General features: G+C 45.9%; 1 protein-coding gene across 9 annotated transcripts; it reads right to left on the bottom strand.

Annotated features, from left to right (window-relative positions):
• Positions 1–5,037: 5,037 nt before the first annotated feature.
• Positions 5,038–54,766, bottom strand: LOC121275403 (succinate receptor 1-like). 9 transcript variants are annotated; one of them, XM_041182969.1, is made up of 7 exons: positions 54,560–54,766; positions 48,380–48,411; positions 46,817–46,989; positions 35,948–36,046; positions 27,491–27,726; positions 16,882–17,057; positions 5,038–7,103 (listed from the first exon to the last, which is right to left on the bottom strand). In XM_041182969.1, exons 6-7 carry the CDS (start codon positions 16,882–16,884, stop codon positions 6,081–6,083), a joined length of 1,026 nt encoding a protein of 341 aa, XP_041038903.1. In that variant the 5' UTR covers positions 16,885–17,057; positions 27,491–27,726; positions 35,948–36,046; positions 46,817–46,989; positions 48,380–48,411; positions 54,560–54,766; the 3' UTR covers positions 5,038–6,080. The 9 variants fall into 9 exon arrangements, with proteins under 9 accessions (XP_041038903.1, XP_041038902.1, XP_041038905.1 ...); XM_041182968.1 differs by lacking the exon at positions 35,948–36,046 and having other exon boundaries at positions 48,375–48,411; XM_041182971.1 differs by lacking the exon at positions 27,491–27,726.
• Between the last annotated feature and the right edge of the window lie 1,257 nt (positions 54,767–56,023).

Here is a 56,023-nt window from a genome sequence, read left to right as displayed (position 1 = left end):
TTACACTGTGGTCGCCATACCAATGGGCAGGGTGCAAAGAAGATTTACAATGAATGATAGGAGAAATGCGGGGTATACTTATCTGGAGAGGATGAACAGGCCAAACTCCCTCACTTTTGAAAAGAGATGACTGGGGTGAAATGGTCACCAAGAAATCAAATGGCGAGTTTAGAAGAAGTGGTGAAAATATGGAATTTGCTACCACAGGGTATGGTTGAAACGTATAGCATAAATGCATTTAACAGGAGGCTAGATAAGCCTATGAAGGAGAAGGGAATAAAGGTCAACGCTAATAGAGTTAGATGAGGAAAGGAGCTCAAGTGGAGCAAAAACACTGATAAAAACACAGGGGCCAACTGGATTGTTGCTGTGCTGTATATCGTATGTAAACATAGATACTTTGAAGGGCAAGAGAAACTAACTCTGGAACTTGGAGACCAAAACCAATACAGGACAATATCTACCGTCACAAAGCTTTGTAGGACTGCATGATACAACCTGTCTTGTCATAACACAAAATGATTTGGCATTGCTGCCATATGATTTACATTAATATCACGGGGTGGATTTTGCAGAGGGAGATACTACCTGCCCACACCCCACCACCTCCCCCCTCACCCCCGAGCTAAAGGTTCATTGGCACCTTGTCGCTGAGCAGAAATATGACAATAGGCTGGGGGGGGGGGGGGGTGGGAGGGGGGTGGCCTTAATAGGTGAGAGTGGGACTTCTGCCCCTCAGGGACAGGAAGTCCCGCCCTAGAGAGCTGCTGGCCAATCTGATTGGCCAGCAGCTCTGTTGTCCCAGCAGTGCCAGAAGGGAGCAGTGGTCACTGCTGGGACTAAACATAGTCCACAGGAAGATGAAAAGATGGATACTGGACTTGGTAACCCCTGGGATCTGGGTGGGCAATTTTTGGAGACCGCAGAAATGGGGGCGAGGGCGCGGTGGGTGGGGTTGTGGGGGTGGGGGCTGCGAGTTTGGAGATTTGGTTAAGAGAGACCAGCAGAGGGGGGTACAGAGGTGGGTTACTATCTTGGGGAGGGGGTGCCTCTAATTAGCAAAGCGGACCACCCCTCCCCTCCACCCCCCCCCCCCCCACCCCCCCTACCCCCCCCAAAGGGGGTGCTCTCCCTACCTTCCTGCCAGCAGGCCAAGCAGTGGAAGCTGCCGAGCTGTTAGTTTTCCTTCCACCTCCCCCTGCAGATTGAAAAATTTACGGCTGAGGCAGAATGAGGCACTTAGGCAGTTCACTGTTGCCCACCCCCCCCCCCCCCCCCATAATATGGGGGGGGCAACTCGGGGCTGGGCAGGAAGGCTGACCACCGAATTCATTTTATGTGCCCCTCCACCTTCAAATATTCTGGCAGGGGTCCGTAAAACGCACCCCCTATGTCTAGCTGTTGCTAACCTTTTGCGCCATGACTTAGTTTGACTGTCAAACCAATGTGATATATAATAAAAAAAGGTGCAGTGCTTAATATAGTTTTTGAGATGAATACCAGTTACTAGTCAATGGCACGACAGTGCATTCTCCTTCGAAAATGCTTGTGTTTATTCTGTTCAAAATACTTGTTTTTTTATATGCCGTGTGAAAGGGGCACTGTGTTCGTTGAGATTGTTTGCAAACCTGTTTTTATCTTCCAGTGGTGCTCCTGTCTTTCATGAAGGTGCTAATTCCTTGCAGGGGAAGGATTCCACATGAGTTAGGACTCACCTTGGCCAAATGCAGACCAAGCCAGCGATGCCCACATCCCATGAATGAATTAAAAATAAAGGCCATTGTTCACATTGATATGTATTGATGACTATTCATCTGCAGGGACCATCACGTTTTGAAGTGGAGAAAATTGCAGGTTTATGGGAAAAGAGCAGGGGAGTGAAACTCATTGGATAGCTCTGTGAAAGAGCCAGCACAGTTACAATGGACCGAGTGGCTTCCTTCTGTGCAGTAAGGCTCTGATTTTACGGTCCATGGTTTCCTAACAATCTTTCATGTGGAAACCTGGGTGCGACTCATTACTGTTATCAATCATGCTCTCAAAAGCCTCCAGTGATGGACGATTGTGGCCCTGGAAGAAAGCTTAATATTAGCAAACAGTGAAAGTCCCTCTATGGGCCAATGCAATTCCACACTTGTCCACAGGGTGGTTAGGAGTTTTTGTTTTGGTCTACATTGGCTGCCAGGGCATCAAACTTACACTGACACTGGACTGGTTAACCATCATTTCCACTGAAATCAATGGAAACTCCAATAACAGCTTATACATAGTGCCTTCAACACAATAAAACATTGATCCACTAAGAAAGATATTAGGACAGCGAGCCAAAAACTTAGTCAAAGATGTAAGGAGCATCTTAAAGGAGTAAAATGAAGTAGAGAGACGGGGAGGTTTGGGGAGGGAATTCCAGACTTTCGGCAACTGAAGGCACAGCCACCGCTGGTAGGGCGATAAACATCAGGGATGAGCAAGAGTGCGGATTTGGAGGAATGTAGGGGTCTCGGAGGGCTGTAGAGCTGGAGGTTACATACGTAGATAGAGAGAGGGACAAGGCCAAGGGTTTGAATACAAGGGATGTTTACATTTTTACATCAAGTCGCTGAAGTAGAATTGAGCAGCTTCCATAATGGGTTATTGATCAGCATCTGCGGTTTAGGCATGAGCAGCAAAACTAGAAAATCCCACTTTGATTTCTGTCTACTAAAGGGACAGAATGTTTCGGTCCCGTGGGCGGACGCGTTCCTGACCTCACTGCCATAAAATCACGTGAGATGACATCAGGCGAGCGCCCTGACATCATCACGCACTCGTGCGATATTTCACTCGGCAGGCGCTGGCAAAAGTCGGAAGAGCGCCGGCCGACAATTAAGCGGGCAATTAAGCCCATTAGCGGGCCAATTGTAAGCGATTTTTTGTGGCCCGTCCAACCTGATTGGTGGACGAGCCCATCAGCCAGGTGAGCGTTACGTTTTTGCTGAAATCTCCGTTAGGCATGGACACTTTTCTTGCAGCGTTTTTTGTGCTTTCTTTTATTATTTGGAGGTCTGCAGCTCCCTGGGGCGTCTGTCTGCCTTCAGGGAGCTCAGTGGAAGGGCCGGCCAGCACTCGCGGTGACATCAGCACCCGCCCTCTTCCCGCTCCCACCCGGCTGCTCTGAGCCTTTCTCAGGGGGCGTTTTGTGAAATCGCGGCTGGGGGGGGCTGGTTCCTCTCTGTTCCTGGGCCTGCTGATTGTGCGCACCTGACCCATGCAAAATTCGGGCCCAGGTATTGTTTTCAGACTACTCAAAAAAACAACTTAAAAGCATTAAAGTACCCTGGAGAAATCTTGTCTCTTGCTGTATTAAATGTGGTTGGCGTCTATTGGATTACAGTAAAAAAAAATGTGTGCGCCCTCCTTGTGGGAACCATCATTATGTAGCAAGTAAACTGTAGCCCGCATCTTCTGAGCAACACGCGGAAGTTCCCTCAACTTCCAAATGCCAAATGTGGCTGCACATTTCTAGCGGGCCATTCCGAACCTGGCTTCCACCAAATGTGCAGCACAGCGTCTGTCGGAAACCTCCGTAGGAGCAGGGTAGAGTTGGGGGGAGCTCTGGATATGTCCCCTTTTTATGGCACCAGCTGCTGAATGGTAAGTTTAATGTTTCAGTTTGAGCTTCAGTGAATGGTGACGAAAGGGTAAATGGGTAAGTGAGTGAATGGGTAGGTGAGTGAGGTAAGTAAGTGGGTAAGTGGGTAGCAGGTAGATGGGTGAGGTTGATAAGTGGGGAAGTGGGTAGAGGGGTGGGTGGGTAATTGGTAAATGGGGAAGTGGGTAGGAGGTGGGTAAGTGGGCAAATGGGTAGATGGATGGGTGGGTGGGTGAGTTGGCTAGGTGGGTGAGTTGGCTAGGTTGGTGAGTTGGCTAGGTGGGTGAGGTGAGCTAGGTGGGTAGTCGAGTTAAGGCGTAGTTGGGTCAGGTCGGAGGGCTTGCTGGGTGGCCAGGGGGTAGTTGGGTCAAGTCGAGTGGTAGTCGGGTCAGGTTGGAAGGGTGGTCAGGTTGGTGGTCAGATCAGGTCTGGGGGGGCTAGATGGGTTGGGTCATTGGGGCAGTTGGGGGGGGGGGGTCAAGGGGGAGCCGGGAGTCGGGGGGGGGGCATGACTGGGCTGTGTGTTCTGATGTTGGATGTTAGACTAAGCTTAATCTGTTTAAACATTTCCTGGGTCACGGAACTGTCAGTCGGAAACATTCGCAGAGGGTCCCTGGGAGTAGATGAATTGCCCATTGGAAGTTGGAACTTTCTGGGCAATTCCCACTGATGTCAGAAGTTCAGGACTTTCATAGGGCCCGACATACATCTTTAGTCGTATGCTTGACCTACAATAATACGGAGACCAGACAATTTGGCCCTATGTGTTTTATGCTTGAAAACAAGGGCCAAAGTGATCCTATCAAGATCACAACTTTTGATCTGGAGGTAGTGAGCAGTGGGTAGTTTATTATTCATTCTATGCATATGCATGTTGTTGACAAAGTTGGTATTTATTGGTCATCCCTAATTACCCTTGAGAAGGTTATGGTAGGCCATTTTCTTGAACTGCTGTAGTCTGTGTGGTGAAGGCACTCTCATGACGCTGTTAGGTATAGGTAGCTCCAGGATTTTGATCCACCATGAAGTAAGGAAAGATATATGTGCAACCTCAAGATGCTGTGTGAATTCAAGAGGAGCTTGGAGGTGATGGTGAGCCCCAGCTCCTTCTGCCTTTGTTTTTCTAAGTGGTGGAGTTTGTGAATCTGGGAGGTGCTGACGATGAAGTCTTGGTGAATTTTTTGAAATGAATCCTGTGCTTAGTACTATCCAGAGGTTCACCATTCTCTGAGTGAAGAAGTTTCTCCTCATCTCAGTCCTAAGTGGTTCACCCCATATCCTGAGACAGTGACCCCATGTTCTAGAACCCCCAGCCAGAGGAAACATCAGCTCATGCAGCCAGTCTGTCCAGCCCTCTCAGAACTTTATACGTTTCAATGAGATTAATTACACAGTAACATTTTCTGTAATGCTTGTTTCATTCTACATTGAATGGTCAGCAATGCCAGTTCATACAGACACACAGATGCATTCTCTGTGACATTAGGCCTATTAGGCCAATAGGCCGGGAGACCCCTTGACTTGATGCAAGCCCACTCCAAGCAATGATCGGTGCCAATGAGAAAATGGTAGAGTACAGTGGGCCAGTTGACAACTGATAAGAGGGAGATGGTGAGCAGCTGAGAATAAGCATGTATTGCCCTGACGCTGACGGCACTTGTAAAGGTAAAGGGGCTGAAATTCATCAGAGGATCATTTCCAATACAAATAGGAGGCCTTATAGACTTGGTCCTAAATTGGGCATCTCACCTTGTTAATATATCTGTGCCGGTCACTCCTGAACGGACAACTCAGTTGTTGAGGATGACAATTTTCAGGATGATTGCCCCATTTTGTAATTGACTTTACACTGGTTACGTATCTTAAATTATCCATTCCGAATGTTGCTGTTGTTTTACCGTGACTCCCTTTCAATGACAACTTGCATTGGCATTTCAGAGTGTGTTTACACTCCTTCCCCCTGTTCTGTTCCTTTTTCTAAAACATTGTTCATCTTTCAGTTTTGAGGAAGTTTATAAGCTATTTGCATGCTCTGGACCGCTGTGGTCTGGCAAGGGGTATCCTGTTTTGGTTGTAAGTATAATCTATCCAGGAGAAGGAGGAATGTCACAATACACCTGGTGAAAATCCAGACATTACAGGAATACTTTAACTGCATAGACCACAGTGGAAGAGCAGCAAAATGGATGCTAATATCATAACTTTGTTATATTTTGACAAAGGGCGAGCTTTGCAATAAGGGAGCTGTTGTGTAAAGGAATAGCAACATTAGAATTACTAGATGGAAAAAGACCAAGATTCATCTATTTTTCCTTCTAATATCCTGGCACATGTTAAAAGGAGTTTTTTGACTAATCATAGCAATCAATCTCTATCAATTATTAGACCCAGACCATGAGGTGAGAAAATTTCACCAGTCACGGAGAGCTTTATGAGCCATAGGTTTTATTTACAGGATTATTGCCTCCGAGCATGTATTTAACCCAGTGGGTCTGGTGGAACTGTCCTCGTTCTGATTGGAGCTGACTGGTTTTCTGAAGAAGATGCTTTTCAGTTTGTTGAAAAATAGCTCCCTGAACTTGTCCCCCAACATGAAGTAGAAAATGGGGTTTGTGATTGAGTTGAGGAAAGCTATGGGCCTAGTGATGGCGTAAACAGCCTTTACAACCAATTTGCCACATTCCGACATTCTGTTGTTCTCTATTCTGGAAGCAATGCGAACATTGCGCATTATGTGATAAGGGGTGAAGAATACCAAGAAAATAACAATGGCCAAAATGACCAACTTAAGGGGCTTTTCCACCTGAATCTTGGTGCGTTGTTGCTGTATTTTTCTAAGGCCGCGCACAGTTTGGATGTAAAAGAAAAGCATGACACTGAGCGGTGCAAGAAAACCAAAAACTGTGAGGTACAGGCTGTAAATCAGATTGCGGGAGGCATCTCCTGAGCTGGCATAATCTAAACATCGGAGGATGGACTCGTGGTCTGTGCTGTTGTCAGTATTAATCTGAAGAAAAGTGAATATAGGCACTAACTCCAGTGTTACAAATATCCAAATACCAAGACAGACAATGACGGCGTTCCACTTTTTTTGAAAGGAGTGAAGTTGCAGTGGCCTCATCACCAGCAGGTACCGATCGAAACTGATGCAACAGAGAAACAGGATGCTTGTGTACATGTTAGTGTGAAGGATATATCTATTTAATATGCACATTACCTGACCAAAAGTCCACTTGTTGCCTCGGCCATAGTAAGCTACTAGCATGGGAAGGGTGCAAATAAAAGTCAGGTCTGTGATGGAAAGATTGAAAAGGTAGATGTTGCTGCATTTCCATTCCTTCAGACAGAACATATAGCCCCATATCACGGAGATGTTGCCTATGAATCCTAAGATGAACTCTAATCCATACATGGTTGGAAGGTAATACTTCTCCAGCTGAGGACTGATGTTCAAACACGTGTTATTCATTTCCTAGAAATTAAAAAAAAACAACAGACATAACACAATAGGGGCATGGAAAATCTGTTTATAATATATGATAAAAACATCTTATAGTTTTAGAGAAATAGTTGTGATATTGCAGACTGAATTATGTTGAACTATGTTTACCATTTCAATATTTCCATTGTACAATATGTATCAGGAGATAATTGGCTCACCATTACTCAGTTGACAGATTCACGTGTTGGAGGACAATCAAGATCAGTTACACTCAACAATTGGCTTGACTAAGTCAGAACCGCATGGAAAAATAGAAATGTACATAACAGAAGGAGGCCATTTGACCCACGAAATCTGTACCAGCTCTCTGCAGCAATCTAAAAACTAATCTCCCTGCCCTGCTCACCCTGTAATTTTATCTTCTGCTTCAAACATTTACCAACTTTGCTTTGATTCTTGTCTCAACAATTCCCTGTGACAAGACATTCTGTACTTGGCCAAGCCTCTGAGAAAGGAAAGCTTACAAGATAAGGGTTCAAGGTATTGGGGGCAATTTATTAATGTGGGTTGAGGGTTGGTTTACAGACAGAAAACAGAGAGTAGAAGTAAATGGATAATTTTTGGGTTAGCAGGCTGCAATTAGTGGGATGCTTGGAGCGCAGCTATTTACAATATCAATGACTGTGATAAGGAGATGAGTGTAATGTATCTAAATTTGCTGATGATGCAAAGCTAGGTGGAAAAGTAAAGGGATATAGACAGGCTGGAAGGAAGTCTTAACTTGCCTGGGGGGCAGTGACGGTGTTGATGTGTGCAGGCGGTGTTAAATACAGGAAAACTGCTAGTGTGTCAGAAATCTGACTTGACCCATCTACTTTGGGATTTAACTGGTGCAACACATAAGAAATCCCTTCGGACAGACAAACAATTAGAAAGTAAATTGTATGTTAGCCTTTATGTCAAGGGGTTAGAGCACCATACAGGGCTTTGGAGAGACCACGCCTTTTGTTTTATTCATTCCTGGGATGTGGGCGTCATTGGCTGGGCCAGCATTTTTATGGCCCATCCCTAATTGCCCTTGAGAAGATGGGGGTGAGTTGCTTCCTTGAAGGGCTGCAGACCATGTGGTGTAGGTACACCCATAGTGCTGTTAGGGAGGGAGTTCCAGGATTTTAACCCAACGACAGTGAAGGAAGGGCGATATATTTCCATGTCAGGATGGTGAATGGTTTGGAGGGAAACTTCCAAGTGGTGGTGTTTCCATTTATCTGCTGCCCTTGTCCTTCTGGATGGTAACGGTCATGGGTTTGGAAGGTGCTGCTGAAGGAGTCTTGGTGAATTCCTGCAGTGTATCTTGTAGATGGTGCACACTGCTGCCAATGGTGTTGGCAATGGATGGAATGAATGTTTGTGGAAGGGGAGCCAATCAAGTGGGCTGCTTTTTCCTGGATGGTGCCAAACTTATTGAGTGTTGTGGGACCTGCACGCATCCGGGCAAGTGGGGGGTATTCCATCACACTCTTGACTTGTGCCTTGTCAATGGTGGACAGGCTTTGGGGAGTCAGGAGGTGAGTTATTCACCGCAGGATTCCTAGCCTCTGAGATAAAAGCAAAATACTGCGGATGCTGGAAATCTGAAACAAAAACAAAAAGTTCTGGAAAAATTCAGCAGGTCTGACAGCATCTGTGGAGAGAAAGACAGAGTTAACGTTTCAAGTCCGTATGACTCTTCTTCAGAACTGGAAGACTAGAAGAGTCATACAGAAGAGTAAGACTCTTCTGAAGAAGGGTCATACGGACTCAAAACGTTAACTCTGCCTTTCTCTCCACAGGTGCTGTCAGACCTGCTGAGCTTTTCCAGCACTATTTTTTTTTATTCCTAGCCTCTTACCTGCTCTTGTAGCCACAGTATTTATGTGGCTAGTCCAGTTCAGTTTCTGGTCAATGGTAATCCCCATGATGTTGCTAGTGGGGGATTCAGCAATGGTAATGCCATCTAATGTCATGGGGTGATGGTTAGATTCCTCTTGTTGGAGATAGTACTTGTCTGGCACTTGTGTGGTGCGAATGTTACTTAGCACTTGTCACCTTAAGCCTGGATAATGTCCAGGTCTTGCTGCGTTTGGACATGGACATGGACTTGCTGCAGAATTCCCAGTTCTGGCCTATTCTTGTAGCCACAATATTCGTATGGCTGTTCAGTACAGTTTCTGGACAATGGCGTCCCCCAGGATGTTGGTAGTGAAGGATTGATTGATGGTAAAAAATTGCGGATTCTGAAGTTGAGTTATATTCGACTTGAAATATTAACTCCTTTTGTCTCCCCACGGATGTTGCCTTACCTGCTGATTAATTCCAGCATTTTCTATTTTAATTCAGTGATGGTAATGCTTATAGCAAGGGGAGATGGTAAAATTCTCTCTAGCTGGAGGTGGTCATTGCCTGACACTTGTGTGGCATGCGTGTTACTTGCCACTTATCATCCCAAGCTTGAATATTGTCCAGGTCTTGCTGCATAAAGGCACAGACTGTTTTAGTATCTGAAAAGTTGTGATTGGTACTGAACATTGCGCAAACATCAGCAAACATTTCCACGTCTGACCTTATGCTGGAGGGAAGGTCATTGATGAAGCAGATGGTTGGGCCTAGGACACAATCCTGAGGAGGTGTAGTGGGACAGAGATGATTGACCTCCAACAACCATAATCATCCTCCTTAGTGCTAAGCATGACTCCAACCAACAGTTTATTGCTGTGTGAGTGCCACTTGATGACACCTTTGATCAAGTTGCTGATGCTCAAGAAGGGGCTGATGGGAAAGCAATTAGCCAGATTGAATCTGTCCTGCTTTTGTGGACAGGATATAGCGGGTCAATTTTCCACATGGTCAGGTAGATAGCAGTGTTGCAGCTAATACTGGAATAATGACTACTCCTGGAGCACAGGTTTTCTGTACCACAGCGGAGGTGCTGTCAGGGGGCATAGCCTTTGCCGTATATGTCATATTTTTGTAATTATATGAAGGCACCAATCACTCATAAGCATTAGGTAAAAACATTGAGGGCAGAAACTTTCGCTCTGTGAGCAGTCGCTTGCCTGACCTGGTTGAGCATGAAATGACGCGTGTTGACGTCAGCCGAGTGTGCCGATATCAACGCGCAGTCACGGGATAGTTCAGCTGGCAGGTGTGTGCTGGAGTCAGCAGCGCGCCCGCCGGAGTTGGCAGCGTGCCCGCCGGAGTTGGCAGCGCGCCCGCCGGAGTTGGCAGCGCACCCGCCGGAGTTGGCAGCGCGCCCGCTGGAGTTGGCAGCGCACCCGCCGACAATTGAAAGGTCTGTTAAGGCCATTAATTAACTAAGCCAAATTTTTCACTGCCCATCCAACCTAACGGCTGGTGGGCAGGAGAAAAGACCAAGTGGCCTTTGTCTGTTTTTTGGAAACCTTATCCATGGGTGGGATGAGGTTTCCAAAAGCAAATAACAATAAAATAAAAGTTTTGCAATTGAATTAATAACATGCCCCTGCTCATGTGACAGGGTCACATGAGGGGACATGTTTTATTACATTTTTACTTTCTTTATTTTTTTTTGTTATATCTCTTCACTTCCCTGAGGCACAGAGCTGCCTCAGGGAGATTATGCAGTGCTCACTCGCGCGCATGTGTGAAGTTTGCCCTTGGCTCACTTGCCCCCCTCCCTCTTCCACACAGTCAGCGCTCAGTGCTGCCGCTTGCGTTTCACGCTGTGCAGACCTTAATTGGCCAGCCAGCGTGAAATCGCGGTGTGGTGCCGATTGTGGGTGGTAGCCGGCTTCCCGACTTTCCCTGCCTGCCCATACTGAGCCCGCCTGCCAAGGGAAAAATTCTGCCCTGTGGGTTCACTTATTTAAACAAGACACATGAGAACATATATACATGGATAGAAAGCTTGAAGACACTCATCTAGGCAAGTGGGGATTATTCCATCTGACTCCTGACTTGTGTCTTGTAGATGGTGGACAGGCTTTGGGGAGTCAGGAGGTGAGTTATTCACCACAGGATTCCTAGCCTTTGACCTGTTCTTGTAGCCACAGTATTTATATGGATAGTCTAGTTTCTGGTCAGTGGTAAGCCCCAGGCTGTTGATAATGGGGGGATTCAGTGATAATAATGACAAGAATGTCATGGGACGATGGTTAGATTCTCTCTTGTTGAAGGAGGTCATTGCCTGGCACTTGTGTGGCATGAATGTTACTTTCCATTTGTCAGCCCAAGCCTGGATATTGTCCAGGTCTTGCTGCAATTGGACATGGACTGCTTCAGTATCTGAAGAGTTGAGAATGGTGCTGAACATTGTGCAATCATCAGTGAACATCCCCACTTCTGACCTTATGATGGAAGGAAGATCATTGATGAAGCAGCTGAAGATGGTTGGGCCAAGGACACTACCCTGAAGAATTCCTGCAGTGATGTCCTGGAGCTGAGATGACTGACCTCCAACAACCACAACCATCTTCCTTTGTGCTACGCATAACTCCAAAGAATGGAGTGTCTTCCCCCGATTCCCATTGACTCCAGTTTTGCTAGGGCTCCTCGATGCTATACTCGGTCAAATGTGTCCTTGATGTGAAGGGCAGTCACTCTCACCTCATCCTGGAGTTCAGCTGTTTTGTCCATGTTTGGACCAAGGCTGTAATGAGGTCAGGAGCTGAGTGTCCCTGGTGAATCCCAAACTGATTTGTCCTGCTTTCAGTGTACTGGATATGCCTGGGCGATTTTCCACATTGCCAGGCAGATGCCCATGTTATGGCTGTACTGGAACAGCTTGGCTAGGGGAACGGCAAGTTGTGGAGCACAAGCCTTCAGTACTTTAGTACTATTGCTGGAATAATATCAGGGGCCATAGCCTTTGCAGTATTCTGTGCCTTCAGCCATTTCTTAATATCATGTGGAGTGAATTGAATTGACTGAAGACTGGCATTTGTGATGCTGGGGACCTCTGGAGGAGGCTGAGATGTAGCACTGTGTACAGTTTTGCTCTCCAAACCTATGGAAGGATATGATAGCCTTAGAGGGGTAGAACCAAATGTTCACCAGATTGATTCCAGGAACGAGGGGTTGCCCAATATTGAGACATTGGAAAGAATGGGCCTATATTCACTGGGCTTTAGAAGAATAAGAGATGGCCTGATAGAAATGTGTTTGAATGCTTGGCAGGTTAGAGGGGGTTGCTTCCCCTGACTGGAGAGTTTATAACTAGAAGTCATAGCCTCAGAGTAAAGGGTCGGTCATTTCAGACTGAAATGAGGAGAAATTTCTTCACCCAAAGGATTGTAAATCTTTTGACTTCTCTTGCTACCCAAGAAGGTTTTGGATGTTCAGTGTTAAATATGTGTGGGGGGCTGCACAGATATACCTGAATAATACCTGGACTAAAATTATTGAAGTATGACATCCTGTTTCATAGACTAGGCTTGTATTCCCTCCAGTATAGGAAAGTAAAGGGTGATCTCATTGTTTAAGATAGTAACAGGATCTGATAGGGTAGACAGAGCAAAACTATTTCCTCCGGTGGACGAGTCCAGAAGGAGGAGGGCACAATGTTAAAATTGAAGCTAGTTTTTTCAGGAATGGCATCAGGAAGTGCTTCTTCATGCAAACGTTAGTAGAAATCTAGGGTGATCAGTCTAAAAAGCTGCTGAGATTTGAGGTTCACTGAAACTGATAGATTTTTATTGTATTGAATTTTACAATTACAAGCTGGGTAGCTAGAGCTAAGATGAAGCTCAATCATGATCTCATTGAATGGCAGATCAGTCTTGAGGGGCTGAATGGCCTCCTCCTGTTGTTATGTTCCTTCCAAATGTCCCAAATAACCTTGACCTGAAGCTTCATTCTCCATGAAGTCACTTCGATGATTCCTTTTCCTATTTTCATCGTCCCCCCCACCCCCCCATCACCCCCATCCCCCACCACACCGCCCCCAACCCCATCCCCCAACCCTCAGTTTTCTCCCTTTCTTTCAGGAAAGCTGTGACCTCACTCCAGGTACAGTTCCTCTGCTGCCGCCTTCTGCTTCAATGGGTTGTTGATCCGCGTGTCAGCCTAGGCTTGTGAGTGTGTGGGCAGAGCCTTCAACTGAGGTGGAAGTTGCAAGTTCGGCATCAAACCCAAGTCAGATCCTGGATCTCCACCAGAATCCTTTGCTGCAGGGTCTCTATCACTATCAGAATTCCTGGGGCAGAGTTTTACGCTGGTGTAATTTCACTGTGCCCCCCCCCGCCTTCCTGAAAATTTAAATGGGGCGTGGTGACGCCGGGGGCTCCTCCAAACATCTTCCCGCGTCATTTTACATGTCGGCGAGCGGCAAAATTCAGCCCATAATGTGATAACTGACCGGACAACCTGGCCAGAATTTTCCAGCCTCCCCACTGCCGGTTACTCCGCGAGCCATTGAAATCTCTATTCACACTGGCGGGACCGGAAGATTCCACCGGCATGAGGGGCTAGAAAATTCTGGCCTTTGTTTTAGTGATGCCAGTTCAGAACTTGCCTGAACTTAAAATTCAAAATAGTGCCATGAGGTGTTTCACATTCATTCATGTGAGAGGGCAGAAGGGGCATCAAAAAGTAATCGCAATAGTTAAGGTGGAGAGACTTGACGTATCCAATGTAAGGTTACTAACACTGCATCTTGGTAGACGCCTCGTTGTTCATGTCCAAGCTGTAAATGATTTCACTGTCTTCCGTGAGTCATCTCACGACTGAAGAGTCTGATGCGGGGTCGGCATGGACATCCTCAGAACTGGCAGCTCATGTTGTTGTTGTTGTTGGTGTTTGGGGGAACTTCTGCATCTGCGTCATCTCTGGTCTTCCTCTGGGCATGTCGGATGTTGTGAATTTGGTGCCCTCAAAACACGCTGAACCAAATTCCAGTGCTTGCCTTCACAAGGGCCAGTGGGTTGCAGTGTTTGCCCAAGAGAAGTGGTCTACAATTCAGGAGTTTGCAAGACTTTTTTTTAGGGTGTCCCTATATCGTTTGTACTGACTAACTTGATGTCCTGAGGGACAGTTCTCATAGAAGCTCTGCTTGGGGATTCTTTAGGCTACCATCTCTCCAGACTGTGTGTCTCCACCATAGACACAGAGGTAGTAATCAGAAAGGTTCTGTATGTAGACAACTGTGCTCTAGCTACCCACAACAAGGAAGATGTCCAGACTATTGCAAACAAAGAGGCATGGCCTGCTCACCGAAATTGAATTTTCTGGAGGGCGATCTCCGTGCTGTTGAGCCCATTACAAGGATGGACCTCATTGTTTATTGTTTTGTCCTGCCAGCAAGTTCTCATGATGGACCCCGCGTCTCTTTGGTGGAAGCTTTCCACAGCTTTGATGTGCCGCCTATAACAGACCCAGGATTCAGCGTCAATAGCAGGGTGGGAAGGAGAGTGGCCTGGCAGCATTTGATTTTAGTCTTCAGTTCAATGCTGTGCTGCTTCCAGACATGGCTATGGAGTTGGCCTTTGGCAGAACTTGTTTCCTGTCTCTGTGGATTGATATCTTCATCAACGGTGGCATCCATGGAAAGTGCACTGTCAATGTAAGAGAATTCTTCTGCAGCCTTCAGGGTAGTGCCATCAATGGTTATTTCCTGTGTTTCATAGCGTGTGCGTGGTGCTGGCTGAAACATAACCTCCATCTTGGAGACACTGATTTAGAGACCAAAGCTTTTCGGCAGCAATTGAGAATTTGTTTGCAATAGCCTGGACATCTTCCTTGTTGTGGGTAGCTGGATCACAGTTGTCTACATACAGAATCTTCCTGATTACTGCCTCTGTGTCTAAGGTGGAGAGACACAGTCTGGAGAGACAGCACCTAATGTTGATGTTTGCAGGCATTCCTCTGGTGGATTCTTTAAGCATTGCAGCAAAGAAGAGATTTTTAAAAATATTCTTTTACAGAATGTGGGTGTCGTTGGCTAGGCCAGCATTTATTGTCCATCCTTATTTGCCCTTGAGGGGGATTGAAGAGTTAGGAGCCTTGATGCATCATTGCTTTACTCCACTGTTTACAGCAAAGGCATCGGACATCTCAGCACAAACACCAGTATGTCCAACTATGCCATCATGCAGCAGGCATGGGATTTCGATAAATTTGTTTGGACAAGCTTGGAGAGCAAATGCCATAGACCAGGTCAACTCACATGGTGAAAAACTTTAGTTAAGTCTATGTACATATGAACATACAAACATACGAAATAGGAGCAGAAGTAGGCCATTCAGCCCCTTGAGCCTGCTCCACCATTCAATAAGATCATGGCTGATTTGTTTGTGTTTCAAGTTCCACATTCCCATCTACCCCTGATAACCTTTGATCCCCTTGCCTAAAACGAATCTATCTACCTTGGCCTTAAAAATATTCAGTGACTCCGCCTCCACTACCTTCTGAGGCAGAGAAATCCAAAGTGGCACAACCCTCTGAGAGAAAAAAAATTATCCTCATCTCTGTCTTAAAAAGAGTGACCCCTAATTTTAAAACAGTTCTGGACTCACCCACAAGAGAAAACATCCTTTCCATGTCCACCTTGTCAAGACCATTCAGGATCTTATACACTTCAATCAAGTCACCCCTCACTCTTCTAAACTCCAGTGGAAACAAATCTAACCTGTTCAACCTATCCTCTTAAGACAACCCGCTCATTCCAGATATCAATCTGGTAAACCCCCTCTGAATCATCTCCAACACATTTGCATCCTTCCTTAAATAAGGAGACCACAACTGCACACAATATTCAAGCTGTGGTCTCATCAATGCCCTGTATAACTGAAGCATAACATCCTTAATTTTATGTTCAATTCCTCTTGTAATAAAGGATAGCTTAACCTTCTTAATTACTTGCTTCACCTGCGTACTAACTTTTTGTGATTCATGCACTAGAGCACCGAGATCCCTCTGCAGCTTGGAATTTTGCAGCCATTCTTTGTTTAAGTAATACTCTGCTTTTTTATTCTTCCTGCCAAAGTAAACAACTTCTCATTTTCCCACATTATATTCCATCTGCCAGATTTCTGACCAATCACTCAGCCTACCTATTTCCGTCTGCAACCTCCTTATGTCCTCTTCACAACATACTCCCCTATCTATTTTTGTGTCATCTGCAAATTTAGCTATTATGCCTTCACTCCCCTCATCTAAGTCATTGAAATAAATTATAAAAAGATGAGATCCCAGCACTGTGGGTCTCCACTCAGCACATCCTACCAATCAGAAAAAGTCCCATTTATGCATACTCTCTGCTTTCTGCCAGCCAGCCAATCTTCTATCCATGCTAATATGTTAGCTCCTATCCCATGAGCTTTTATTTTCCGCAATAACCTTTGATGTGGCACCTTATCGAATGTCTTCTGGAACTGCATATATAGATGCCGATGCTGCTCTCTGCACCTTTATTCTAATTGTCTTACTATAAAAACAATATTGCCTGTGCCATGGTTAGCCCTGAAAGCTCACTGTGATTCCGGGAGTACCACAAGGACATCCAGTAGAAGGTCTGATAGGATCCTTGTAAGGATTTTTCCTGTGATTGGGAGAAGACTTATTACTCAACAGTTGCATCAATGATGTAGCAGAGGATTAAGTACAGTGGTAATGAAAATAGATGGATGTGATTGAACAGGCTGAACGCCTTTCCCCATTCATATCTATCTTGTGATTTTAAGCCTTCATTAAATTGGAAAGATGCATATTGAAAGAGATAATTCTTCTATATGATAAAGGTAATAAGGTGTTACCACAGTGCTGAAGCTGGAATATGCCAAATGTGTTATCTTACCATACGGGGATGCGGATTCCCCCACTAAGTCAGAAGCTGTGAGGTTGAAAATGTATAGTGAGTGGGTAGACCACACCGCGCTCACTGTGCCCGACTTTAGGTAAGAAGCTCTTGTCCTAGATATTCACAATCTCCTGGTTTCATAAACTGGACGGATGTGACGTAGACTTTGCATTCTGAAAAGTAGAAGGGAACCAGATTCAGTTGGGTGAAATGACAGCTTTCTGCTGACAAAGAGATGGAGAAAAAATGTGCAAAGTGATTGAGAATTGAATCGTTTGCTGTTGGCAGTTACTGCTCAGTTTTTTCCTTTCTCTCATTTATTCCAGCGAACTAACACAAGAGTGGAGCCTATGGTTCCCTAACGGTTTAATCATCAACATCATTGTTACTGGCATTGCTGCTAAGAAAGAAGAGTTTGCATTTATATAACCTTTCACAAACTCAGACGTACAAAGCGCTTTACAACTTTTGAAGTATTGCCACAGCTATAACGTAGAAAACACGTTTGAACAATTCTGAGCAACGCCCACAAACAACAATATGATAATGACCTAAAAACCTGTTTAAGTGACATTGTTTGAGAGATGAATGTTGTCCAGGACACCAGGTGAGCAGCTTTGTTGTAATAGTGCTATGGGATCTTTTATGTCCGCCTGAGAGGGCAGACTGAACATCAGCGTAACATCTGATCCAAAAGTCAGCAACTCTGACAGTGCAGCACTCCCTCGGCTTTTTAAAAATTCATTCACGGGATGTGGGCTTCGCTGGCTGGGCCAGCATTTATTGCCCATCCCTAATTGCCCTTGAGAAGGTGGTGGTGAGCTGCCTTCTTGAACTGCTGCAGTCCATGTGGTGTAGGTACACCCACCGTGCTGTTAGGAAGGGAGTTCCAGGATTTTGACCCAACAGCAGTAAAGGAACGGCGATATATTTCCAAGTCAGGATGGTGAGTGACTTGGAGGGGAACTTGCAGGTGGTGGTGTTCCCATCTATCTGCTGCCCTTGTCCTTCTAGATGGTAGTGGTCATGAGTTTGGAAGGTGCCATCGAAGGGACCTTGGTGAATTCCTGCAGTGTATCTTATAGATGGTACACACACTGCTGCTACTGTGCGTCGGTGGTGGAGGGAGTGAATGTTTGTGGATGTGATGCCAATCAAGTGGGCTGCTTTGTCCTGGACGGTGTCAAGCTTCTTGAGTGTTGTGGGAGCTGCACTCATCCAGGCAAGTGGGGAGTATTCCATCACACTCCTGACTTGTGTTTTGTAGATGGTGGACAGGCTTTGGGGAGTCAGGAGGTGAGTTACTCGTCACAGGATTCCCATCCTCTGACCTGTTCTTGCAGCCACAGTATTTATATGGCTAGTCCAGTTCAATTTCTGGTCAATGGTAATCCCCAGGATATTGATAATGGGGGATTCAGTGATGGTAATGCCATTGAACATCAAGGGGCACTGGTTAGAATCTCTCTTGTTGGAGATGGTCATTGCCTGACACTTGTGTGGCATGAATGTTACTTGCCACTTGTCAGCCCAAGCCTGGATATTGTCCAGGTCTTGCTGCATTTGGGCATGAACTGCTTCAGTATCTGAGGAGTCGTGAATGGTGCTGAATATCATACAATCGTCAGCAAACATCCTCACTTCTGACCTTATGGTGGAAGCAAGGTCATTGATGAAGCAGCTGAAGATGGTTGGGCTGAGGACACTACCCTGAGGAACTCCTGCAGTGATGTCCTGGAGCTGAGATGATTGACCTCCAACAACTACAACCATCTTTTTTGTGCTCGGTATGACTCCAACCAGCAAAGTTGTCCCCCTGATTCCCATTGACTTCAGTTTTGCTTGGGCTCCTTGATGCCACAATCTGTCAAATGCTTGATGTCAAGGGCAGGCACTCTCACCTCAACTTGGGAGTTCAGCTCTTTGTCTATGTTTGAACCAAGGCTGTACTGAGGTCAGGAGCCAAGTGGCCCTGGCAGAACCCAAAGTGGGCTTCAGTGAGCAGGTTATTGCTCAGCAAGTGCAGCTTGATGACCCCTTCCATTACTTTAGTGATGATGGAGAGTATACTGATGGGGCAGTAATTGGCCGGGTTGGATTTGTCCTGCTTTTTGTGTACAGGACATACCTGGGTAATTTTCCACATAGCCGGGTAGATGCCAGTGTTGTAGTTGTACTGGAACAGCTTGGCTAGGGGTGCGGCAAGTTCTGGAGCACAAGCCTTCAGTATTATTACCGGAATATTGTCAGGGCCCATAGCCATTGCAGTATCCAGTGCCTTCAGCCATTTCTGGTGGAGTGAATCGAATTGGCTGCACTGGAGTGTCAGTCCATATTTTGTTTACAAGTCTCTAGAGCAGGGCTTTAACCCCCATCTTCTGACTCAGAGGCAAGAGTGATACCAACCGAGCCATGGTTGATATCTGTGTGGTTTAACTGGTTAAACTTCAGTTCCATGGCCTCGTTTGGGGTGGATTGGGATCTCAAAGCCTCTTGATAGCCTTTCCCCAAATGCTGAGTTTAGGCAAGGTTGCATTTGTCCCTCTAGAAGAGGTTGTGCACTCAGTATCAGGTGGACTAAAAACACTTATCTGGATTTGTCAGTAACTTGGTTAGCAGAATTTTATGACTGGTGATGGGGTTTTGCATGTGTCAGACATTGATTGATCAATAACTATATAACAGCAACAACGTGTATTTATGTAGTATCTTTAAAGTAATACAATGTCCTGAGGCACTCGGGAGGAATGTTAGAAAGTAAGATTTGATGCCAAGCCACATTACGCAATATTAGGGCAGATGGCCAAAATATTGTTTAAAGAAACAGTTCCCAAGGAGTGTCTTAAAGGAGGAAAGAGAGGTAGAGAGTTAGAAGGGTTTAGAGAGGGAGTTCCAGAGCTTAGGGCCTAGACAGCAGGAAACGCGGCCAGCAGTGTTGGAGCAATTAACACCAGGGAACCTCAAAAAGCCAGAATTAGAGAAGCACAGATATCTTGAAGGGGGAGATGGTGGTTGTAGGGGTAATGTTACTGGATGGATAATGCTAGGCTAATGCTCTGGAGGACAGGTTCAAATCCCACCTTTAATAAAAAGTGGCATTGAAAGCTAGTCTCAGTAATGGTGACCATGAATTAATTGTCACGAACATCCATCTGGTTCACTAATGCCCTTTAGGGAAGAAATCTGCCATCCTTATCTGGTCTGGCTTACACGTGACTCCAGGCCCACAGCAATGGTATTAGGCCACTCAGTTCAAGGGCAATTGGGGATGAGCAACAAATGCTGGCCTCGCCAATGACACCCAATTCCTATGACATGAATGAATACATTTTTCAGGGAAGGGTTGAGGAGATGGAGCAGCCAGGTCACATTTTTTGACTGGGAGCCAACGTAGATGAGCAAGCCCAGGGGTAACAGTGGAATGGAACTTTGTGTGAGTAAGGACAAGGGCAGCAGAGGCCCGGATGATGTCAATTTTGTGAACGCTAAAGTGTGGAAGACAGCCAATTGTGAATTGGAATAGTCAAGTCTAGAGGTAATGAAGGCATGAAAAAATATTTCAGCAATGGATGAGCTGAGGCAGAGTGAAGTCGGGTGTTAGATGACTTTGGTGATGGCCTGGATGGGTGCTCAGAATCTCATGCTGGGGTCAAATATGACACCGAGGCTGTGAATAGACTTGTTCAGCCTCTGACAGTAGACGGGGCGTAAAGAGCCAGTATCGAAGGAGCTGAGTTTGGAACTAGGGACCAGAAGACAATAGACATCAATGAATTAAATTTGTTTTTGAGTTCAGAAAGGTTGAAGGGCAATCTTACTGAGGTGTTCAAAATGAGAAACAAATTTGATAGGGAAGATGCAGAGTTACCATTTCCTCTCGTATTGAAATGCAGAAGAAGAAAGGGGCATCTGTACCTTTGGAGCTCAGCCGTTCAAGTGAAATAAGGAAGCTCTTTGGGGCGAGGAAAAGAGATGTTGTGAGTTCTAATCCACAGCAGGTTGTCAGATGAATAGTGCTTCTCCGCCGCTAACCTTACTAAAATGGTAAAAATTACTGTCTCACCGTCAACGTCCCCATTGTGTGTCACCTTCCTGGATTTACGCTGTTAATAGGAATTAAACTCACTGCAGCTGTTTAGAGTTTGTAGTTCATCTTACAAGGGTCTTACTAATGTTTTGATTTATTTTGCTGCAGTACCGCTCAACCTTGGAGGCCCAGAAAGAAGCAACTGAAGTTGTGAAATCTCAACCCTCGATAGGCACGCTGGGTCGCAATCTTGCCTCTGAGGCCAGCAGCCCTGGGTTTGAGTCCCATCCTGGGACTAGATGGTCAAGGAAGGTATGTTCACAATGCAACCAAGCAGGTTGAGTATCAAATCCTTCCCACACACACCAATGGTGGGTGGTAAGAGTGGGAGAGATTCCTGGTCAGCTATGTGTTGGAGCCTCCACCGTTATGATCCGCAGCTCCAGACTCCAACGTGTATGTGAAAGTGTACGTTGCCACAGCAACTTGGACTTGCTGAGTGAACTGTATCATAGAACCACCAATCTCATTCCAATTAGGCAGTAACTAGAAAATTCCTTAACACCTAACTGGTGTGAAATTTGTTGGGAAATTTTGTGCTGTGGATACTTATCCTTGAGAATCTCTCCTGAGGTTAGTCCAACTCATTTCAAATAGGATCTTTTACAAGCATTGGGTTTGCCCATGTCTGCACTTAATCGATTTTGTACCCTTGAGCTGAAAGGAAGAATTGTGTATTGACCTAATCTATGCCAAGCTGTCAGCTATGTTGTAGTCTTGGTGGTCCTGATGCTCATGGTTAAAAAAAGCTTGAGTGAGCTGAACTCTGCCAGGATGTGAATGCTGGTTAGCATGCTGCTTGTTCAGTCTTTTTAACATTAGAATCCCATTGTACCCAGAGGTGGCATCACAACTTTCCAGCCGGTGGTGCCACCCTCTGTTCTCTTGTGCTGAAAAGAAGCAAAGGCCACTATTTTTTAAAAAATAAATGCATTTTTTTCATGGAAGTGAGATAAACACATGGAACAATGAGGAACAGAGGGTGCAGTGATCAGGTTAGACGAAGCAGTGTAGGAGGGAGTTTGTGTGGAACATAGACAGCAGCATATGCTAGTTGAGCTGAAGGGGTAGTTTCTGCCAAATAAATTTAACATAATTCTGTGACTGGCTACCGACTCCAAGTTCATAAAGATTTCTCTAACTTAGCTCTTTCACTTGACGCTTGTTTGTTTATTTATTCTTTTTAAATTTGTGCACGGGATGTGGGCATCACTGGCTAGGCCAGAATTTGTTGCCCATCCCTAATTGCCCTTGAGAAGGTGGTGGTCAGCTGCCATGTCCATCTGGCCTCCTCAGCCCTCACCATCTTGAGGCTATTTGCACAGATCAACATGGTTTCCCTCACACGCACCCTGGGATATCACCCTGCACCCCCACCCCACCTTCCCAAGTACAGCTGCCTTGCCTGAGGCCACTTCTCCCCCTTCCCCAAGCAAGCCCTAGCCCTGAAGCCATTGAACAGCCACCCACATATGGCTGATCTGGTAGGTAGAGACCTGCCCGTAAGCCCCCTAAAGGTGATGTGGTTCTGTCTGTGAAGCCTGGCGCTGATCACTGTGAGCGCTGACTGAAGCAAGGTAGGCAAACAGACCTTGAAATCCTGATCAAAGTGCAGACGCCAAGTGCACACCTTATATATGCTGTTGTGAAACACATTGGTGTGTTTTCCCGCCGATGTGGGCAGACGATCCAGCTGGGGGGGGTGGGGGGTGGGGGGGTGGATGGGTCCAGCGGGCTGGTCTAATAATGATACGCTGATGCATTATAATGAAGCTCCTGATGTCTGATGGGAGGAAATGCGGGCTGAGTGGACAATCGCAAACTGTTTTCATGATGTCGTGAAACCGATTTTTGGCCTTCTCGCCATATTGTCCACTCTCGCCACCAAACATGCCCGGCATTGGCCGGCACGGAAAACCCCGGCCCACGCCAGGAGTACTGTTCTCATTTTAGGCCTCCTTACCTAAAGGGAGATATTCGTACCTTAGAGGGAGTGCAACAAAGGTTCGCTAGATTGATTTATGGGCTGAGGGGATTATCCTATGAGGAGGCAAAAAGTGGACCAGGACCCAAATCTTCCTGTATCCGTTGTGGAAATCTAGACTGAAGCTGGGAGATTCACGTAGGACCCCACAGAAGTTCTGACCCACACACACTGGCTGAAATTGCCCGAGGAGTTTAAACTTCCGATGGGCTGATTTCCTACCTGGAACTTTCTGCAAAGGTCTATGACACTAAGCTCAGAGATGTGAGCCAGATATGCGGGAATTACCCAGGAAACATTGTGCTGGTTAACACCGGGTCTAATTCAGTGATGCGCCACCATTGACTGAACAGAGCAGCACTGCTGACCCCCAATCACCGCCAGCCCCCCCCACCCCGACCCAACCTGATTACCCCCCCGCAGCTGACTACCCCAACGTCCTGACCCAATTACCCATCCCAAACAAATCCGACTGCCCACCTAACCGGACCCAACTGCCCCACAATCCGACTACATGCCCAACCCCACTCCAACTGTCCATCCGATCAACCTGACTACCACTCCAGATCTGTCCTGACCTGACTAACCCTGACTTACCTGAACCACCCCCGACTCAACCCGACTACACCTTGACCCGACCCAGCTACTCCACCGACCCGACCCCAACTTGATCTGACCACGTCCTGGCCCAACCCGACCCAGCTATCCCCGACTCAGTCCAACTGCCCTCTGACCTGGCCCGACTACCCTCTGACCCGACCCAATTACCCTCCAACCTGACTCGACTACCCACCCCCCTCGACTCGACCCAACCCTCCCCTGACTCGACCCAACTAACCTCTGATCCGACCCGATTACCCCCAACCCAACTGCCCCCCCCAGACCTGACCTGTCTACCCCAACCCCCTCCCCCCCCACCGACTATCCCCCGACCCAACCCGAATACCTCCTTGATGCAACCTTAACTACCCCTGACCTAATTCGTCTGCTCCACCCATGACCCCACCCAGCTACTCCTCAACCCAACTACCTCCTGACCCAAATGACTACTCCCCGACCCACCGACTGCCCCCCCCGTGACCCCACCCGACTATCCCCCAGCCAGACTACTCCCCAATCCCACCTGACCTAATTACCCCCCACCCTGACCTGATAGGGCTGTCTCCCCGAACCCACCAGACTACCCTCCGACCCGACTACCGTCCCCCCCGCCGACCTGATCCAGCTACCCACCCAATACAATCAGGCTGACCTCTTGACCTGACTTGATTGCCCACCCGAGCCGATCGAACTACCCCCACTGGACCACCCCCCAATCCGGCTGCACTCTCACCCAACTCCACCCCCCTGCTCAAAACCCTGACCACACCCTTGACCTGACTGCACCCACTCCGTGAACCAACCACCTCCTGGTGTGGAAAAACTCAGCAGGTCCGACTCAGCATCTGCGGAGAGGGACACAGTCGACATTTCGAGTCCGCGTGACCCTTCACCAGAACTTCAGTTCGACTGTGTCCCTCTCCGCAGAAGCTGTCGGACCTGCTGAGTTTTTCCAGGTAATTCTGTTTTTGTTTTGCGTTGTTTCCTAAATGCTGCTTTCTCACCTCAGCTGGGAGGACGCGATGATCTCAGCCAAGGTCATCTTTACCTTGCTGCTCTCCGCTGCGATTTATGTAAAAAAAAGCATGAGTTGCTGCCAAGGGATCGTTCCTCCTTCAGTAGATACAAGCAGCCACAGAAGCTCTCGTGTAAATAAAGCTCATTTTGTTTGACTAAGGATCTTCCCAGATCGTGTTTCTACAGGATTTGCTCTGGAGAATCTACCATGGCTCATTTCAGCTTCAACCAGGATTCAGAGGTCCTGGCTGAAAATGGGCAGAATGGCTGGATTTCGGAGAGTTTTACGGGCAGCACAGTAGGCACAGGTATGAGTTAATTTAGTGGCTTTATGAGAACTAGTGAAATGTGTTGAAGGTGAAGTTAAGTGAAGCCAGTGGTCAGACTCAGAAACTTCTGTATTAGGACTTTTCTACAGCTGGAGAGTTGGAATAGCCCCTTGGCCTCTAGGCCTGACTGTCCACTCGACCCGACTTATCCACTCACTCATACACTCACCAGCCCCCACTCCATCGTTAAAAGACAGGCCTATAAAAACTTACCTGGAAACAAACACCAGTGTCATTTAAAAGGGAGGCATGTTCTCTCGTCCTCTTCTGTCTTTTATTTTGACCATTGGATTTGTGATGACTGTCACTTTGAGATCAGTCCGACTGAGTAGGGGGTCACGTGATTTGCTCAACCAATGTGTGGCTAGTGCGGGGGGTGGGGTGGGAGGGGCGGGGTGGGGAATAAATTCTAGGGAGGGGTTCCCTGGGAAACAAATTGGCTGCAAGAGGCGCTAGCTAGGTACAAGCAGCCACGGAAGCTCTTGTGTAAATAAAGTTCATTTTGTTTGACTAAGGATCCTCCCAGAGCGTGTTTCTACAGGATTTACTCTGGAGAATCCACCATGGTTCATTTCAGCTTCAACCAGGAGCAAAGGATCTGGCTGAAAATGGGCAGAATGGCTGGATGCAGGCAGCAGCAATGCGCCCAGACAGTTCTGACGAAAGGTCATCGACCTGATCCATAAACTCTCTTTCTCTCCACAGATGCTGCCTGACCTGCTGAGTATTTCCAGCACTTCTTGTTTTTTTCTTTCAGGTTTCCAGCATCTGCAATAGTTCGCTGCTGCCTTGTTGTAGGAAGAGGAACAGTTTGTCACGCTAAAGGAATCCAATAGGTTAGACGTGGAAGAAGAATTTCCTCTTGTATGGGAATCCAGAACCATGAGGCACAATCTCAAAAAAAGCGGAATGAGGCCAGGGCAGAGTGAAACCAGGAAGCACTTTAATCACGCATAGGGCAATGAGAACCTGGAACTCGGAAACCCAAAACTGTTTATTGGACAGAACAATTAAAATGTTTTAAGACTGAGATTGATGAAGGTTTGTTGAATAAGGATATCAATGGATATAGGGCAAAGGTGGGGAAGTAGAGTTCCAGTAACAACACCAACAACTTATATTCATAACTCTTTTGAGTCAACAAAATAAACTCAATTAACAAAATGAGGGATAAAATAAACACAGCCCCTAAATTAGGGAAACTGCAAAAAACAAAGACAAGTTTTAAAGGAAACTTGCAAACATTAAACCAAAATGTGACTAACAGGGTCAATAAAACGCCCCAGTCCCCACAGGGACCACCAAGCATGAAAAGCCTCGAAAGTGCCAGCAGACACCGCGCAACAACTTATATTTATATCGCACATTTAACACAATGAAACGTCCCAAAGCTTTTCACAGGAGCAATATAAAACTAAGTGTGACACTGGGCCACATATTAGATCAGATGATAAAAAGCTTGGTCAAAGAGGTAAGTTTTAAGGAGCCTCTTAGAGGAGGAATGTGAGTTAGAGAGGCAGAGAGGTACAGAGAAGGACTTCCAGAGCTTGGGACCTAGTCAACTGAAGGCATGGCCACCAGTGGTGGAAGAATTATGATTGGGATTGCACAAGAGACCAGATATAGTGGAGACTCGTCAAGGAAAAATCTTCGATACGCCACATTTCCCCTGCCCACAGGCAAGTGGGAATTCAGCACTGGGCTCTTCCCTCCTCACTTGCAGTTACTCAGGGAATCCTTGAATCCTTGTTAGTTTCTTTCCCTCCGCTTCGTTATAGGCTTAAGTTCATTGGGTTGCCTCGTCCGATTAGAAGTCACAGAAACCTCAGAGGCGCTGTGGGATTGGAGGAGTTTACAGAGATAGGGAAGGGTAAGGCCATTGGGAGATCTGCCCTGATGTAATAGAGTGGTGGATCAGGCTAGAAGGGCTGAATTGTCACCTGCTGCACTGAGTAGCAAAGCCGACATGAAGGAGATGGTGTAACTTGGGGTAACTTACTCTTTATCCAGTCATACTCCTGCTCCTTACAAGACTTAGACATGCCATGGTAGTACAAATGTAGCTGCTCAATTCCTAGTGAACATAACATAAGGGCAAGTCATACACTTTGGCATGTCAGGGGGTAGCATTTTGCATTAATTCCATCAAAAGGAAATATCATAGGTGATTCCGATCTCAGGCCTTTTTGCCTTGACAGTTGATGGTTGATTGAAAACAGTGACGCAAATTTTTAAAAAAAAATGAATATTTCACATTCCCCATGTTGTGACAGATTCTTTTTCAAATTGGAATGTGTTACAGTGTATATGAAGGGCACCTTCATACTGTTTTCTATCAATGTTGAGGTGAAGATTCACTGATTTACTCCCATGGCCTTCCTTCAAATGGATGCTATGAATTGATATACCTGAAAAACTGATCAGTCCGGTTTTAGATTACGGGTAGCCAAATAACATCTGATGGGAAAGCGATCAACACCAGGAAGTGCACAACACTTGTAAAAGGAACCTTCACAAAAAACATCAGAGCTCTTTTAGAAATAAGAACATCCTTATAGGAAACAGAATGAGATTAGTAAATTGCCTCACCTGTTCAACGTTACTATAGGGATGCCAAAGCTGGAATATAAGCAAGACCAGCGCCGGTTCCTTGGTGTAGTGGGTATCACGTTTGCTTTACACGCAGAAAGTCCTGGGTTCAATCCCCCGTAGGACAGAAGCTGTGCTTTGGCCGCATAAATGGCAACTGAAATTCAGCAAGGATGATTGTGAAGAGCAGCTGGTTCTCACTGATCCCTCTTCATGTGTTCCTCACAGCCAGCCTGCTATAAGCAAGACCATGACAGATAAATTAAAGGCAACAAAGATATAAGGGAGAATTTTCTCCCTGTCAGGGTGGGCCAATCAGGAGCGGGTGGATGCTGAACCGCCTGCGATCAGCTGTGTGCTGCCATTTTACGTGGGCGGGCCAATTAAGTCACGCCCAGCGTGATGCACACCCGGAAGCGCTCAGTGCTACCTGTGCGTTCGGGGGGGTGGGGGGGGGAGGGGGAGGGGAGAAGGGAGAGCCGAGGCCTGTGCCTTTTCGCGTACACACGCGAAAGAGAGCAGCAATCTCCCTGAGGCGCGGAGCTGCCTCAGGGAGATTAAGTCCAGTCATACAGATGTGAAAAATGAATCAATAAAATTATTCAGACGTGTCCCCTCATGTGACATTGTCACAATGAGCTGGGACATGTTTATGAATTTTCATTAAAACCTTCATTGAATTGACAAACCCTTCATGAAACCTCATCCCAACCGTGGATGAGGTTCCATGAAAAATGCCAAGGCCGCCTGGGCTCTTCGCCTGCACCCCCCCCCACCCCCCCCACCCACCCCACCGACCTTAAGGTTGGATGGGCAGCCCTGACAAGTACTTCAATTAGTTGATTAATGGCCTTAACAGGCCTTTGACAGTTTGGCGGCTGTGCAGCTAACTCTGGTGCGCGCCCGCCGAACTGAAGGTCACAATAACGTGCGGTGACGCTGGGATGCACGCCCGATGTCACTGCGCATCATCTTACGTGTCAGCGTGTGGGGCCCACCCCCTGCTTGCCGAACAGAAGATTCTGCCCAGACTTTCTGAGATGTATGATGAGGATTAGTTGGACAATGCACATAACGTATGAAGTTTTGAGGCTTTCTGCGCAGGAGGATACCATGTAACTGTTATGATACATTCTGCCTGCCCATGTCCAATTTCAAACACTTAGATTCTTATGGTTTAATCAGCGTCAGCCACCTTTGGATACCTCCTAACATTCAACATCACTGCCTGTGTGGTAATGGGGACAGAGTGGATCATCTGCCCATTACGGAACCCACATGACTTGATCAGCATCATAATCAATTGAAATGAAAACCATCTGCGTTCAATTATGGGCAAACGATACACTCCACCAGTGAAGAACACAAGAATACAAGTGCTGAAGGTGAACATCACGCTTGACAATTTTGTTGCACGTGCCCACAAACTGGGTGCCAGTGAGCTATTATGCCAAGCAATGGGGGCATCACAGAAAATAGCTCATCTTATCTTTTTGCCTACAGCCCTCCAAGATTGCTGTGCTCCTCCGATTCTGGCCTCTTGGGGCATACCCAATTTTAATCACTTTGCCATTGGCTGCCTAAGCCCAGACCCGTGGAATTTGCTCTCTAAACCTCTCCACCTCTCAATCCTTCTTTAAGACACTCCTTAAAACCAAGATTTTAGTCACCTGCCCTGATATCTCCTCAGTGTCCAATTTTGTCTGATTAAACTCCTTTGAAACTCTGTTTCATTCTGCAAAAGGCATTAGTTGATTATAAGTTGTTATTGATATCCACACATGTTAACAGTTCTGCATGATATTTGAAAAGTTATCTCAAAATCTAATTTGGTCGTTATTCCTTTGGCTCTCCAGTTAATCTTTCTGCCTGCTCGGCATCAACATTCCTTTTTCTACCTTAAGGTAAGATGTCTTTAGTTGTTGCCTTGCAGGTGGTAAGCGCTGAGTAACTGCAATTTATTGATGTAGCAGTTACAAGATATGGGAATTGGTCATTTAGAATACAACAACAATTTTGAATTTATATAACACCTGAGTATTGCTGTATAAAGAGACATGTCTAAGCTTTTCGTCTTCTACCCATCAGGACACTGCAAGAATACCAATATAATGGGAAAACAACAATTTATACTGCATGTAAAGAGAGTGCTGATTGGTTGGCAAGTAACATTTTGGTTGGCAAGTGGCGTTGCCATGGAGAATGCACCAGTGATGGTGACTGACAGTTAACTGCCAAGCATTGTTTGAAATTTAAACCAAGCATCTTGACCCTGATTGGTCAAGGCATTGCCCTGAGGAATGAGTTAGCGAATGGCTGCCACTTATTTTGTCTAGCTGAAACAGGCATAGTGTATGTACATGTTATTTCTGTCTGCAAAGAACAGGGCCTGAGTATTAATATATGTAGCTTCCAGGACACGCAAATGTGCCACACTGCGAGCCCAACTAACAATCTTAAATTGGTTGTCAGCATAATTCTTAGCACACAGAGGATAATTTAGCGAATATTGTTCAATTGCGGAATCACATTTAATGTTGGGCACTGTGTTTTGAGTTTTGCAGGAACGGTCTGTACCCTGCCTGTTGCGGACAGCAGTTGGGACATGCTGTTTGATAAAATCTGCCAGTCTTTGGGATGTAAGGCCTACATACTTTTAATAGTAAGACATCCCACAGCTCGCCATAGGAGCATCTCGGGCAAAAATTGAAACTGAGCCAAATATGGAGACATTAAGACAGGTGACAAAATGCTGGGTTAAAGAAATAGGTTTTACACATATGGGGAAATGAGAGTTAGAGAGGTGAGCATGTTTAGGGAGGGGGCTCCAGAGCTTAGAGCCTAGACAGCTGTCCGATTAAACTCCTTTGGCCGCCAAACGAGGAACAAAGAAAGCTTCCTTAACCAATGCAAAATAAAGGCTGTGTTGGTTTCCATTTTGAGCAACTCTTTTTTTAACCCTTTAATAGAGTGAAGTACCCTCCCTAGGAAATTTGTGTTTTTAACTTGGGGCTGGAGGAAGTAGTCTTCGTATAGGTCTTTGTCGAGGCAAAATAAAAAAAAAGCTTCAATCTGGAGCAAGCTTATAACAGATTGGGGAATTCTTGCTGCTGGCAGTGGGAGCCGGTGAAATCATTCCATTCCTCAGCACAAAGAGTCCTCACTTTGACAAACTCAAAGGATTAAAATTGAGAAAGGTGTTTTGTAAATTCTTCATTTTTGGCCCTGTGCCCACCATTTGCATTGGTTTTGTTGAACAGTGGCCTCTGGTGGAATCCAATCGTATCTGAAGTTGTGGCAATTTTACAATTTGAGAGGAAATATGCAAAGTGCACTTGACCCAGTGTTTGCATGTTTGTGCAAGCTTGAGTACGATTGTTCCTGAGCACCAATTCATCGTCTTGTTATGATTCCCATTGGACTGTGAGGCTGAACTAACTCTTTGTGAACCACATGCGAACATCATGCTCTGGTTCACTAAGATAAAAGCAAAAAAAAAGCTGTTCACTGTTTGCTATTTAACGGACAGATGCTTGTAAATACATGGAGTAATCGGTTCCAGCTCTTCCACTCCCTGCCATCTGAAATGGTTTCGCTTCTAAGGGTAGAATCTTACCTACGGTGGGCGGGCTGGGTGGGAGTGAGCGGGGGTGGGGACCGGAGCCGATCACCTCCCACGATTGGCTGCATGCCGCCATTTGATGCCAATTAAGGCCGGCCCAATGCGTGGCCGGTAGCGCTCAGCGCTACCTGTGCGGGTTGTGGGGGTGGGAGGATGGAGAGTCGTGGCCTGTGCTCTTTTACACATGCATGTGAAAGAGCACAGAAATTTGCCTCAGGGAGATTAAGCGGATAATAAAACTTATTAAAAATTAAAGTTAAAAAATTATTTGAACATTTCCCCTCATGTGACCATGTCACATGGGCTGGGACATGTTTGTGAAGTGGGCAAAATTTATTTATTAATTTTATAAAACCTTCAGGAAACCGCATCTCACCCGTGGATGAGGTTTCCCGGAAAACACGAAGGCCGCTTGGGCTCTTCGCCTGCCCCCCACCCCCCCTCCCCCCCCCGCCAACCTTGCATTGTTAATAGGGTAAAGTTCCTCCTTAATGGCTTTAATAAGCCGTTGACAGTTTGGCGGGCGCGGTCCTACCAAGCGCAAAATTGAAATGACGCGCGATGATGTCGGGAGACATGCCCGACGTCACCTCGCATCATTTAACGTGTTGGACCCACCCCCCCGCACGCCAATGGCAATATTCTGCCCTAAAAGTTTTGTTTTTAAGTGAATTGGTTGGACGTCAATCCTTTCGTTTCTCCATTGTGAAAGCATTTCCCTTTAAAATAAAAGCAAAACATCTGCTTATCAAGGTTGTGTCACACATACCTTTCCAAGCTTTTGGATGTTGAAGATTTCACGCTGATATGTATTTAGATTGGCGAGCGGGAGGGGGAGTGGGTGGTGGGGGCAACGCGTAAAATGACATGGGATAATACCAGGCGGAACTCACGATGTCACCGCGCCTCATTTCAATTTCCAGGTCGCAGGGGGTGCAGCCGACTCAGCTGTGCGCCCGCCGACCTGTCAACGGCCTATTCAGCCCATTTAAAAACCAATTGAACTAGTTAATGGACCTGCCCGTCCAACCTTAAGGTTGGCGGGCAAGCCGGGAGCCCTGGCGGGCTTTAGGAAAAGCATGAAAACCTCATCCAGCGGCGGGATGAGGTTTCGTGAGGGTTTTTAAAAATTTAATAAGTGTTTAATTAAAAGTGATGGACATGTCACATGAGGGGACATGTCAGGGAAATTTTATTTTTGCCCCTTCACCATTTTTAAAATTTGGTGCTGATGTCCCTGAGGCAGCACTTAGCCGCAGGGAGATGAGTGCACTCTTTCGCACGCGTGCGTGAAAGAGCGTACTCTGGGCTGAGGGAATCCCCCTCCCGCCTACACAGGGAGCACACAGCGCTTCCTGGTGGACGTCATGCTGGGTGGGCCTTAATTATCCCGCCCATGTAAAATGGTCGTGTGCCCCTGATCGGGGGCACCAATCGGAAGTGCGCCCATACGCGCCTGCTCCTGAACATCCCCCTCCCCCACCGATGGGGGAAAAGTTCTTCTCATTAAGTTGCTTCAGCATTACTTCAGCAGGAAGCTCTCTTGCCTCTCATTTTGACTGTTGCAGGTTCAAATCCCCATCCGGAGACTGGAGTGCATAATGTAAGCTGATTCGGATATAATAAAGTGAAGCCCTGTCTGCCCTCTCAGGTGGATGTGAAAGGACCCCATCACACTATTTGAAGGAGTGTGCCATCAATATTTATCATTCAACAAACATCATAAAAAAAATAGATTATCTAGTCTTTTATTTCACATTTGAAGAGGAGAGGTAAGAATGCAGAAGCCAGTCTCAGGAAATGTTACAAAGGACAGGAGAGTGATGGCTGAAAGATCGCCACATATCATTGTAGTAATTGTAGTTTTAAGGAATGTAGTGACTGTAGCTTTAAGACTTATTGTATTGTACAGTATCATGTGACTGTGTGAACGAATCAGCTCTAAGCTGGGGTACCTTAGAGTGGGAGTTCTTCTTGGAGTGACTTCCAAATCCGATGCTGGTTTTTTTTAATAATGAGTGTAGAGGGGCTAAGTTGATAAGTTGGGTAGGAATCGACCTTAATAATTAACCACACCTAAGAATGACTTGAGTTCAGAGACATTTTTAGATGAAGGTGCCTCCTTAATAGCTTTAACTTTTTCTTCTCCTGGCTGTAAGCCTTGGCCATCCACCCGGTGACCCAAATAAACAACTTCGTTTGCCTAAAAGCTATACTATTCTTTTTTTAAGCGCACTCCTGCTTCCAACAACCATTTCAAGACTTCCTCCAAATTAGCCAAGTGCTCAGCTTCCATGAGCCCCTTTTTAGGACATCATCCAGGTAGACCATGGCTTGAGGTTGTCTTTGCAGCAAACTCTTTGACCGTCCCTTGTAAAATTGCACAGGCTGAAGAGTTGCCCAAGGGCAGACACGTGCATTGATATAACCCTTTGTGGCTGTTTATAGTCGCAAACTCTCTGGAGGCATCGTCCATTTCCAGCCGCTGATACGTGTGACTCACATCTAGTTTAGTATAAGTCGTCCCTCCTGCTATTTTAGCATAGGGATCCTTAATCTTGAGGATAGGGTAATTGTTCAACTTGGCAGCTTTGTTTACTGTTAGTTTATTGTCCCCACAGATCTGGATGGTCTGATCGGCTTTAAGACCGGGGCTATAGGCGCTGCCCACTCTGAGAACTGAACCGGCTGTAAGACCCCCAGCCTCTCTAAATGGTTCAATTCGGTGTCAACCTTCCCCCTCAGAGCATATGACAGCAGCCTTGCTTTAAAATAATGAGGAGTTGCTTCCGAGTAGATCTTAGCCTGGAGGCTTTGATTCAGAATTGGTGGTTTCTGGACCTTCCTCATTTTGCACTTCAGTTAACTTAGTTTGCTGCCTGGGAGTCTGTCTCGATCTTGCTTGATTGTCTCGAAAAGCCTTCTCATGTTTCTTTAGCAGTTCTGGCAGTCCTCCTGCTCATAGCTGAAAAATCTCAGACCAGCTTAGTTTAATTTCTTTCAACCAATCACGACTTAGAAGGCTTGGTCCTTCGCCTGCTACTATCATCACTGGGAGTTGTGCTGTTTGGTGCCTGTAATAAACAGGTACAGCGGTAATACCCTTCACTTGGATAGCTTCGCCAGTAAACGTTTTCAATTTGATTGAAGTCTGCTCCGAATTCAATTGCTGAGCGCCCTTGTTTAAACATTTGAAGGTGTGCTCTCCCGCTACAGTGATTGAAGCACCATTTGTCCACTTCCATCATTAAAGGTTTTCTATTTACCTGCAGAGTAACAATGATTGGCTCTGTCTTCCCTACTTTTTACATTAAATAGGGAGGAAATATCAGAGTTGGTGGTTTCTGGATCTTCCTCATTATGCACTTCAGTTAACTTAGTTTGCTGCCTGGGCGTCTGTCTCGATCTTGCTTTACAATGCTTCAGTACGTGATCTCTTTTATGGCAACATTGACACTCCACCTCTTTAAAACGGCAAGTTTCAGGAGTATGATTGCTTCCACATCGGTAACAATTCAATTCATTTTCAGATTTGCTGTTGAGCTGTTTCCCTGGTATTTATTTAAAATTTTCAGGTAGCGGGGACTGTCTCCCTCTTTGTGGCGGAGTCCCAGCTTTTTGTGCCACACCCACCTGACCATTCCTGCCCCAACAGGAAAACGGCGCCATTTTGTGTACCTTGGATAGCCTGCAAGTCCTGTTTGGCGCTTTTTCATTACGAGCGCTATTTCCAATGCTTTTTTAAAAATTGACGCTTACTTCAGATAATAATCATCATTGAATGGCATCATCTTGCACACCCGCAGGCCAAATTACCCTTAAGCATGTCACTTAGGGTCTCCCACGTATGTAGCAATGGTCTCCCCCGGGACTCTAACCCTCAAATTAAACCTAAACCTCTGCATGGTGACTGAAGGTTTGGGTTGAACGTGTCTCTTCGTGAGATCTTCCAATTCACCAAAGGTCTTTGAATTGGGGACGTTTGGGGCCATCAAACTTCAAATTAAATCATAGGTTTTACTCAGCAAACGCTTAGGAGAATTGCTCTCCTCTTTTCCTCCCTCATTATTTCATTTGCCTGGAAATAGAACCCGAGGCATTCTACATATTGACACCAATCCTCTGTGGATGATTCAACGGGGTCATTCCTGCCAAAATGTGGCATATTTGGTGAGAATATCCTCCTTTTCTTCTGTTTAAACAAGATACTCACAGTCGCTGGACGAGGAACAATGCTGGACCCGATTTATCATCATCGCCAGTTTGTTATGGACTTGATTTTTAAGACAGGTTTCTCATTAGAATCATCAAACTTTATTTACAGGCTGCAGCAGCAGTTACATGCTTCTATCAAGCTCCACAACTAGAAGGTGAATTCCCTCTCTAAGGTTCCCTGTGCTTAGAGCGGATTCATTCATACTGTCATGTGATACTATACAACACAATAAGTCTTAAAGCTACAGTCACTACATTGTTTAAAGCTACAATTACTACAATTCATCAGAAGAAACAGAGGGTGCAAAATGCTATAACATAGGGATTAGAGGATCTGTATGTACAAATTGTCCTCAGGAAATCAAAGGAGTAAGGGTTTGTGATAGGATGATTGGACCTTGTCTGAAGCCAGAATGGGTTTGAGAAGCTAACTAGCACTTTCTTCATAATGTAACAGATATCTCTGGCATGTGATTTGATATAATAATCAGCATTTAATATTTCTGCACTCATTGACTGATGATCTGGTCCCTTTCTCTTTTTATTCCCCAGTGATTATTCTCCTGGGTTTTGCAGGTATCTGAGGTTGATTTTTAATTCCCGAAGAGCCCGGGGCAAACCTGGAAAGTTGTTAACGCCGGACTGGAGTTTAGGGTCCAACTAGATTGGGATTTCCTCCTGCCTGGGGTCGGGTACCAACGAGAAATTTCACTGCCCACCTGGGAAAAAGTTTTTAAAAAGTTGGTAAAAATATCTGGGACATGAGAACAAGTTTAATGAATTCAGCATTGAGTCATGCAATGATTTCAAATAGCCTTGTATTTGAAAGGTATATTGTCCTCTGGCAGGCAATCCTTGAGCTTTCAATTTCACAGGCCAGAGTTTTGCGTTGCTCGTGTGGGCCCGCGCCTGACCTGAGGCAGGATATTGAGTTCGGCGAGTGTGGGGGGTGGGATCCGCTCGCTGACATGTAAAATGATGCAGGATGACGTTGGGCGGAACTCCTGAAATCACCCCGCGTCATTTCAATTTTCAGGTCGGCGGGGGTGCAGCCCAATTACCTGTGCGCCTTCCGACCTGTCAGCAGCCAACTGAGGCCGTTTAAAAACTAATCGAAGGACCTAAAAGGACCTGCCCATCCAACCTTAAGGTTGGCGGACAGGCGGGGATCCCTGGCGGGCTTCAGAAAAAACATGAAACCTCATCCACGGGAAGGATGATGTTTCATGTAGGTTTTTAAAAGTTTAATAAAAGTTTAATTAAAAGTGTCACATGAGGGGACATGTCAGGGATATTTTATTTTTCTATACTTCACATTTTTGAGTTTGACGCCGATCTCCCTGAGGCAGCGCTTAGCTTCGGGGAGATGAGTGAGCTCTTTCCCATGCATGGGGGAATCCTGCCACTACCCCCCCCGCCCCCCCCACCACCCCCTGCTCACACAGGGAGCGCATAGCACTTCCTGGCAGGCGTCACGCTGGGCAGGCCTTAATTGGCCCACCCATGTAAAATGGCAGCGCGTCCCCAATTGGGGATGCCGATCGAAGGCACGCTCACACAGTATGGCCTTATGGAAAACGAACACCAGGTAAGTCAGTGTTAGTGTAAATGCTATTGTGGGATATTGTTTAAAGCAGAAAAAGAATCTTGATATGGATTGTTCCATTTCTTAAGGACGATTGTTCATAGTAAGATCTATGTATGTACTTAAAATCATTTATTCTACTAATAAAGGTTTAATTTAGTTTTGTAAGAAACCTATGAGACTTGGTGGCCTTCTTTTTACTGAATTCAAAGCCCGCATCTCAAAATAGTACAAATTCCAAATAGTTGTAGCAGCTACTTCAAGTTTCCCTCTGAGATTTGAGCAGCATGGCATTTACCACCTGCCTTCTATAACAGAAATAGGGGGCTTGTCCTGGGTATATTTGAGATTCCCTGATTGGTTTGGAGTTGGTGAATCTTAAAGTTAGGAGTATGAGAAGCACTTTGAATTCAGGAATTGGTGTGAGGCGCTTATTTTAGCGGTGAGACTGCAATATGGCTTTGGCAGTTGCTAAGATTTGTCTGGGAGTTGAAATTATAACTTTGGTTGGTTTACAACAGGTGAATAAAGTTAAGTTAATCAAATTGATGGATAAGTCACAACTGGGGTTACCTGCAGGGGCGAAGAAAGCAGGTATGGCACAGCATTTAAAGTTGGAAGTGATACCTGACACTAGTGAGTCACAGCTGGAGGTAGTGAGACTTAAGTTAGAAATGAAGAAGCTCGAACTTGAACCAGCAAAGGAACTGGACAAACTTGAAATAGAGGCAGCAGAGAAAGAAAAAGAAAGAGCAGGAAAAAAAAAACAGCATTTCAAAGGGAACAGGCAGAAAGGAAGGAGCGAGAAAGAAAACAGGAAAGGGAGTTAGAAATGGTGAGGTTAGAAAAGTAGGAAAGAGAAAAAGAGAGAGCGAGAGAATTTTAGCTTAAAATGCTGGCAGTTAACAAAGAGACGCCAATAGTTGAGGAAGGACTTATTTCCAGATTAGAACCCAGTGGGGAGATATTTAAATTTGTACAAGCACTTCCAAAGTTTGAAGAAGGAGATGCTGAAGCTTTTTTAATTTCATTTGAGAAGATAGCTAAAGAGTGAAATGGCCGCAGGAAAACTGGACATTGTTGTTACAATCCAAGTTGGTGGATAAAGCACATGAGGTTTATGCTTAACTGTCAGAAGAAATGTCGGTGAACTATGATATGGACAAAAAAAACACGCTATTTTGAGCGCATATGAGTTGGTTCCTGAGGCATAAAGGCCGAAATTTAGGAATATGAGACAACAGCCTGGACAACTTATATTGAGTTTGAGAGAGTAAAACAAAGTAATTTTGACTGGTGGATTTGCACATTAAAGATAGAGATGACATATGCAGCTCTTAGAGGGCTAATTCTTTTGGAAGAATTTAAAAATTCAATTCCTTCAGTAGTGAGAACTCATGTGGAGGAACAGAGGGTTGAAATGGTCAGACAAGCAGCAGAGATATCTGATAGTTATGAGTTAGTTCATCGAGCTAAACCTTTTTTGACACCCTTTTAAATCAGAAAAGGATAAAAAGTGGGAAGATGAAAGGAAGGTGGGTGGTCAGGAAGAGAAGAAGGTGGAAATCTCCAGGAATTTTTTTTTAAATAAAATGGAAGGTGCTGAGGGTAAAGGTGCAACTCGCAAATGGAAGTGTTTTTATTGTAATGAAGTTGGACACATGAAGTCAGTATGTTGAAAATTGTAAGGAAAATCTGTTGTAATTATTGGGATACAGAAAAAGGTAAATAAAAGTTCTGGAAATAAAAGTACTATGAGTTCTGAGGTTCAAGCAGAGGAAAAATCAATGGCTTGTGTACAAGTAAAACAGGGAGAATCAGTGATAGGTAAAGAAGTGGGAATGTGTTCACAATTTACCCAAGAGGATCCTGAGGAGCAGGTTGCAGAAAGGTTTAAAGATTTTATGTGTGAAGGGAAAGTATTTCCATGTGTACAGGGTGAAATAGGTAAAGATGTTAAAATGTTAAGAGGCCCAGGGGCTGGTCAATCCTTAATGTTGAGGGATGGTAATGTTTGTTGTTCAGAGGGTGTATTGCAGGAACAGGGGATAATAAGTGGGGTTCACTGAGATGCTAAACCTATTCCATTGTGGAAGGTGAATTTGAAGAGTAAGTGGAAAACAGGTGAGGTGATTGTCGGAGTAGTGGAAAAATTGCCCATTGCAGGGGTTCAATTTATTTTGGGTAATGAAATAGCTGGATCACAGATGTGGGTGATGCCTATGGTGGTTGAGCATCCTGTAGGAGTGTTTTCAACAGAGGTGTTGCAGAGAGAGCTTCCTGGATTGTTTCCAGATTGTATGATAACAAGGTCACAGGCTCATTGATTGAAACAAGAAGAACAGGAAGTTCAAAGGCAGGGAGAAGGTGTGGGAATTGAAAAATATCGATATAGTATTTTTCATGGAAGTTGATGTACAACAGAAAAGATACTCAACAATCGAAAAGGAGACTTTGGTGTTGGTATCAGCATCGCAGCATTTTGAAATCTATGTTGCAAACAATTCATCAGAAATAATTGTTTATACAGACCACAATCCTCTAAAGTTTCTGGACAAATTTCAAGACAGGAGTGCAAAGTTATCCAGGTGGAGTTTATTACTGCAACCATTTAATCTACAAATTATACATGTGGTGGGATGAGAAAACCTGATTGCAGATGCATTGTCAAGGGTTTGAAGCTTAAAGGGAAAATTGGACATTTAAAACCTAGACACTGGACTGGAATGATTTCTGTTCATAACAAGGATTTATATATATATTATGTTAATGCATGCCCCTTGGGGGATGAACATTTTTCCCAACATAAAATAAAAATTTCAAAAATGTAATAAAACAGTCTTAGAAGGAAAGGTTGGGCAGGTTAGGCTTATATCCACTGGAGTTCAGAACAGTAAAGGCATCTTGATTGAAACATGTTAGGTCCTGAGGGGTCTTGACAGAGTCAAAGTGAAGAGGATGTTTCCTTTTGTGGGACAATCTAGTACTAGGGTAACTATTTAAAAATAAAGGGCCATAGGACGGATGAGGGGAAACTTTTACCTCAGAGGATTTTGTGCCTTTACAACTCTCTTCCTCAAAAGGCAGTGGAAGCAGAGTCAGTGAATGTCTTTAAGGCAGAGGTAGATAGATTCTTGATAAGCAAAGGGGTGAAAGTTTAATAGGGTTGGCAGGAATTTGGGGTTGAGATTATAATCCGATCAGCCATGACCTCATTGAATGGCAGAGCAGGCTCGAGGTACCGAATGGCTCTAATTCATCTGTTTGTATATAAAACTTACACTCAAACACAATCTGTAACCTCATGGCCCAGCATATCCCCCACTCTACTATTAACATCAAGCCAGGGGATCAACCCTGGTTCAATGAAGAGTGCAGGAGGGTATGCCAGGAGCAGCACCAGGTATACCTAAAAATGAGGTATCAACCTGGTGAAGCTATAACACAAGACTACTTGCATGCCAAACAGCATAAGCAACACATAATAGATAAGGCTAAGCGATCCCACAACCAACAGATCAGATCTAAGCTCTGCAGTCCTTTCACATGCAGTCATGAATGGTGATGAACAATTAAACAACTCACTGGAGGAGGAGGCTCCACGAATATCCCTATCCTCAATGATGAAAGCCCAGCACATCGGTGCAAAAGATGAGGCTGAAGCATTTGCTACAATCTTCAGCCAGAAGTGCCGAGTGGATGATTCATCTCAGCCTTCTCCGGAGGTCCCCAACATCAAAGATGCCAGTCTTCAGCCAATTCGATTCACTCCACATGACATCAAGTAAAGGCTGTAGGCACTGGATACTGCAAAGGCTATGGGCACTGACAATATTCCGACAATAGTACTGAAGACTTGTGCTCCAGATCTTGCCTCACACCTAGCTAGACTGTCCCAGTGCAGCTACAACACTGGAATCTACCCGGCTATGTGGAAAATTGCCCAGGTATGTCCTGTCCACAAAAAGCAGGACAAATCCAAACCGGCCAATTACTGCCCCACCAGTTTACTCTTCATCATCAGTAAAGTAATGGAAGGGGTCATTAACAGTGCTATCAAGCGGCACTTGCTTAGCATATAACCTCCTCACTGATGTCCAGTTTGGGTTCCGCCAGGGTCACTCAGCTCCTAACCTTGTTACAGCCCTGGTTCAAACATGAACAACAGAGCTGAACTCCCGAGGTGAGGTGAGAGTGTCTGCCCTTGACATCAAGGCCACATTTGACCGTGTGTGGGATCAAGGAGGCCCAGCAAAACTGGAGTCAATGGGAATCAGGGGGAAAACTCTCTGCTGGTTGGAGTCATACCTAGCACAAAGGAAGATGGTTGTGGTTGTAGGACGTCAGTCATCTCAGCTCCAGGACATCACTGCTGGAGTTCCCCAGAGTCGTGTACTCAGCCCAGCCATCTTCAGTTGCTTCATCAATGACCTTTCTTTCATCTTAAGTTCAGAAGTAGGGATGTTCGCTGGCAATTGCACAATGCTCACCACCATTCGTGACTCCTCAGATACTGAAGCAGTCCATGTCCAAATGCAGCAGGACCTGGACAATATCCAGGCTTAGGTTGACAAGTGGCAAGTAACAATCGCACCACACAAGTGTCAGGCAGTGACGATCTCCAACAAGAAATAATCCAACCATCGCCTCTAGATGTTCACTGGCATTAACATTGCTGAATTATATCAACATTCTGGGGGTGACCATTGACCAGAAACTGAACTGGACTAGCCATATAAATACTGTGGCTACAAGAGCAGGTCAGAGGCTAGGTATCGTGCAACAAGTAACTCACTCCTCTGACTCCCCAAAGCCTATCCACCACCTACAAGGCACAAGTCAGGAGTCACTTGCCTGGATGAGTGCAGCTCCCATAACATTCAAAAAGCTTGACACCATCCAGGACTAAGCAGCCCACATGATTGGCACCCCATCCACAAACATTCACTCCCTCCATGACCAACGCACAGGAGCAGCATTGTGTACCATCTACAAGATGCACTGCAGGAATTCACCAAGGTTCCTTCGACAGCACCTTCCAAACCCACGACCATTGCCATCTAGAAGGACAGGACAGCAGATAGGTGGGAACACCACCACCTGCAAGTTCCCCTCCAAGTCACTCACCACCCTGTTGCTGGGTCAAAATCCTGGAACTGCCTTCCTAACAGCACTGTGGGTGTACCTACACCACAGGAACTGCAGAGATTTAAGAAGGCAGCTCACCATCACCTTCTCAAGGGCAATTAGGGATGGGCAATAAATGCTGGCCCAGCCAGTGAAGCCCATATTCCACGGTTGAATAAAAAAAAAAGCTGTTTTGAACTGTTTGCAGGAAGAAGGCTTGACACGCAATGATAAAGGTGATTTCTCCCAAATGTCCATTTGATTTTTAGGGCTGGGGTCAGGTCCTATTTCAAGAGCAACCAGCCGATTGTACGTCTCGGGCATTATCTGACACGGAAATAAGTGCCTGAATCTTCTGGTTGGCATGCGGGGGTGGTGGGGGTCTGCTCGCCGACGTGTAAAATGATGCGCGGTGAGGTCAGTCGTGTGTCCCGATGTCACCGCGCGTCATTCTGATTTTCAGTTTGGCAGGCGGGTACCAGAGTCGGCTGCCCGCCCGCCGAACTGTCAAAGGCCTATTAAGGCCATTTAAAAACTAATTGAAACAATTAACAGGGCTGCCCATCCAACCCTAATGTTGGCGAGGGGCAGGCAAAGAGCCCAGGCGGCCTTCGGATATGTCGTGAAACCTCAACCACGGGCAGGGTGTGGTTCCATGAAGGCTTTATAAATCAAATAAATGTTTTAATTAAAATTCATTGACATGTCCCAGCTCACGTGACACTGTCACATGAGGGGACATGTCTGAATAATCTTATCTAGATTTTTTTTGACGTTTCGATGAAGAAACTATTCTCCCTGAGGCAGCTCCGTGCCTCAGGGAGATTTCTGCGCCCTTTCACCTGCATGCGTATGCGCGGAAGATGCAGGCCCTGACTCTCTCTCCTCCCCCTCCCTGAACAGGGAGCGCCCAGCTTAATTGGCCCGCCTACGCAAAATGGCGGCGTGCAGCCGACCGCGGGTGACGGAGGGCTGCATGCCCGCCCGTGCCCGCTCCCGCTCTGCACCCCCCTCCCCCCGATGGGGAGAAAATTCTCCCCAAGGTGTGCCGCTATAGAGAAAGAGGCTCTCTCAGTCACGTGGGCGTGTGAGAAATTCTCCGATTATATCATTGGCCTGAACAATCCCCATCCACCGTTACTCTCCTCCGTCTAGCTGAACTTGTTCTCTCACTGAACAATTTCTCCTTAAACTCCTCTCACTTCCTCCAAATAAAAGGTGTGGCTATGGGTACCCGCATGGGCCCCAGCTATGCCTGTCTCTTTATGGGGTATTTGGAGCATTCTTTGTTCCAGTCCTATTCCGGCCCTCTCCCACAACTCTTTCTCCGGTACATCAATGATTACTTCGGTGCTGCTTCATGCTCTCGTCTGGACTTGGAAAAATGTATTAATTTTGCTTCTAATTTCCACCCCTCCATCATTTTCACATGGTCCAACTCTGACACTTCCCTTCCCTTCCTTGACCTCTCTGTCTCAATTTCTGGTGATAGACTGTCCACCAATATTCATTACAAGCCTACCGACTCCCACAGCTACCTCGACTACAGCTCCTCACACCCCACTTCCTGTAAGGACTCCATCCTATTCTCTCAGTTTCTTCACCTCCGTCACATCTGTTCTGATGATGCCATTTTCAAAAGCAGTTCCTCTGACATGTCTTCTTTCTTCCTTAAGCAAGGTTTTCCACCCACAGTGGTTGACAGGGCCCTCAACTGTGTCCAGCCCATCTCCCACACATCCGCCCTCACACCTTCCTCTCTCTCCCAGAACCATGACAGGGTCCCCCCTTGTCCTCACTTATCATCCCACCAGCCTCCTCATTCAAAGGATCATCCTCCGTCATTTCCATCAACTCCAAACACATCTTCCCTTCACCCCCCCTGGCAGCATTCCGCAGGGATCGTTCTCTCCGGGACACCCTGGTCCACTCCTCCATAACCCCCTACACCTCAACCCCCTCCCACAGCACCTTCCCATGCAACTACAGAAGTTGCAACACCTGCCCCTTTACTTCCCCTCTCCTCACCGTCCAAGGGCCCAAACACTCCTTTCAAGTGAAGCAGCATTTCAATTGCACTTCCCTCAATTTAGTCTACTGCATTCGTTGCTCCCAATGTGGTTTCCTGTACATTGGAGAGACCAAATGCAGACTGGGTGACCACTTTGCAGAACACATTCGGTCTGTCCACAAGCATGACCCAGACCTCCCTGTTGCTTGCCATTTCAACACTCCACTCTTCTCTCATGCCCACATGTCCGTCCTTGGCCTGCTGCATTGTTCCAGTGAAGCTCAACGCAAACTGGAGGAACAGCACCTCATCTTCCGACTAGGCACTTTACAGCCATCCGGACTGAATATTGAGTTCAACAATTTTAGATCATGAACTCTCTCCTCCATCCCCACCCCCTTTCTGATCCCGCTTTTTTCCAATAATTTATATAGATTTTTCTTTTCCCACCTATTTCCATTATTTTTAAATGTACTTCCATCCATTGTTTTATCTTTGCCTTTTAGCTTATTTCGATCCCTTCCCCCCACCCTCACTAGGGCTGTCTGTACCTTTATTATCACATTCCTCAGATAATATCACCAGCTTCAACACCTCTTTGTCCTTTTGTCTATGACACCTTTTGGTTATCTCCACCTATCACTGGCCCTCTACCCAGCTCTACCTGTCCCACTCCCACCTTAAACCAGCTTATATTTCACCTCTTTTCTATTTTTCCTTAGTTCTGTTGCAGAGTCACACGGACTCAAAACGTTAACTGTGTTCCTCTCCGCAGATGCTGTCAGACCTGCTGACTTTTTCCAGGAATAAACAATTGTTGGTCTTTGCTAAGAAGCTAATCTCCATTGAACTAGTAGCAAATCAAGCAGCTATTTATCAGATAGAGCAACCTTCCTAGTTGGATGGCAGCCAGAGTGATTTACCATGACATAACTGTTTAAAAGATCATATCTCCACAAGTGTCAACATCACCTTCAGTTACATTTTGAAATCAGTTAATATCGTGTGTGTTCATGTGTAAAACAGCGATTGTTTATGTTTATTCTCATTACTTCTTGGTATCTATGTTGATTATCTGATGCTACTGTGATCAACAAAGCTAGCTCTGTGACATTCGGTGATATTTATCTAGATGTTTTCGCACTGGGCAGGTCACAGAAAATCCCCCAATCAGTGGAAACATTGGGTGCCATTTTCCGCAGGAATTATCTTGAGCAGGACTGGAAAATTTGACAGACCAGCGAAAGGCCCATTGACTTCAGATGGGGCAGGACTGGAAAATTCCCACCCATAGTTTGTTACAACGTGGACTGGCAGAGATTCGAGGAAATTCCGGTCTCACTGGGGGTCCCATATCTTTTTAAAAAATATATAATCTTCTTCTCTGAGATACCGAGGCGACTGTAATTTAACAGTCATGACGAGAGCCTTATGTCAGGAATACCTACTGCTTTCTTAGTCATGCGTGTTACTGAAATGAGCTGTAAGCCCAACCCAATAACTGGATCAGATTTCGAAATATACCCAGCCTCTGTCACAAAACATTATTTCAGAATAAAGCAGTTTTGGATTACACAACCTGACCCAGTTCTCAAGCAATATGGCCTGTATGACAGATTGCCCAGAAATGATTCGGCCTGCAGGTGTGCGCCTTCAAAAGGAACACACACACACTCCAAGAGAATTTGAATCTGTCCCGAATATCATTCCAACATAAACCTTTTGTGGTGTTCAACCAAGTCTTGACGCACTCAATGGGTGGAATTTATTGTCCCCCTAGTGGTGATTTTGGAGGCGGGGTGGGTAGGGGGGGTGTGGGGGAGCGTTTCATTGGATGGAAGGATGCTGGATGGGGACTGCACTGTCTTCCCGCCTTCCACTGACTAATTCCAGGGTGGGGGGGGTTGGTGGTGGGGGGTGTGGTTGGTGGGGGGTGTGGCGAGGGTGGGGGAGTGGTTTGTGGATGGGGTCCCTGCAAGACACTAATTGAGGCGCTCAAGTGGGCAGTTAATACCCACTTAAGGGCCTCACCCCATTGACGCTGGTATTCTCACAGCTGTGGGTGGGGTCTCACCATGTGGGAAGTCTGAAAAGCAGACTCTTGCCGGGTTTGTTTGTGGGGTCCCCTGGGTGGTCCCCCCCATTCTAAGACGCTCAGTGCATAATTGAGGGACCTGGCATCAGGGAGGGCGGGGAGGCGCTGAAAGCCTCTGATCCCCACTTCTGTGACCCCCATCACATGCACCCCCACTCCCCCTCCAACCCCCCCCCACCCCCCCAACACCACCACCCCACCACCCCCCACCCCATCTGTCCTTACTTAGCTTGGCCTCATGTTGATTCTAATCCACTGGTGGGGATGTTTCCAGCAGCTGCAACCACCCCTGGTAGTACTGACTGCAGTGGAGAACTGCTGGCCTCTGATTGGCCAGCAGCTCTCGGGTTGTGTTAGGGTCGGTTGTGGGGGGGGGGGGGGGGGGGGGGGGGGGGGGGGGGGGGGGGGGGGGTGCGGGGTGGGGGGGGGAGGGGGGGGGGAGAGTGTGGGCGGTGGTGGGGGGGAGGGGGGGTGGTGGAATGTCTGCCCCCAAGGTCCTTTAATCCTGGGGAAGGCTTGATAGTGGCCACTTAACATGACAGGCTTTCCCAAGGGAGACGTTGTGGTTCTCTCGTCGGCCCTCCAGTCGGTGGGTAAGAATCCCGTCACCTGGATTTAATCCACCCAATGACCCCTAAACGGTAGTGATACAAAAAAATAAATGCAATTACCTAGTTTTCCTTTGAGTGGAGGCATAGCCTTCATTGAGCATTTCATTCTTGTCCCTCTCGACAAATTGTGATAGCAAGTTCTTGGTCTTTATAGTCACGCATGCTGTCCTAGATAGTTCGTTATGGCATGACAAGTGTTATTGTGAGCAAGACGTCCCAAGATGGGCTGATTCCTACAAAACACCAGGTGTTAACTCTTTAACTATTAAACACATAACTAATCATCTTGTTTTGATTATTCGGTTTCCCATCTCAAGACTTCTGTGGCTTTCTGAATGTTTCCCAATAGATTTGCAAAGCCAAGTTAGCAGACAGAAATCACACATCCTGTTTTTCAACAGAAAGCAAACATCACATTCAACTAAATTGTATTATGATGCATTGCAACATATCAACACAAGAAATAGGAGCAGATACTGATTATACAGCCCATCAAACCGGTCCTGCCATTCAATTAGATCATGGCTGATTGTTTACATCAACTCCGCTTCACCGCCCCCCCCCCCCCCACCCCCCTCAACACCCCCATATCTGTTGATTCCAGGTGTGTCCAAAAATCTATCGCCCTCCATTTTCAACATATTCAACACTTGTTAAACCTAAACAATCCTGGGAATGAGAAATATCTTTACTTCAAGCGAAAAATCATCAAGGCAGCCACAAGTTGAAAGAAAATTAAAGCCTAAATCATACGGAATAAAACCAATATTTAAAATTGATTCTTTCATGGGATGTGGGCATTGCTGACAAGGCCAGCATTTGTTGCCCATCCCTAATTGCCCTTGAATTGAGTGGCCTACTAGACCTTTGCAAAGGGCTGTTAAGAGTCAACCACATTGCTGTGGATCTGGTGTCACATCTAGGCCAGACTGGGTAATGACAGCAGATTTCCGCCCCTAAACGACATTAGTGCATCAGATGGATTTTTACAATAAGCGATAACCACAATACTGAGGAAGATGGTAGATAACATGGATCAGGGTTAAAGGTAGACTTGTCATTAGTTGATTGAGGGTGGGGTAACTGCAATGGTCACCATTGCTAAGGCTAGCTTTCTGTTCCTAAGTTGAATTTGAATTCCACCAGCTGCCATGGTGGGCTTTGAATCATGTCCCCAGGGCTTTAGCCTGGGTCTCTGGATTACTAGTCCAGTGACACTACCATTATGCCAACATCTCCCCCTGTGCATTAATGTTTATTGCCAATTCCCAGTTGCCCTGAGTGGTTTAAGGAGGCACTTCAGGGGACAGCTAAAAGTCAGCCATGTTGGTATGCAGCTGGAATCACAGGGTAAGGTCCAGACCAACTAAGAAGTGCAGGTTTCTTCCCTAAGACCATATTCATTTTTACACCAATCCAACATTTTCATGGTCACTTTTATCAATGCCAGCTATTTATTTCCAGATTTAAGAAAAACTGAATTCAAATGCTCAAACTGTTACTGTGGGATTGGAACTTATGTTCTCTGGATTATTAACTCAGATTTCAAGATTACTAGCTTAGTAACATAACTACAACATTACAATGTACTTCTTGGTAAGCATACAATACAACACACCTGACCTTTCTCTTTGCACGCCACCCAGACAATTTATCTGTTGAATCAAATAAAAAGAAAAAAGTCTGTACCAATAAATAACATTTATTTTTTATTGTGTAACGTTCTAGGATTTTTGCAAGTGCTTTAGGAATCAAATTCTCCAATTCTTTCATTTTTTAGTGAAAACTATTAATGAGTGTCCTGGATTATTATAATGTTCCATTACCTGGTTACTTAATTTTGACTTCCTAGCCCACAATACTCAGGAAGATGGCAGACAACATGGATCAGATTGAAGGTAGGTTTATCAGTAGTTGGGTGAGGGTGGTTGAGTTGCACTAATTGTGAGGAGATAACGGGTGGTCCGGGGCTATGGCAATAGTATGGGCGGGATTTTCCGTTCCCATCTACAGACAGGATTTTCTCGTCCCATCGAAGGTCAGTGGGCTTTTGGCTGCCTCCCCAAATTTTCCATTACCACCTGTGATGGTTCCTGCCATGGGCAGGCCTGGAAACTACCCACCTACAAAGAAGCAGTAAATTCGACTGAAATTAAAATCACTGTTTCTATAAGATGCCCAGAATGGACCTGTTGTGCCAAATGGCCTCGTTCTGAGCCATAATTAGTCTTGATTTTATGATGTGATCCTGGAGTGGCAGAAGGAATTAAAAAATCTACCCTCCAATATGTTGGTTGTGACTGGCCAAAGAACGTTGGCTGAGAGACAGGTATGTCTAAACTATAACTGGTTTATTGAATGGACATAACTATATACAGATGTATGTCATGAAACTATATTATTTTCCAAAATATTATTGTAGGCTTATGGGTGCAAGTGTGGATGGCTCTGTCTGTGTGACTGATTTAGTTGAGTTAGAGCCAGAGGGACTGTGGGCAGAATTTTGCCGTCAGCGAGCACGGGGCAGGGCCTGCTCGCCGACGCTTAAAATGACGCGGGATGATGCCTGGCGGAACCCCTGATGTCATCGCGCCCCATTTAAATTTTCAGGAAGGCGGGGGTGCAGCAAAACCAGCTGCGGACCCGTCAACCTGTCAACGGCCAACTGAGGCCATTGACTGGATCATTTATACAATTACAGGACCTGCCCGTCCAACCTTAATGTTGGTGAACAGGCCAGGAGCCCCAGCGGCAAAGAGAGAAAACATGAAACCTCGGGGCACGAGGTTTCATGAAGGGCTTTAAAATTTTTAAGAAAGTTATTATGTTAATTATGAATATGTCCCATCTCATGTGATGAGGGAGACATGTTAAAGAATTTTTCTTTCTATTTTTAATATTTTTAAGTGTCAGCGATCGCCCTGAGGCTGCACTTAGCCTCAGGGAGATGTGTGCTCTTTTGTGTGCATGCGTGAAAGACCGCACTCTCGCTTTTGGGGAATCCCCACCACCAACCCCCCCTGCACCCGCACATGGAGTGCATAGCGCTTCCCACTGGACATCACGCTAGGCTGGTCTTAATTGGCCCATTCACGTAAATTGGCGGCAGGACCCGCTTCTCCGGGAGGGATCGGGTCCCCACCCACCAGAAATTGGGTCGGGTCTGCGCGCCCAACAGGCAGAAAATTCTGCCCTGCAATGTTGAAATTATCAGAAGAGTTAGGGGTAAAGCAGACTTTTGAAATGGAGATGGACAAGCGAGGATGAGGGTTCCACAGATAAGGTGTGAATGAAATTTGAATTTTTAGCTGAGTGAAGGGGTTATTTGATTTTCAAAAGGATGGTAGGATGTGTACAACTAACAGGATAAGCAAGGCCAAGCAGTAGGTTTATTTTTCCCAAAGGTACTGACCATATTGGCAACATGCAAGATTTTTATACTGTGGGAAAAGTAAATTTCCAAAGACATGTATATAACAATGGGATTTTACACATTAAAGAGTGAGAAACATATATAAAGAAGGATGGAAGGTTATGTGGAGCATGGCTGTGTAACGTCTTGAAAAGCACGCTGTGTAACATAGCCTTGGGGAAAAGCGTCTAGCCAATTTTGCAGAAATCTGTTGTGTCTAGTAATCAAAGTTATGTTAAAAAGCCCTTGGAATTCCACTGTTGAGTGGGTGCATGTGGTAACCTTGCTGGATTGCCTATGTAACCTTAAAATCTATTTTGGACTGTTGCCTTAAAGCGGGTGTGTAGTTGGGAGTCAGGTTAATTAGGTATTCTGGGTTTTCTTATAATATCAAGCAATTGTAATCTTATGTAATATGTAAACATTTCACCTCGAGTCATCTAGACAAGTACTCAATAATTATAAGGAAGGATTTCCCATTGTACATAAATAGATCCATTCCCAGGCTCACTTTGGTCTGGTCTGTGCACTGCACACACCTGGTATTGAGAAATCATTTCCTATAGAAAATAATTTTCTAGGTGGGCCCCTAAAAATTGAGGATGGGCAGGAAACAGCCCTTAAGTGGTCAATAATTGGCCACTTAAGGGCCTCAATTGGGTCAAGGGCGGCAGCCCGTCCTAGGCCTCGACTGCCCCAGGGTAAAATTGCTGGGGCAGGAACCCAGTGGGAAGCCCATCTGCAGAATTTCACGCGTACCCTCCCCCCTCACCTGCCAACCCGCCAGAGAGGGAAACATGGAATTCAGGCCATGATCGAGCCAGGAGAACACAAGATGATTGAATTCTATGTCCACAACAGAGAGGAGCTAACCAAAGGTACTGGGCAATGCCGCATCATCACACGTGGCATGGACTTCCCCCTGTCGTGGGTAGGATACCAGTGGGGCTGGAATGAAGCCCTTAGTGTTAATCAATTGGCCATTTAAGCCTCAATCAACCCAAGGGCGGGTGGTCTGCCTGACTTGTCCACGCCCCCCCCCACCCTGTAAAATTTCATGTGGGTCCAGGACAGGCAGGTAGCTGGTGGGAAGGCCAAGCACTGGAGTTTACCGTTGCCCCCCTACATCCCACCACTGCCACCCGCCCCCCCCCCACCCCCACACCCCATCCCCCCACAACTGCCTCCAAAGCTGCCGATGAGGGAGGGTAAAATCCAGCCCTTTATGTGAATTCTCCATATTTCTGCCCTTCAAACGATGTACAAGAATAACAGTATGGAGAGCAGATTAATATCAGAATATCAACCATTTGATGTTTTGATTCCTAGAATAGTCTTTATTACTTTTCCGAGTTACTTCATTCAGATCTGAAAACACACCAGATTTGTGCTAGAAACCAAGAATGGAATTTGAAACTATTGGAATACATTACGTGAGATTGGGCCAAATTAATAAGCTCCTGACTCTAACATACATGTTTCAGTCTTGTGTGGTAATACCATCAGAAGTACAACAAATACAATTCTTATATCAAACCTCTACCACAGCAATACTAACTAGCAACGGGCACTCCCGCCCATCACCACCATGATCAAGTCAACAAGCATCCTCACCAAACACCCGTTGCTGCCATTAACCTCCAATACACAGTGATATTTCCCACCAATTATCACAGGTATCAAGGCCAGAACTTTTAGCTCATCAGGTGGATGCATGCCTGACTTGACCGAGCGTAAGTGACGCATGATGACGCTGGGCGAGGACCCTACATCATCGCGCACTTGCACGATATTTCAGTCAGCAGGCACACGCCGGAGTCAGCAGCACACTTGCCGACAATTAAAAAGCTTGTTGAGGCCATTAAAAAGGCAATTGAAATAAATTTTTCACTGCCCGTCCAAACAGTTTGGGTTCCGCCAGGGCAACTCAGTGCCTGACCTCATTCCAGCCTTGGTTCAAACATGGACAAAAGAGCTGGACTCCCGAGGTGAGGTGAGAGTGACTGCCCTTGACATCAAAGCAGCATTTGACAGAGTGTGGCATCAAGGAGCCCTAGTAAAACTGGAGTCAATGGGAATCAGGGGGAAAACTCTACGCTGGTTGGAGTCATGAAGGTGGTTCTGGTTGTTGGAGATCAGTCATCTCAGCTCCAGGACATCGTTGCAGGAGTATATCAGGATAGTGTCCTCGGCCCAACCATTTTCATCTGCTTCATCGATGTCCTTCCATCGTAAGGTCAGAAGTGGGGGTGCTCGCTGATGATTGCACAATGTTCAGCACCATTTGCAACTCCTCAGATACTGAAGCAGTCCACATCCAAATGCAGCAAGACCTGGACAATATCCAGGCTTGGGCTGACAAGTGGCAAGTAATAGTCACGCCACACAAGTGTCAGCCAATGACCATCTGCAACAAGAGAGAATCCAACCATCACCCCTTAATGTTCAATGGCATTACCATCACGGAATCCCCCACTATCAACATCCTGGGGGTACCATTGATCGGAAAGTGAACTGGAACTGGACTAGCCATATAAATACAGTGGCTACAAGAGCAGGTCAGAGGCTAGGAATCGTGTGACGAGTAACTTACCTCCTCACTCCCCAAACCCTGTCTACCATCTACAAAGCACAAGTCAGGAGTGTGATGGAATACTCCCCACTTGCCTGGATGAGTGCAGCTCCTACAACACTGAAGAAACTGGACACCGCCCAGGACAAAGCAGCCCACTTGATTGGCACCACATCCACAAACATTCACTCCCTCCACCACCGACGCACAGTAGCAGCAGTGTGTACCATCTACAAGATGCACTGCAGGAATTCACCAAGGCTCCTTAGACAACACCTTCCAAACCCACGACCACTACCACCTAGAAGGACAAGGACTGCAGGTTGATGGGAACAGCACCACTGGAAGTTCCCCTCCAAGTCACTCACCATTCTGACTTGGAAATATATCGCCGTTCCTTCACTGTCGCTGGGTCAAAATCCTGGAATGCCCTTCCTAATAGAACTGTGGGTGTATCTACACCACATGGACTGCAGCGGTTCAAGAAGGCAGCTCACCACCAACTTCTCAAGGGCAACTAGGGGTGAGCAATAAATGCTGGCCCAGCTAGCCAAGCCCACATCCCATGAATGAATAAAAAAAAAGTTTCAATGGCACACTTCCTAGTATAAGCTTTGTCCTTTTAACTTCCACTTTCTTTGTTGCTTTGCTTTTTTTCCCCTAGTTCCTCTGTTCTTCTGGTACTGGGGATTCGCCATTACCTGCTGTTCTTCAGTGAGTGGTGACAATCATAGTGGTGTGATAATGACCAAACCTGGCATTCACACAGCCCTCAGCTTTCAACGACAGTGAATTTGCAATCCTCTCTTTCCTTAATCCTAGGAAACTCAGAATAATTGTCCTGACAGTTTTCCTTTGGTAGCAAGCATGGATCTGATAGTATGCCTAGCTGCTTCCTGCTCATCCTCACTCAGTACAACAGCGCATAACCACTCAAAATTTCATTTTAGTGTTTTTTTTAATTTCATCGATGCTTTTGACCATCTCTATCACTGAAAGGGATGATAACTGCTGTCTTGTTTTATTGCCCATGTAACTTTATGGTAGGCTGCAAAGAGGCAGGCATTCCAACTCCCTGTGGATGGTTGGTCTACCCATTGCAGAGGTCTTCACAACAGCAACGCTAAGTGCAAATGGATGGCAACATACTGAGATGTGTCATACCTGATGTCATGTTGTTACCTAATACACAGGTAATGTGAGGAGGTAATTGTCACCATTTTCTGATGGAGCACATCACCCACTATAATAGTTCCAGTTTGCCTTTCATTGTATTTAATATGGCCAATTTACCATATAAAAAATATAAAAATGCTCCCACTGATGTCGGGAGCCATGACTCAGTGGTAGCAACCTCACTTCCGATTCAGATGGTGGTGGGTTCCTGGAACTGAAGATCAAAATAAAGGCTGATACACCCAGTGATGTACAGTCAGTTGGATGTCAAAAGCTTCCAAGGCACAGAAGGGCAGGGAAGTTCAGTTCTCCCTGGTATCATGGTCAAAATTTATCACTCCACCAGCGTCACTAAAAACAGGTTATTTGGTCATTATTGCACTGCTGTCTTGTAAGATCTTGCTTTGTGCAAATTGGCTGCCACAGGTGAACCAGAGTCTTGGTTTCAAAAATACTCAATTGGCTACAAAGCGTTTTGGGATGTCTTGAGGTTGTGAAAGTTGCAAGTCATTTCTTTATACCAAACTGGTGTCAAAGATCTCCACCTGAAATATACTTCCAGCTTCCAGAAGAATTATCACGTATTTTCTGCCCTTTAAAAATAAAGTCAGCAAAGCAGAGCATGTAGCAAAGGATTACTCACCACCCCAGGACAGACCCTAGAAGGATCAAGCAGGTTACTCCAGTATGACTATTAATCAGCTGCTGTTTCAGTCCCGTTGTGTTAGAATTCAAGCTTCACAGTGCATCTGAACAAGAGAAGGAAGTGAGGGGAATACCAGGCCAGAAGAAAGAGGAAATGGATATAATGCATCTGGGGAATGCTCTGTAAGTGATCTTTGTGAGCTGGTATCTAGGGACTGTCCCTGTGTAATAACGCCGAGCCCAGTGCTCTCAGGGTGCAGCATAGTCCTGAAGTGCAAAGAGCTGATGTCGTAATACACTGCAGATCATTTCCTTTGCATCAATTTGCGGAACCACATAGCGTATGGTGAACGAAGAACTAAGAGCATCCTGGGATCAAGGAGCAGAAGGCCTGGCACCAGCCGCTTTTCAAGGGGTGCTGGTCACCTCTGAAGCTGCCCTGCTTCCAATCATTTTCAGCAAAGCGACACCAATTAATGAAGCAGATTTGGAGGTGCTGCCGGCCGATGGTCTTCTCTGGAACAGAGGCCCGGCTTGGAGAAGGGGAGAATGAAAGCAGCTAGTTTGGAGGTGACTTTACCCATGCACCCAAAGCTGGAATCAGATGAGGGAGACATTTGAAATAAAAACAGGAAATTCTGGAAACGCTTAGTAGTCTGGCAGCATCTGTGCCGAGCGAAACAGAGTTAACGTTTCTGGTCTGTGAAGTTCCCAGCATTTATTACTTTTTACCTCAGGTTTTCAGCATCTGCAGCACTTTTCTCTTATATTAGTGAGGATGACCTTAGTTGGGTTTAGGAACATCAACAAAAGTTTTTCCCACACTTAACTTAGTTTTGTATTGTTCACTTTCGAGGCACCTTAACAGTGCTTCAGTTTAAGTTTGGAGTGCAGCAGGAGGATCCTCAACACTGTGCTCACTACTGATGTTCTTTCCAAATTTTGTGCACCTATGTTTTACCAGGGCACTGTCATAGCAATGACTTTTGTCCTGCGGCCCATTGCACATGGCAAGCAACAGGCACCCAAATACACAGCCAAGATAAGTTACCTGCATGTTGCATAATCACACATTCACATACTGCCCAGGGCACTTGAATGGCCTCTATTTTCTCTCAGGTTCCTCTTTACCAACTGCCTACAGAGGAAAACTAAACAAAATTGGAGGCAGTATTTGAGGTTGGTGAAGGGTCACCTAATGTATGTGATAATGTATGTCCCTTGACTTCTTGCAAGGTGAGAAAAAATGTGGGCATGAGCACAATAAATAACTTTCCTTTATATAGCACCTTTTATGGCCTCATGATATCCCAAAGCTCTTGACAACCAATGAAGTGCACTTTGTAATGCAGGTGTCCTGAACACTTTAATCACAGAAATGGTTCAGCTTCAGGGACTAAGAACATTCTGGAAGAACTTGTGTCATAAAAGGCACAGTCCCTTAAAGGATTAATGCAGGACA

The sequence above is a fragment of the Carcharodon carcharias genome, chromosome 2 (genome assembly GCF_017639515.1).
Source record: "Carcharodon carcharias isolate sCarCar2 chromosome 2, sCarCar2.pri, whole genome shotgun sequence".
NCBI classification, from domain to species: domain Eukaryota; kingdom Metazoa; phylum Chordata; class Chondrichthyes; order Lamniformes; family Lamnidae; genus Carcharodon; species Carcharodon carcharias.
The sequence above is the reverse complement of the archived record's forward strand: the minus strand, read 5'-3'. Positions and strand labels throughout refer to the sequence as shown.